This window comes from Pyxicephalus adspersus, chromosome 4 (genome assembly GCF_032062135.1).
Source record: "Pyxicephalus adspersus chromosome 4, UCB_Pads_2.0, whole genome shotgun sequence".
In the NCBI taxonomy this organism is placed as follows: domain Eukaryota; kingdom Metazoa; phylum Chordata; class Amphibia; order Anura; family Pyxicephalidae; genus Pyxicephalus; species Pyxicephalus adspersus.
The window spans coordinates 48500128-48572216 of record NC_092861.1 but is presented as its reverse complement, the minus strand read 5'-3'; the positions used below and the strand labels follow the sequence as shown (position 1 = coordinate 48572216).

Sequence of the window (72089 nt, the reverse complement as noted above, 5' to 3'; positions counted from 1 at the left end):
CCCCCCTGTTAGAACTACCCTCTGATGAATGGTGGTCTGATGACTGGGCTATTACGGTAAATTTAAGGAGCAGCCGTGGAAGAGGAGAAAGCACAGATCCACTGTATAAAAGAAGCAGAAGTCAAATATTTTGCTTTCTCTAAAACAATGGAGCCAGTGACCGGTCTGCAAATCTTATAGGATTAGCAAGCAGTGTCTTAGATCTTACAGTGCAGCTATACAGCTATGTGACTCAAAACACAGACATACCTAAGCAATAGTAGCTCAATGTATTTTTTCTAAAGATGTTTAAAGTTGTTTACACATCAACAGAATACAACCCCCTAACGTCCACATGGTGTTCTCATTTTGTGTCGGTTTTTATTCTGATTTTTTTTAGAATAATACAGCTGTTCTGACCTGGTTGTCCGCTCAGTATATTTTGGCTGTTTAAAATAGCACAGGCTGTAGGTCTATCAGCTGCACCATCCCCTGCTCTGCAGGTATATCAGTGTGTCTGCTAGATCTACCGCAGAGGAGTCCTATATCTTGCTGCTTCTAGTTAACATTGTTTTGCTTTTTATAGTCTCTTTGTTATTTAGTGGTTATGTCTTTGTTCTTGCATATTAGTCTAGTCTGACGTTGCCAATATCATGTTCATTGTGTTCGGTTTTAGCCTACAGTGCTCTATATTGATATATTTTGCAAAAACAGAAATGGTTTAATTTTAAATGTTAACAGGCAAAGCTTTTCTTTATCACTGGTTTTATTGGACTGCTTTCTCCTCTTCTGTGAAGTATCATGACACAGTTGCACAAGACGCGTGTTGAATCGCTTTACTAGATGCTATACAAGTTCTCCTTATCATTTATACTCTTTTATGTCACTTTTTAGCACTTTGGGTCTGCACACCCTTTCCCTCCCCTAACAGGGACATTTTAGTCTGCTCTTCCTACCACCCAGAACTTTCCAGTTCCTCTTTCTGTTTCTCTCCTGGTTTTCACTCTCTCTGTCATTCTTCCCTAACCTTTATTTTCAACCAGCTTAATAAAATGGAACCCACAGAACCTCATTTGTTGTGTTCCTCTAATAAGCCAGTATAGGATTCTACTATTCTTATTGTGTGTTGTTTAAGTACAGTGGCACAATATGTATGTTCACATTTCTTCTTCAAATGGGATTGACATGGCTCATCTGTAAAGTCCTGTACTGACTGTGCTGTTGGAATGTTATTGTACATTCTGTGAGTTCTTTAATAAAGTTTACATTTAAAAAAAATGTAATAGTCCAAATGTAATCTGCTAATATGCTGTAGGCTTATTATTTAATTATTTTATTTAATATTATCATAATGCATGCAGTTGTAGTAAAAACACACAACATGTAAAAACATTTTTAAAAATGTTAGTTTAATGGGCACTTTCTGAATTGAGAACTTGTACTGCTATGTGGGTGTCTTAGTAAAATAAAAATTTGTTATGCTCAAATTTGCTGAAATAATTAAAATGCATTTTTTGCATTGTCTGCATGTTGGTAAAAAAATTACAAAAATATTGGCCTACATTGGTAAAGAAAAAACTTAGCTTTTTGTTACAGAACACTTGGATGCTTATCCCTTAAACTAGAGAGATATAAAATAGGCGTGGAAATGTTGTCCATACCATCAACAGTATGTTTATTTTTTTTCTAGTTTCAGTGGATAGCCCCCTAGGGTTTAAGGAGTCACCATGACCGTAAAAAGCATACATATACATGAAAATGTTTAAAAAATGGGGAGTGGACACAGAAAGATTGCCATTGCCTACAGTTTACTGCAGTTCTCAAAAAAGACTTTTGGATATTTTGGAGTTAACTTGGAACCTAATTAACTCAGATTGCCTCCTATTAAAAATCTGTTTGGTATTTCTAATTTTCCCCACCACATACATCATTGTAACATGAGGTGGTTGTGTTGGTACACTTGCATATGCAGGGACGTCTTGAGAGTGCATGGCATTGTGGACCCACCACCTAAAGGGGCTTCTCCCCTGCATCCTTCACTTGGAATCATGTGACTAGCCTGAAGACATCTGGAATAGCTAAGTATAGCTAAGTATAATACATCACAGAATACTGCTGATGGGCCCTAAGCATAGCACAAATGAATTTATAAGAAATAATATTTTCGGATAATTAAGCCTGTGGCTTCATGGACTCCAATCAAAACAGAACTACTATCAGAGAGTTTATTGCTGTGGTCATGATATACCCTCACTATCTAACCAAAATATCCCAAAATAATTTATCTATTATAAGCATAGTTAAATAATATGGATTAAATATGTTTTAAACACACATAAGAAAGCAGCAAGTAATAAAAATTCAGCACATATTTAACACTTACTGAATGTGTTTGGAATAAAAATTATATTTAATTGAGGTCTGGAAAAAACTGCAATGCATGTTAACAAATAATGACACTATTACTGACGATCATAATTACACAGAGCTTAAAACAAGCTATTTTCCACTTCCAGATGACAGGAAATAATGACCTACCACTGTGTTAGGTAAAACGAATGTATATAAAACTGAATGTCAGATAATAATTATCATCCCATGTTTCCAATCATTGGTTTGCTAAACATTTCGAGAGAGGCCAGATTTACTTACAGCAGAATGTGGGGTCTGCAGGCACCTCTTACCTGCATGCTGAGTTTTGCAGTTTTGCATTTATTTTACAATGGCAGAGATCCAGTTTAAACCTAAAATATACTTGGTACCTAATCTGTATAGCAGTCAGAGATCTGCAGAATTTCCTGCAGGTAGAACCATGTGCCTGCAGCAGTATTAGAGAGAAAAATGTCAGGAGATTTCAATTGACCTACTGAGCCTGGTTCAGTAATCCACTTCTGGGAGTCTGGGAGGAAATGGCAGGAATATACTGATGTGGAATTGTTCATACAACCCTTTTACTGGCAGAATATACCCCATTCCTATAATACATATTATACTGCTCTATAAAGCAATACTGTTTAAAGAGTACTACAAATGCTGCAACACTCTAAACGTGTAAATAATTCATACCAGTCTCATATGCCAAATGTGCTTACAATTTAATATCCATAATAATAATAATAATCCCTATTTAATATGCAAAAGTGTTAAATAGCTAAATAATACATTTTTGTATAGGTTTATTTATCTATCTAAATCAAGGGACAACTAAGAAGGAAAAAGAGACAGGGAGACTTGGATCTGAAAAAATAGACAGTCCTTTCAAATCAAGGACAGTTGAGAGATGACACTTTTGGAGTAAAACCTGCTTTGCTATGTATGTGCCAATGCTTGTCTTCAGATTCACTGAACTGGTCCCACAGATTGATGCCAGAATTCTAAGTGGCCTGACATCATTCTGTTCAGTGAAAATGATGAGCCTTGACTGGAACTTGGTGGTGCCACCAAAAGGAAATTCCCCTGCAGTAGCTGTGGAAATGGGGAGTAAAGAAGTATTTTCTAAAAAAGTATGAGAATATAGGATTTTTTATTGCCAACTAATCTTTCTAGATTCATGCTACAAGTTTGGCATCCTTCTGTTTTATCCTCTGCTTACTTGGTCACCGCCTACAACATATTCCAACATGCACTCTAAGAATATGTTCCTGGTGCACATTCATTATTTTATATATATTCACCAAAGTTGCTATCTACACACGGGTCTTTAGGATGAAAATAATTATTTTATTTATATTAATTTAAAGTTTGGCAACACAAAGACAGTTACTTAATATTATTATGAGTGTTATTTAAAGCCAACAACCCATCCTTTGTCAAGCTGAACCTAATTTAGCTGAAGCAAAGATATATTTTTCAAGAATATTTTTGGTTGGATGTTGAATCAAAATGTTGCCTATGGGTTTAAGAAGTCTTTTAACTTCCAAAAGTGGAATTGTTAAACTAAAATAACATTTTTATTGGTAAGTATGCAATCTTCAGTCATGCTTGTTCCAGGTGATTAGTTTACCAGAGGTCAGTCAGTGCCCTCCTTCTCCTCTAAACTTCCCACCATTCCCTACAAACTAGCTATGAGGACTCTGCAGAATCATTTAATGGCACCATCAGTGACATAGCGCAGAAGAATGATCTTGGTCAGACTTGAGGATATTGAGGATTAGAAGGATACTGCAATGACCACAGAGATATCATGCAGGATTTAGTGAGACACTGCAGATATGTTTTGACAGGCGGATCTTAGTGTGACATAAGCTCCACCAATAGTAGGGTTTGGAGGTCAAGGTGACAGCTGTGGTATAGGAAACAACCAGTTTTGCACCACAGAGTTCAGTGGAAGAATTATCTCAATAATACAAATCAGCATGCTGGGGATGAGCTGGAGAAGGTCAAGCAAATCCTGCCATCTCCAACATCATTCTTCCCAAAGTTACTGAAGCAGTAGAAAGAAATATCTCCAAATCACGCCAATCTTTGAACTGCAAGCTTTGCAAAATCCCTGACTTGCACTGTTTCCAACTTGTTGGTTAGACCCCCTTCCATGGGTTTATTGGCCTTTGCTTCGGCAAAATTGTCCAGGTACTGGTTTGCCATTTTTCCTTTAAAATCTATTTTTGCCCTCCACTAGCATGTGTGATGCTGAACCATGCTGAAAGCATCAGGGTACACATAACCATGGACATGTGGTTATATGGCGGAGCTGCCACATACTTTTGTAACTCATACTGGGTGAATCTCTTTGTGGCAAGAAATGATAGGACTGGCAGACAGCTTGCTTCAATGGTGTCGTTATTTGTCCTGGTGACAAAGCATTAATTTCACCACACAACTGATGCAACATCCAGGCAAAACACAGTCTGCTATGATGTTTTGAAGCCTTTATCTTTGGGGAACAGGAGTAACACTGAGTTAGAGCTGCTCTCAGCTCTCTATCCACAGGCCAAAAGATGAGTGACCTCATGCCATCCTAAACTAACCAAGGTCGTGTTTGACAACCTTGGCTACCAAGGCCTGGCATATGTACCAAATGTTGTCATACAGGTTTTAATGATGAAGATACCTAGCATTAAGAGTCTCAGAAAAACCTGTTTTGCTAGTCTGTTCTTTAAACATGATGCTGAAAAACTTGCTTTCATTTTTAATGACCCACAGATGTTAATTTCAAAAACTGTCTGGAAACACGGGATTAGCACTTAACTTACTGTGTCTGTAAACTGCCTGAGGGCTTGTATGTTAATATTTTACATGGAAACTATTCTTCCACCCTTGATGCAACATTTCTAGATGTTTAATAAAAGGCTTGTGACAGCAAACTGCAACGTCACTATTCAATTACAAGTTAGAGTCTGCATATAACATTGCATTAATAATTTACTTTATGAATTATTAGTGTACTGCTTGCCAGAAAAAAAACATAGTTTATCTTCCACTAAAAAAATACCGTAAAGTTTGCTTTTATTCAATGGGAGCGCATAGCCTCCTGGGATTCCTACATCACACATCCCGAGAGGCTCTTGGCTGCTCTTTCTGCACAAGCCCGAGCATCTCGGGCATGGGCAGAAGGAGCCCTTTCATCAATAGGGGGAAAAAAATTGCCGATCTCACGCATGCGCAGTGAGATCAGCCAATTTTTTTCCAATCTACATCACCCGATGTTGCACCTGCGCAGGTGACGTAGGAAAAAGAACACGGAGGAAAAGAGAGATAGATGTCAGTGCCCGGAGCTCCCTCTGATTTGGGCCGAAGACAGAGACTGGGATTATGCGGGACCCAATGGAAAAAACCTTCCGATGGATAGACTGATGTGCGGGATTGAAGGTAAGTGTGATTTTCATGTTTTTTGTTTACTTCCGCTTTAAACACTGATAAAGTGAGGGTGGTAAGGCTATGTACACACATCTGATGATTCTCCTAAGATTAGGCTCGTCTTGGGTGACAATCTGTCATGTGTACAGAGGGTGCTTGACATCATTCATGGATCCATCCTGACATACCCATAAATGACCAACAGTGAATGACTGCAATAAAAGTGAGGGGAGCACAGTGGGGTGCTCCCCAAAGAACAGAACAATGCTGAGTGTACAGCACTCATCTGTCACTCTTTTGTCATTGGAAACCATCATGAAAGATAGTTTCCAGCTAAAATATTTGAACATGTACAGTATATGCAGCCTAAGAAATCTACCGGTACTTATTGTTTGCAATAATCCTCCTGATCCTACAATGTATCACACATCGGTGTCATCTTGCTATATCCCTTACTTCTATATCCCCCTCCTTTTTCCTGATACCTCTCGTATTCCCCTCCCCGCTTCCGTCTCTGTTTTTTTTTTCTTCTGTACTCTTGCCTGTTCTGTGTTTGTGTCTCATAGGTTAGCACTGGGATGTCTTTAGGAAGTGTATTGTTATATGGAATAATGGTATACATACCTGACTTTTGATGCCCCAAGGCACTTCACTATTTGGATGTGTGTTTTTGTAATTATTGCCTTACTTTTCCGTATGGTGAATATCCTGGTGAATGTATGGTGATGTATAAAAATTGCTATTCTTAAATAAAGACTGTTATAATAGGAAGAAGAAAAAGAAAAAAGAAAAACAAATCTTTAGTGATTATTAACATGTGTTTTCAAAAGGTGCCATGTTATATGGAGGGGGGATTTGAGCTAATTTAGCTTTGTCAAGTACAATTGGCAATATCTAAAAAATTTCAGGCAAGGCATATCCTGGGACTGTATTAAATGGTCAGCAAGCAAATTCTAGGGTTGCTCTGCAGATAGGTATCCTCATAACTGATTCAATAACAAAAGAGGGAAAAGCCAGGGCTTCCAGGTCTACCTATTGAGGTCTGTTGTGAAAGTACAATGGGAAAGCAGAGCTACCTGAACTGCCCAGTGAAAGTAACGGAAGTGCAGTGTCCATTCATTTTGAATGGCCTACCGACACATAGAATCAGACCAAAATGTGGACACCCAGTATTTTTCAGGATACAGTGCAGCGCATGCATTTTTGAGCTGATTGGCCTAATGCATTAGGAAACCCTTGAAAATAAATACCATTGCAATCTGCTATTACAAAGACATATTTCAGCCTGTATATTTGTTATACCTAAACAGTTACAGGATCTAAACAACATCCTTTGCATTCAAAGACTCAAAATCTAAAATTATGCTCAAGAATTAGGAAAGGAAATCTTAACATTTTCTTCAATAGGATAATTGTCATTCCAGATTAATCTGGCTTGTGTAATTGATGTTTTCATTTCTTGTTTACAGCCTAAACACTTGCAAATGTTTGATTCCCTCATTATGCATTTTTTTGGAAACATTTCAGCTAGCACCTTCTATTTGCTGTCAATGTTTATACTTAGCAATTCTAGCAGTGGCTGTTTACATCTGTATGTTTTTTATTCTCTATAGAAATAAACATTGTTCAAAATCTTCAATGTAAAGCTACTTAGGATTTGTGTTATTCTGAGCAAAAAGAAGCAAGGAACAATAACCCATGGTAACTAATCCAAAAGCATCTCTGTTTAAAGCACAGAACAGAATATAACTGAAAATCTGACTGGATGCCATGGATTTACTTTAAAGCAAATGTAAAAAATCAGCTTGTACTGCAATATCAATCAGAACAATTGAAGGCAGTCTGAAATATAAGCCCTCCATTGGGCACTTCTGGCTGCATATTCAATATGGCAAATAAACAATCCATTTCTATTGCATACAGTCTTGTGTCTTTCTGTGTATATACAACTGCTTCTCAGAGACACTTGTATTTAGCATAATCTACATTTACACGGTCCAAAAATATGTAAATATATATTAAAAAGAGTAAAGCTCATTCAAGAACTGGAAAATAACAACATATTAGATACTTTTTGTAACCAATGATAATCTCTCAAAGCAAAAAAAAACTTTTGTGTCATCATTTAATCAATTCATGTTTTCACTTAGCCACAAAAGATTACATTTTGACAAAACCATATTTTCTATGTATTCCCTATTGACTAACAGTAAGCTTCAGGTTGTGACATAGAAACTCTACCTAATACATTACACATAATGTGACTCTTGCTATATCCAGGAAAACCAAAAAAAGCATAAAGCTTTCCCTGGAAGAAACGCTCTGCACACAGATTTCTTGACATGTTTATGGATATCAAGAGTGGGCAACATTTATAAAATGCTTTCATTCTAGAAACTGTCATATGCCCATTATTGCCGGCTAACAAACAGATAAATGTATTCCTTCTATAGGACATTCACACAATGTAAAATGATCCCCATTGTGATTACCTTCCCATTTGCAGCATGTGATGGAAAGTTAGGAATGCATTTCATGAAAGATCCAACAATAATCAGGAGCTGGGGGTTTGTGCTTTCTTTTCCTATAGGGTATAAAGAAATTGAAATCATATTTCTTTTAGTCCATAGCGAGATGTGGCCCTAAGGTTAAACCAATCTAAAACTGATAAAGAGCCTAGAAGTTTCCTATTTTTCATTGCACAACTGAAGATTACTCTCAATCATTTCCTTCATGATTGCCAAGTGAAAGGTGTTTAAATTGTTATGTAGTGTGAAAGCTGAGAGTTAGAAATATTCGTATTATTGTTGACCTCCTATTCTGAGTTTGGATTTTCAAACTAACTAAGGAACATGCAGGATCCAGGTTCTCTCCTCAAAAGTTTGTAATCCACTGTAATGGATTGATGGACAAGATTGGGAGACCATTGTACACATTTTTGCCTGACATGAGTACAACTGTTCATCTTGGGCAAGAATCATCTGGCATGCGCACATAGCTTGTGGTAGTAATTTTACGCAAATCTTGCCCCTCCCCAAATAAATCTGACTTTTAAATCAAAACACCTAAGTACTACTCTCAAAAGCTCTAAACTTTGATTTTAGCAGTTGGTTGGATCTTCGGAGGAGTTATGAAAATAATAAAATGCTTTGATGAGTGGATATCAATGTGGACAAGTGGGCATTCTTAGGCAAATAGGTTAATTTGCATTAACATATCTCTGCCCTAAATCATGCCCAAATGACTAATTCATGCCCACATGTGACGCTGAACCCCCATCATTAAAAAGACTGAAATCCAATGAACAAGAGGGGGACCATGGTGCTGGATGTCCATCACCTAGGAAATAAGGCAGGTTTTATCTAATGCAGATACAGGAAGTTCAAATCCATGATATAGGCTGGGTATAGGCTGGGTATAGGCTGGATCTTCGGAGGAGATCTTGGTCTTTGTATTTTTCAGGATCTTGGTCTTTGTATTTTTCTATACAGAGTGACTTGAGATTGATAAAAAAAGCAGTAAATGCAGTCTGACAATCCAGATACATAAGAGTTATTTGCACCACATGCAGAACATGTCCTAGATTCCACTTGGCAAATGTGGGACATTTAATACTCGCAACATTAAAATCAATGCATTATTTAGTACTAGTGTTGTGTTATTTGTGTGTTATTTATTGTGTATTAGCTATGCATAGTAAACAGCATCACAGAGCATAACTACTAAGATGTTGAATGTATTGACTGACAAAAGACCAGTAAAAAGGAAGATGAAAGAATGCTTTTTGAAATAACATGATAGCTGCTATTTGGTGCTTTTCATATATTGCTTACATAACCAGCCCATTACTTTTTGTTTCCATTTGGAATCACTGAAAGGTAGGGTATAGTTATGGGATCAGCTTATGTTTAGGGCAGTTCCCTTGTGCAAAAGTAATTGCTAAATAAGGACCTAATATATCAGTTCTTATGTTATATGAAGTGCTGCAATTCTCTGTTATCACTTTAGACATTAATGATTCTCAATAGCAGTTTGTTTATTTAAAGCTTTGCAATGAAGCAAAACGAATAGAAATTCTGGTACACCCTATTTACAATTTAGTAATAGTAATTACCAATAAATATATACCATGTATTTTGAAGCAATTATGACCATATCAAAATTGGAGTTTTCTTTATTTTTTTATTAAAACCATGGAATATATCAACATAAATAAATACATATTTAACATTTTTTTGCCTCCTAATGTTTTGTCTTCCAAATTGAATGGTAGAAATGATACATAAATACATCCGTCCTATTAGGATGTTATTTCCAACCATTTTCAAGCTTGATGCTACCTCAGCTGTATAACAGCGTGTTTGCTCTCTTCCATCATTTCCCGCTGTTTTATCAATATTCTTGTTTGTGAGAGGAGTGTACTTTTCCATACTGTTTTTCTCTATCCTTCTCTGCAGGAGATTTTGCAGCAATAATGTCTCTGTCCCTTGCTGTTTTGTATGGCCAGGTGCTGACACCAATATGGATGGTGATGTCACCTACCATTCATTACATGTAATCCGGGCTGCTGTCTGCAAACTAGTGCTGGTTACCTTAAAATTCAAAAGATCAAACATCAAACTTTAATCGTATATTGCATGACACTTTTATATATGACCAACATTTTCTTTTATTTTAATCTTTCAGTAAAAATAATATAACATTGTTTAGAAAGTGCTAATTCTGAATCTTATCTAACCCTAAATAAAAGTAATTTGATGATACTTGCATGCTCCATGTTTTATTTGCTGTACTTTATTATTTGTCATATGCTTCTTGTAATGATAAAATGCTAGTTCTCTGGGTGTCTCTAGTTTTGGTTCTTTGTAAGCCACAGATCTGGAACAAGCATGTGGCAAGTTAAGTCAGAGTAAAATCAGAACTCATGATCACTGGTAATCACTTTCAAGTCAGTATCTCATATAGCATTAAAATTGGTTGTTTAAAAAATTCATCAGGTAACTGGCAGTCCCATCAAAAGTTCAGCAATCACACCCAATATATTTCTCTCAAAGAAACTATTGAGATAAACTCAACCTTTAGTTTCTCCTATCATTCTCTAGCCCTGTTGAACTGGGACTGTGGGAGGGATGATATCAGCTCATATTCAGGAATTTACACTATACAATATTTATTTGTGTATTAATGATTACAATTGCATTTTATGTTTGTTTTATATCTGCCTAAGAGTCAGCCTTAAAAAGTTTATAATGACCCTATTCACAACACCTGCACAGCCCTCCCAAAAACAACAAAAGTAAGCAGAATTACTAGTACACATGATGCTAAAATATTATTGTATGCCTCAAAGTTGTACTTACAGCCTAAGCAAATAATCAATCATCATCACCTAAGTTCAGTGTTCCACATTGAGCAGCATTGAATATAAAAGTTTCATAGTGGTACCCTGATATTTGAGGCACGGTCTCACCGTTAGTTAAGAGTTCTTTTTGGTTATAGCTTAATGACCCATATATTGCCACCCAACTGTGTATGCTTCTAAGAGTAAAAGGTACGTCTTAGGAAGATATCTTGAGTTTCGTTAGACACCACACTTAATGACAACTGCCTAAACTACAATACATTTTTGTTGCTGTGGGATTATTCACAATTTTTACACTTTTAGATACACATTGCGCTTTTACACAGCCTTCTCCATTTGGTCTATCCTCTGCAAAATGTGTTTGTTTGAGCCCTCATATAAATAAATGTCATTCTCTGCTTATGTACAATACAATATTCTCTTTTATAGTCTTTTTGGGGATAATGCAACAAGCTTTGGACATCCAGATTGGGGGATTTTCTGCCATTCCTCCTTGCAAATCCACTCAAGCTCAGTCAAGTTGGCTGGGGATATATATGTCTATGGACAGTTGTAACCGGCTATTAGAAAAGATGTGGGCTAAGGAATGGAGGGTTTATCCCAAAGCTCCACAAACTTATTAACTTCTCTAAATCAGTCAAACCCCAGAGTCCCTCAGCATGTGTATGTGGTAATCCTAGATGACAAAGTCCTGGGAAAGTTTTCATTTAATTAAATAAATATATTTGTACTACAATTAAGTTATTAAAAAAATGAAGTTTAATTGCTATATCATTTAAGTCCAAAATGTCTTGGAATTGCTGCACTCATAACTTAAAAAAATATCAGAGTGCAAATGAGTAAATGAAGTCAATTAGAAACAACAAAATCTTAAAATGGTAAATTAAAAAAGTTATTCTAAATTTTTTTTTTATAAGGAGTGGAGTAGCTGCTGGCACTGTGGAGTAGAGCACACTGACTGCTGGCACTGTGGAGTGGAGTAGCTGCTGGCACTGTGGAGTAGAGCACACTGACTGCTGGCACTGTGGAGTGGAGCACACTGACTGCTGGCACTGTGGAGTGGAGTAGCTGCTGGCACTGTGGAGTAGAGCACACTGACTGCTGGCACTGTGGAGTGGAGTAGCTGCGGGCACTGTGGAGTAGAGCACACTGACTGGAAGTGTCACCTGGTGTTTTTTCACGTTTACATGTCACTATGATAACTGTTTCAGCGGCGGTGGCATGCGCTCTTTGGGTGGCGACGTTCACTTTGCGGGCGGCGGTTGTGGTAAGTGCGCAGGTTGGTTCCATGCATAATTACATCCTTCGTTTAGTATATAGGATATTAGTAAAGCATATATAGGCCAATGGACCTCTTTAGTTACTCTTTATGCATGGTGTATTTTGTAATAGTCCTCCCCTTACTTTTCCCCATTTAGCCCCTCTTCTTCTCCCCCCAAGCAGCTGCCTTGCTCCCTGTTTGCATTCCCTGACAACTTGAGCCCCCTGTCCCCAGGGTAATGTGATGAATAATGCATGTGTCTGAGGCCACGTGACCCAGGTTGAGTCTGAATGATTCAGGACCTGTGCGTGCACATCCTGCTGACTCCGCCCCCTCCCTGGCAGCCGCACAGACAGGAGACATGGAGCTCAGCTCTGCCTGCTGATTCCCAGGACTCGGTGAGTGTATGGGCGAATATCACCCTAGCCATCCTGATCCCATGCTATGCCTACCCCTCTACTTGTCAATATATATATTTCTGTGACACTGGGGGGTTAACCCATGTCTATCCTCTGTTCTGCAGCTTTTCTTAGTGCCATCTGTCTTATCCCTATCAGTGATGCTTGCACTGTATGCTGCATGTAGAACATTTTATTTGTCTTGTCCTTTTAATAAAATGCTGTAGAAGGGCGTTTACTCATGCAGCTTGTACTTAAATATCAGTGTGTCCCAAAGGAAGGGGACTTGTGTAGTCCCAGAGCATCCCCAGCACTGTGTAGGAGGAAGTGTCATTTACCTGGGGTCACTCATACTATCCTGCACTATGGCTATCCTTATCTAGGGATAAAAAAAATGCATCTGCAGTGATGAGATATGGATCATGTAGAGAGATGGAGATATGATTATGAATCTCTAATAGGAAAACAAATCTTTCTCCTTTATAGTTGCAATATAAATCCTGTAACCTGGTTGGTAATACAAGATTCCTTATATTGTCCTATATTCCATGTAATCAGAGGATGCCTGGGGATGACCACAACAAACAGATCATTAGATCATGTCTGGGTTTGCTGCATATACAAGTTTTATCATACTGCAAGCCTACTCCTGCTTGCAGCAATCACTTGTCTTTGTTCCAATAAAACTAGGGTGATCATATAATAAATAATAAAATATCAAAGATCAAATTAGGAGATTGATTGAAAGTTCTATGAAGCCTCTGTATTTGGAGGTATTTTCCAGCAGTACAGCAGTGATAGTTATAGCCCTGGTCCCCGGAGATCTGCATGTAACAGGTGTATTATAAATCCAAGCACTGACATTATACCAGTATCATACAGAAGTCTGCACATGGCATTTGGTACCTACCTGGCTAATTGCACAGTTCATTGACTGGCACTCGGAGCCCCACCAGGATAAAATGTTGCTTTCCAGAAACATCATTGTCATTATTGTGTGAGAAGTGTTTTCAGTTGTAGCTGAGAGGTGGTTATTAGGCTTTAGACTTAATTGACATGGCATAGTGTTTTCTGGCAAGACGGTTCATTTTGTCTGTCATAAGAACATTCATCAGCTCTAGGGAGTTCTACTTCCATCTGCAGCTCCCAGAGCTTCGCTATTGATGGTCTATGGGCGTTTTCTGGAGCTGTCCGAGGTGCTGAATCCCCTGCGTTACCCCTAATCTGGCACCTGGTACTGTATACATACACACAAATATTTATATATGTATATATATCCTTCACAAGGCAAGTATTTGCTGCTCTTTATATTTTTACATATCAGTAATCTTGTTTTCAGTGTCGCCTGATACATCAACAAAAGATTATTGTGATTGTATCTGTCAAAGGAAACGGTTTGCTGTATTTTCTGTTATTCTTCTGTAGTCCTTTATCGCTGGCATTGCTTCTTTTATTCTATTCTTTTATTGTTTCTATGAAAATATTTAAAAAACATGAATGCTTAGCATTGACTGACATGAGTTATGTATATAGGACCAGAGATTGCATTTAAAAACTTTTAAAGGTAACCTGTGCAGAGAGAAATGTATGTTTGCTGAGCCTTGCTTTTAGAAAAACACAAGTTATATGGTTGTCTAGCTGATCCAATTGGTTCAATGCTTTGCGGTGACTCAACCATAATAAATATGTCAATTAGGAGTTCTGAATTCTCTCCAACTTTACTGGCTGTATGATTGTTCTGGTGACGGGAGGCACTGAAGTCGCAGACAAGCAGTGAATTAGTATTTTTATGATGTGGTGTTTGGTAACTGCCTTCATATGTATGACAGAACCAGGCATAATCTTTAATTCCTGTTTATACATAAAGGAGGATTATATCTAAAAAGTAAGGAATTGCAACCAGCCAGGTTCTTTAACCTAAAATAACCTTACTTGCCTCATTAGGATTTTTTTATTTGCACTCACCTGTCCTCACTCTGGCAAGGATGCCGCCATCTGTACCCAATATTCTTCATGAAGGTATGTTTTTGGTCATCTTAATTTGGCTGGACCTGGGGGATGCCAAAATACCCAGTACATCCCTGGCAACCATGGGCTAAGGTGCCTAACGTCTGTCCATTTCTTCATTAAAATTTCGCCCTAAACTAAACCAGGTATGAGAGAATACCAATTGCCTGGCTCTCTTTGGCTTTGTTGATCTATGACAATAATTTGGGTTAAAAATTGAATACAGGACACTGTCTTTGCAAACTTCTTTTAGGTTTACCCCTTAAAAAGTCCCCAGTGCTATATCATAGAAAAAAGGAACGTCCAATGCTTCCCTAAATCTGGAAACATTTTGTTCTGGGAGGAAAACAGGCAACCATGCATATGGTTATTACAGCTTTTAGTAATAAAAGTTGCTATCACCTTAGAAGTGGTGTATGGTTAAAAAGTGACAATATTTTCAGCTATTCTGAATAGAAAAATGTACGTTATATAGAAATAAAAGTGCTTGTTCACCTCTTGATAAATAATACTCAGTATACAGTTATAATATTGGCCCAGTAAGTTATGCAGGTAATAAAAGGAATATAATCTTCAGTATAGTGTAATTGATCACTTCTCAATGGATATTTGATGCCGCTGAATGACCTTTATTACTTTCCCATTGAAACTTAAGCATTTGAAAGGAACATGATCAGAAACTTAGCTGATGGCAGTGTCTAAACAAGAGCAAGGGTATCACAGAACAAAACCGAACACTAACCTTGTATACCAACCAGACTTCATTGCATCAAGATTTAGTATTTCTGTTATTCTTCACTGATAACTGATTTTTCCTAAGAGTGTTATGGGAATGATGAAATGTTCATCCAGTGTTTAACAAGGATTCCTCTGGGTATTTCGAAGTTCTAAAGCTAGCAGCTTAATTGGCTCCTGACTAAAATAGCCACAAAGTTCCTGTGGGGCAGACATGGAGTAGACTTTTCTAATTTGGTGGTGAGTGTTGTATTTGTGTCCATGAAACCATAAGAAAAATAGTATTAATAATGTGTACTTTATCACTAACCTAACTGTAATTTAGGATCTATAATGTATCAGTAAATATAAAGATTCAACAATGAATGTCATGTTTATAAAAGGCTAAATAGCAGTGACATAGATACTCCTCTTAATGTGTTCCAAGGAAGGGCTGTGAATACTTGATCAAAATGTATTTCTCAAAATTCTACTTTCTGTGCAAAGTGAAATTGGAACCCTATTAGCTTTCACATTTGGGGCAAGCTATGGAGAACACTTCCCTATGCCTATCATTTACCTGTATGGTTACAGGATAAAAACCAACATTTGTGAGTGAAAGAGTTACCTGTAATGAACTCAGTTCATACATATAATGCCTGCTACAACATCATCATTGTTTTCCATATCCCCAGTCTTGCCTGTTTTGAAACTGCCCTAATTTTGCTTGTCCTATATAAAAGGAAAAATGTAAGTGCCACTTTTGATTTCACAGAAATTTGCTTTCTGACCCATAAGACCCCAGACCTTGCCGATCTTTCCTACATACCAGGGGTGTCCAAACTTCTTGCAAAGAGGGCCAGATTTAGTGAGGTGAAAATATGTGTGGGCCAACCATTCAGCATGTACTCAGGGTTAGTGTTGGCGTGGTCTGCGCAGATCCTGCCCTGCCTACAGATGCCCACCAGGGTGATGTGAGGGATTCCCTGTGCACGGAGCCTGGCGTCAGTGCAGGCTCCGTGCAGAGAACATTCTTGGAATCAGAGTGGGCTCGGTCCGTGTGGGTCCCGCACAGCACATGCCCACTATAATGACGTAGGGGATTCCCTGTGCACACATGGGGACTCCCGTCCTGCCGATTATGCCTGCCGAGTAGTGAGCCGATGATTGCACAGCGGTTGATCAACTGTTATGAAATATAAAATAGCTTTTTTGTACACTTGTATTTTTTACTGTGGCCAACAGTTCTGGCGGCCTGCATAATATTGACTTTAGGGTGCGGGCCGGTGGACATGCCTGCTCTATACTATGTCCCTAACTCACACACACCTCATTTCCCAGTATTAATAGTAGTAATGAGATGGCCTCTCCCTTACACCCACAGTTTTTCTTACTATAGCCTTCATTCAGAACACCCCTTTAACTCTGTCTGCTTTTCTCTCAGGGTTACCCCCTTCTTTTGTAGAAAGACACCTTTTTACTGTGCAATAATTAAAACCAACTGAACACAGACAACTTTACACTCTAAAGTCTCTTTACCTTTGTGGGTCTGCTGGACTCACGTATTCCATTTCCCCTTCCAGTACACACATACACTGTACACACTTTCATCTCCTATGTGCCGATATCTTCTATCTTTTTTTGTCTTTCATTGCCAGGGTGGGCAAACTATATGACTCGGGCCACAATCTAAAAAAAAATTTGACGGGCTGGGCCGATGGGAGAGTAGGCGGGGTTATGCCATCATGATGCCACTGAACGTGACGTCATGATGGCATAACCCCGCCCACTCTTTCATCGCAGATCTGAGCCTGCGATAGGAGAGTGGGCAGGTTGTGTGCAGAGACACAGCACGCTCGCTCTCTCATGGCAGGCTCAGATCTGGGGGACATGTTCCGCAGCTCTGGCGCCCCAGCGGGGTCCTTCTCCTGACCCTGCTCAGGGTGGCACCGGGCCGGAGAAACATCCCTATTGGACCGTAGTTTGCCCATGCCTGTCCTATGCTTACTCACATCTTCCACAATCCTCTTACACATAAACTGCACATGGCCACACCTTCACGTATCATAACTTATATGTTCCCCTCTCCCACAGATACTGACCACAATCATACCCTATATATGGCCCACATTTCTCTGCCACATGTAAACCCTGCACACTTTATTTCCACACATTGTCCACCCTCTTACGTCTGCCATACCATACCATCCTGACTTATGACAATGCAGTGGGAATAGTTCGGGGACTTATCAGCCTATGATGTTGCAGGCTAAATATGAAACTACAGGCATGCCATGCACAAGTATGGCAGCCTGTAAGGCTGATTACAAGATGAAAAACTTAAACTGACAGAATAGATCTTCTTCCTTGGCGGCATGATCAGAGGACTACAGGAATCCAGTGTACTTGCCAGTTTCCCCAGATATTTAGAGGGTCCTAATCGTATTATATAGAGTAAAGGAAATATGTGTATTATGGAGGACAAAGGAATGTAGAGCCAAAGTTTCAAAACTAAAATTTACATACACTTTTATGGTGCCATAAAGACTTTTGCTGTTTATGTTTTTAATGGCAATTTGCCTCTGGTAATGTATGCTCTTCCTATAAATACATTTATAAAAGTTTTAGCTTACTGAAAGGATAAAGTTAGTGGCTATGTTGTTTAGTGAATGCCAATGGATTAACTGGAGTCTTCTTTACAGACTAGAAAGTGTGTCACTTGCATGTTAAGTAATATTAGGTAATTGGACAATTAGACCATCCCCTGGTAGTAATTGCTCCCACATAATGACTATAGCTGGTAGGTAATGCACTCCATTGTCATGTTTTATAGTTAATGGTTATTAGGAAGCAGTGGAATACCACAAACTCATTTCTGTAGAGAGTAGATGTCTATATATCTATTGTACTTTATATTTCATCTAGAGCTGCATAAACCTGTTTAAGACTCTAAAAGCAGCATCATTTTTCAATAAAGCCATGTTGAGTGCAATGCTGGTATCCAGAATGCAGTGCATTTACCCATAACATCAGAATAATTTATTTTTACTGTAGTCAGATATTTGAAGGCGTGGTGTATGGTTGGTTTGTACAAGCTATTGCTTTTTGCTGATTATTAAATACGCTAAATCGCCTTGCTAGTTAAACATTCAGAATGCTTTTTTCATTAGTTGGGTTTGCAAGGTAAATATCCGACAGCTGTGGTTTTATTATTCCTACTCTCTATATAGTATTCAAAAGCTGCCTTATTAGGTGAACCTGCATGAATGAGTTAGTGAGGACATTGACCTAAAAGCAAAAGAGACAAATGTCCTGGCAGATGGCTTGGAAACAATAGGTAAACGGATCCCCTTCTTTTGTCTACCTTTGTCACTACAGCCATATCAATCTATGTCATTATTCTACGTTACATCTCTGAAAAGGCAGTTGGCTTTATGAGCTTTTCTTTTATAGTAGAAATGCAAAGTATATTTAGGATACTGCTTAGTTTTATTACTTATAAAGCCAATCACCTAAAATTTCATGTGAAGATAATTGAAACAAAAATGTTGCTTATCTTTTCAGCTTTTGTTAAAAAAATACTTGGCGATTCTGCCAATAAGGTCCATGATCAAGTAACAGGGTGACAATGCTTTGTCCTAATTTATAAATTAATCTTTAAACTTAAAGATCTTAAATCTCTATAAACAACTGGCATAGTGTGTTACTCATCAAAAGGTCATTGCTTTATCATTCTCAATGTGAACTGAGATTGACCAATGTACTTAAAAGTTAACTATTAAAAATATGGGCAATATACTTAATGTACCTAAAAGTTATTAGGTAGACATGGGCAAAATGTACAGATAGATAAGTTCAGGGTTGCTCATCTTTGACAATCATCTGTACAAAAATATATATGCCTTTTTAGTGGTTTAAAAACCTATTGTATGTTAAATTGTAAACTATTCCCACCATGCACTCTGCAACAATGGACATCACATTTAGTTAGGGGTATATTTATAAAGTAGTGAATTTGACATTCTCTGAAACATTTCCATGTGTAGAGTCAATTACTGCCTTTAAAACACATGGACGCTGAAAAATCTCCACCAGGGAATGTTGTCGGGAATATCAGATTCACTGTTTTATAAATTGAACCCTCATTGTCATAGGTAAAGGAACACCCAATTGTCATAAAAAGATGCCAAAAAGATCTTTTTATGACAACAGGACCCTTTATACGAGTGAGTATGGTTTAGACCATAGCCATAGTCACCACACACACCAGGGTCACATAGGAGTATAAGACACATACTAGTAAATAAAGGTTAAATGCTTTTCTATTGATTTTAATGTATTTGTAAGACAAATTAAAATCCAAAATATTTTAGATCAGTTGACATAATGAGGTAGAACATCTTCTAAGTGTTTTTTATACAGATGTGAACTATCAGACATGCTCATCCAATATTTAGGTGACGTACTGAATTTATTTCAAGCATGGAGTCTGAGTTACACATCCAAAATGTGATATGCTAAGAGCTTTTGCAGAGTCTTATGTGCAAATAATCAACTGAAATATGAACTCTCAGTTATAAAAAAAGCTTTCTTAACATTTTATTGGATCATTACAAAGTCAGTTGGTGAATAGAAGAAACACACTTTTGGCCAAAGCCCTCAAATTCTGACATAAAATGTAAACTTTCTTTGAGAAGGAAAGCGAAGTAGTAAACAGATAAATTCTCTTTTACAATGTTTAATATATTATACAAGTTGCATAATACAGTCAGCTGCAGCAACTATATTTTCTTGGAATACATTCAGATACTTATTGATACTTAAGCCAGCTGTTACCCAGGTGTTTTTGTTCATATGTTTTCTGTATTTACCTTTTGTATTATTGCATTTACATTACAAAATCAAAATGTTTAACAGCTGATTGCTGTTCTCAGAGGATGTTTTACAAACCTAAATCTGTGACTTAAGGCTGGACTCCAGGCAGATGTAAAAACTTACACTGTATTCATTTATGTATTATCTATCTATAATATTTTAATCATTTGATCCATAGTATATGCAACACCTGTTAAAAGCAAGTTCTTTGAGCCATTCAGGGCATTATTACTTTCCATGAACTAATATTGTGAATGCATTTAAAGCTGAGCCTCCACCTTATCTTAGGTCTTGCACAGTTGCACAGGATTCTTTGTAGCGCACCCCTTTCATTCATTCGGGCTGATTTATTAAAGCTCTCCAAGCAAACCTGAAATGAAAATTAAATAAAATAATTTCCTATTATTTGGCAAATGTTTTCAATCCTGTACCAGATACATTCCAGGTTTACTGGATTGCCCAGGTTCTCCCATGATAGACTATCTTTATCAGTCTTGGAGAGCTTTAATAAATCAGGCCAATTAAATTTCAGTCCTTTCAACCATGGAGGTTAGGCACCACATGGGACTGTTACCTAGGACAGTCTGCAAGCAAAAGCACCATGATTAGAAACTTTCTATCCTCTAAATTAACATCCACCTATATAGGAATGTGGGTATTTCCATAACTCTTCACAAGAGCCAGTGTAATGAAAATGGAAAGATTTTATTTAAAATGTAATGATTATGTTGAGAACCAAAGAGAAATCATGGAAGACAAAACATTATGTTCAACTTCAGGGAAAGGCAGGGAGGACCTCATCTTGGTGCTGCTGCTTCTTTGTCACATTTGCAGTGTAGGATGAATCCTTGACTGTCCTGTTTTGCTAAACTGCAATAACCATATTGTGTGGTAAAGGTGATTGAACCACAAATACACCAGTAGAACAATTCACACATATTTCAGCAGTACATTAGGCTGACTTTACCATATATACATGATTTTACCTTAGATTTTTTTATTTTGATTTTTTCTATGACATTTATTACTTTTACCAGAAACTAAATGGACAAGGAAACATACCTTACCACAATCCCACTACAATATAAATGGCTTTGCTATTCCATGTAATTTTTATGTTTGAATTTTAAGGTAGCAGTAGTCTTTCTAAAAACCGGTGAAGAATGATAAACTGTAAAACAACTATGTGTTGTTTTGTATGTATGTATGTATGTATTTGTATGTATGTATCTATATATATATATATCTATATATATATATATATATATAATCTTTTTGTGGTATGAAGACCAATTCTGGCCTTAATAATGGTTGCTGGGAGCACACTATACACCCCGGCAGAAACATTTATCATTTGCTGTTGTCAAAGCCACCCCAGGAGACTTTCTCCTCACCCACCCAGCACAACCCACACTCCAACCAAACCAATTGTTTATTGACCAATATCCATCTGCTCCTAAACACAGCATTTAACAAGCTCTTCATTTCACAGGAACTATAGGAATCCGATTGACATCTATCTCAATATCATTCCCATCCTCCATTTCCTCTGTGGGTGTCTTCACCAACTATGTTACTACAAGTCTGCAATGTTCTACATGACTACAAGATGGCCTTACTGAGTCTGGCACATAACAGACATAGGGGTTAGAGGGCACAGCTCTGATGTGATGTAGTAATATTCATTGTAAATAAATATATGAGTATTCTGTTTCTGGTAAAATAGCACACTGAGTAATATGGTCACACTGTCCTTATTAACATGGCTTGGCTGACTGATAATATGGTCACGCTGCCTCTGGTAACATGGCTTCACTAGAAGTATCATCTGGTAGCGGAATAATATTCTGAGTGTTGCTGCATGGTACCCTTCCCTGATGTTGATCTAGGTTTTGTAAAATGAGAGGTTTGGTGACATAACTAACATAATAAAAAGAGTAGGTTAGGTGTTGGATCCAACCTATACATCCTAAGATTCCAAAATCCACACAACTATCCAAACTTTGATCAACATACTGGGCCTGGTTTACCAAAGCTCTTTAAGAGTAGAGAAGATGGACTATCATGAGAGAACCTGGGTGAACCAGAAAACCTGGAATGGATCCTGTCAAGGATTGAAAACATTTACCAAATAATAGCAAATGGTTTTAGGAAATCCTTTACAGGTGATAGATCCTATACTGAACTCTTTTGTTTGTCTTCGCACCTCTGTGGCAATCTCCTTTTAAGTTCATCCTCAGATCACAACTATAACCCCTATGAAGAGCAGTTGCCTTTAGCCTCAAAGCAAGTTTTATATCCAGTACATCATTTTGTTTTATGTCTCTTGGTACCGGTTGCACTAGTTTGTCAGAGCTCTGCTCATACCAGTAACATCTTTGGTAACTTATCTGGTCCACTCTGACCCTCCTCTGTCACCTCATTGGTTAATGGCCTCATCTGCTCACCCCTTTTGGGGACTGACCAATGTCAATGCACAATTCAAGTCTACCTCCAACGTAAGAACTAATATCCCTGTAAGTAACTTTACACATAATCTGTCATACTGACTAATGTTACTGTACTTTTTTGGTCAAAAACAATTACACCGCTGACTAATGTCACTAACTAGCAGAAGTAGCTCTGTTTCATTACAGGACAGCACACAATATTAGGTTTTTGACAAATATGTATTTTTTCCAAGTTCATGAAAAACAAAATATCATCCAATCAGATTTTTTTCTCTATTATTTATGGCCTAATTAATTTTTTTTTCGATATATAAATAGACAGGTGTTGTTGCTTCCATCAAAGCTTCAAAAAGACACTTAGATGTTATGATGTATTACAGTCTATTGAAATTGGTAAAACTAAAATTACATAAAATGTCATATTGGTTACACAAGATGTTTTTTTTTTAGCATCACTAGATGGACAAGATTTTATTTGATTTACAAAAGAGTGTTAATAACTAAGAGCTAAGAAACTCGCTCATGGAAGGATTGTCCTCCCACTATATTAGAGCATTGCTACAAATTGCAAAATACACAATAGAGAAACCAGTTGATACAAAGGGTCTGATTTATTAGAGCTTTCCAAAACTGGACAAGATAGACTTTCATGGGAGAACCTGAGTGATCGAGCAAACCTAAAATAGATGTGGTAGCAGGACTAAAACATTTGCCAACTAATAGCAAAAGATTTTTAAGAAATCCATTACAGATTTGCTCTATTACCTGGTTCTCCCATGATGGTTCATCTTCTCCAGTCTTGAAGAGCTTTAATAAATCAGGCCCAAAATATTAACTGAGTTACTTACATTACATTAACTATTAATAAAGAAATATACATGTGACTTAGGACACCAAACTTTACACTCTGTCACTGATCAACATTAATGGGAATACAAAATACATCATATAATATACTCATAGTACAGCTAAAACAATATGACATCACATCAGTATTGGATTTGCTTTTAGTTATAATATTTTTAATTTACAGCATCATAAAATATTATTCCTAACTCAGGGTAGCCAGTAAAGATCAGCTTTCTATGGGCACTTTGATATTATTTTTTATTTGAGGTTGAAGTTATTTCATTATACATTACAGAACAGTTATTAGTATTTGGCATGACTATTATTGCTGACTTTCTTGAGAGCCGTACTTGTCCTGCACAAAGCCAATTATAGCCCTTTGTCTTCTTCTTTGTTGTTTTGACAGAAATATTTAACTGAGTGACTTTTTGTGGTTTCTTGTTTCAAGTTTATAACTGCTGTGAGAAATAAAACATTGCTTAATGTTATAGCCTGTTACACTGGACATATTCTGACATTATGTAGAAAAGTGCCCACAGAATATTCAAGCATCAGAGAACATACTACTGCCTATCAAATACAAAGAATGACAACATTACTTATCTGTAGGAATCGGCACACAGAGAATATTTCCATAATGTTTCCATTATTCTTGAACAAATACCATTGACACTATTCTGTTCAATGAAGACATGTACTAAGAGCGATATGGAAGCTGCCACTGGTGACCCCGCTTTTTGGAAATGCTAGTTGTTTTGAAGATTTTACAGCTTTGGTACTTTTCATGTCAATGACCTGTATAGTCATAAATTGTGACTTCACTGTCTCTAGTGCAAGGCGCTGATTCTGTTTTTAATGGAATTTCAGATTGTATGTTTTACAAGTGCTTCTACAAAAAAATAGATATTCGTTGTTAAGACTATTGCAAAATAGGGAACACTTTTTTAAATCTTAGGGCCATTTCAGACCTTCTGAACTTCAGTCCCAGCCATTCCCATTAAAATGAATCAGAAGATGAAAATCAGAAGCTGTGAACCATTTTGTGCATGCTGTGGATCATTTGTCTCTCTAGAACAAATATATACTGTGGATAACAACTAAAGTATCCACCAACTAATATTAAGGTCTATATATTTTAACAAGTATTGATAAGATAATTTAAATCAAGAGCAGTCAACTGGTTTGCATGAGCTGTAATAACAGCAGTATGAGTCAACCTGGAACAACTATCCCTAAATATGGTTGGGAGACTTCAACACCATCTGTCTTCTACATATTACACAATGTTCACATTTCTACCCCAGTGATTTGGCAATTCACCTATACAAACTTCCTGACACCAAGGGAGAATATTGTGATTGCAAATTATTCATGCCTCCTGTTCTTGAACTATTAACATCTGGCTTGACACATTCCATGATTTTTAGAATAAAATGACTGTGCTATGTATTTGACCTTAATGCTGGGATTGTTTCTAAAATTCATTAGAAATAAAAAAGTGGATAAATGAGAACCTACACAGATATCAAGGTGATCTTTTCTTACATGGATATCTAAAATTTTTGTAAAAAATCTTTGTAAAAACTTTGTATTCCCTTTATTAAAGCTTACTTTTCAGCAACTATATATTTTGTTACAGATAATAAGAAGTTTTACCTGTTTCAATAATCTATAGTTTATACAGGAACTGCATTTGTCAAACCTTGGTGTAATAAGGAAATCAGAACTGTTAGGCTTTCAATGAAAATATTCCTGTGAGTGTTAAAAGACTCGGAAGCTGTGCCAGACTGGAATTCATTTTACAATCTAGTACTGCCTAGAGATTGGTTTTATAAAAGTACACATATAGAACAGAGAAATTCCTAACTTAAACATGCAAGCTGTTACCTATGTATTCCTCGCATCAGCCCAGAACTACATCAAGGGAGTAAACATTTCCTTTGCATTTGCGAGTTCTGAAAATAATAGAAGCCTCTATGATCAGACAACAATACCGGCCATTAAAATCAGTGCAAATGAAGGGTAGGTAAAAAACAACAAATAATTTGCTAAACTATAATATATTTTTTTTTTTTTGGGGGGGGGGTTACATAAATAACTTTTCATATATTTATGACAGCATTAAAACTGATAAATAAGTATAGAAGAAGAAGTATCTGGCCCCTTCTTTTTTGTAGCTTGCAGAATGCTCTATTGTGAATTATTTAATCTGCTTTGGACACAGTTTTACATCTTGTACCATACACATGTATAAGTGAGTGAGTTACTCCCAATGATGTGACTAAACTAGAGATATATGGCTTCCTAAGTCACACTCTGATCAGTATTTGTATTCTTGATGGGGTGTTTTCTCCAATTTGTTACAATGTATTACTATAGTATCAGTGTGCTGGGCCTATTACATTAGTACAGATAAAGATGGAAGGTCTGTGATGTTATATGCAGGAGGTTTATTATAAATTGCATACTGGTTTAATAGCATTTCACAACTAAAGTATTCATCATAAGGATGTAGCATTGTTGTACAGACCTTACAGTAAAAGATCTGCAGAGGGATTCATTTGGTTGTACTAGAAGCCGAAGTTCTATGTACTCAGCATACCAAGGCATTACATAGTTACTTAGTTAGGAAGGTTGAAAAAATATGTAAGTCCATCAAGTTCAATCATCAGGGAAATAAACATTCTACAAATATATACATACATATATGCGCAATTGATCCAGAAGAAGGCAAATAAACCCTTCCAATTTTCTCCAACAAAAAAAATCTTTCTGATCATGTGAGGCAATCAGATGTTCCCTGGATCAACAGACTGTTGTCTTCACTTTAAAACTTCAATACCCAGGTATATTCTGTGTTCTAGAAAACCATCCAGCTTTTTCTTAAAGCAATTTATAGAAAGAGTTAATATTTCGGAGAGGTTGTATTGCTGTGTTTGAGCCCACTGCCAAGATTTTCCCTTACTTTCTGCCTCTGTGATGAACGTGCAACAAATATGGGGGTTCATTATCATCCGGGCAAAACGACCTAGACAGCAATAAAAAAGATGTCTGTATCACTGCTGGGGACAGTTATCCATCTTGTTTATTTGATCAATGTCAGATCAGAACATGTAGAAAGGGGAAAACTGGTGAAATTACCCAAAAGGGTACAGATTATCAAGCCCTTGCCCTTTTTACCCAGATTTAAAAAAATTCTGACTTGAGTTGGGCTTTAGGGATTGTGTTTAGACACACTGGGTTACTTTTTTACAAGTGCTAGCACATGGCAGGTGTGCCTTTCCCTAAAGATCTCCACTGTGGGGACTGGGGGCATCCATCGCTCATCACAGAGCTTGGTAAGCGGTCACCAACCGGCGGTCCGGTCTTTGAGAAAACCTTTGGTGATCTGCGGCTCTGGCCGTTGCCAGCGGGGTCAGAAGAAGGAGGAATCGCATGCTCAGGGCACTCTCCCATTGCAGGTCTGAGTAGGAGGGTTCTGCCATCGTGACATCACTTTGGGGGAGGTATCATTCTTCCCCTTTGAGTGACACACGGCTCCATGTGCATGCTCGATCCGGAGTCTGTAAATTGAGTGGTCCCTGAGCTCCAAAAAGTTGGCGACCACTGTCTTAACACACTATCCTAGTCTGTGATATTTTTTTCTACACTAATGAGTAGAATTATTGTGTTCTAACCCATGTACCTGCATACACAACCAGATGGACCCCTGAAGTTCAAAACCTCTGATGGGGCTTTTAGGAAGCAGTGCAAGTGAACAGTACAGGGGATTTCCTTAATTGTGATTCTTTTAAATTATATAGGAGAACAGATGTCATGCGTTAACACATTTCTATCAGCATAGTTTAAGCGTAACCGTACCCTTTATTGTAGGAGGTTTCACTGTCATCACCATACATAGACAGTTTTAATGGTTGCTAACTGATATACTTGTTATTTTGTGTGCAATCCCATTATTAAAGTAATGACAAAGAAATTGTACAGTGTGGTTCTCTCAGATGAGACATTATATATTTTACATAAAAAAATACATTTTTCAGCATCAGCTCTTGTGTAGTCACCTAGTCCAGCTGGTGTGTAGGAGTGATGTCTCTACACTGAGCTGTTTAATGTAAAACAAGACTGATAGGCAGGTCTGTGTGCAACCCTGCGTTCCATTCTCCTATGATGTATCCCACAAAGCTGTCCATCACTTATGTTACATTATAAATGTGATATCTGCTTAGCCATTATACAATAATGCACCCTTTTTTGTATTCAGAGTAAGCACATTTTATTTATGGCTAATACGCTGAAAGGAGCTTCTTATTTCACTTTAGTGTGGCTAAATTACTGTGTTGTAGTTCCATTGATTGTATTCTTTTTTTCATGTGTTTACTGTTGCAGCTACAGTACTGTATTTAATAAATCATTCCTGAACTGAAGCACTGAGTTTTTCCCACATTTGAGAAATTTCCTCTCACTTTACAGGACAGAAAGTGAAAACTCTTCCAAATGGGGCCCAAGAAAATCCAAGTTTTAATGACATGATTTTAATGACAAGTATTGTAGTTAACAGTGTATAAGGTTGACATTTCTCATAATATTCTAGTATAAGTTTTATGGCTCTAAAAATGTAAAACATTATTAGCTATAAAGGTCTCATTTGCAGTTTTCCTCACAGGGAGAGGGAAAGTTCTAGCCTTTAATTTAATTTTACTTTGTGTATGTGACCAAGTCTGATTCCTGAGTTTGAGTCAGAAATCTCCTTGATGTCTGACATTCTAGCTGCCTGACCTTATCCTGATAACACATTGATAAATGTTCATTGCAGTAGCAATTATAAGAGTTATGAAAAAAACTAACATCTATTAAGTTTTGTTATTTATTTTTATATTAAAATCCCAAACAAGAAGACAGCAAGTAATATGAAGTTAGGCCATTAATAACTTGGCTAGTGTCAATCCTCCGATGACCTCTCATCTCTGACTGATGGTCATCCAGCAAACCTGGATAGGATTTCTTTAAAATCATTTGCTAGCAAATCTTTTGAATCCTAGACCAGATCTATTCCAGGTTTGCAGGATCACCCAGCTTCACTGATGAAAGTGTATCTTCTCCAGCCTTGGAGAGCTTTAATAAATCAGGCCCAATAGCTGAAATCGTCTAAATGAAAGAGCATGCTTCATGCCATCAACCTTTATTTACTTAAATATATACGCATATATTGTAGTAGAATGAAACGTGATGTCAAAGGGTATCTACCTCTATTTCACCTGGAAAATGCATTAAAGGGCCAGGATAAGGGTGTAAGTTTTGCGCTGTAGATTTGCAGCTCCTTATTTGGGATCCAGGCCCGAAGTGTCCAGGCAGGATCGGGTGGGCTAGGCACTCTATGCCTTTCCAGATCGATTGCTCGGAAGCACCTGGCCTCTGATGATAAAAAGGCACCTGCCTCTGAGTCTGGGGGGAAGTTGTAGCCTGAGGCCAGGTGGGCTGTGTGTAACATGTATGCTCAGGAGGGCTCCCAAAGTCTAGATTTGTGGCCAAAAACTCTGAAGAGAGACAGGAGGCTACATTCTTTTCATGTCATTTTGTGATGACTCTGATCCTCTGCTAGGGAAAACACTGGAGATGATGTTTTTTGAATAAAAGTGGGATGAGCGCACTTAAATGTGAACTAAAATCTGAAATACCTCTCTACAGCGAGTGCATTTTATGCTAATCCCTCAATATATAAATATCTATATATAATGTATATATACAGCATACAAATAATTTCCGTATACGTATGCTTCTTGCATTAAGCATGTACTTTAATTTAGGAAAGTCACCTATGGGCTGTAAGCCAAGGTACAAGATATACTCAACAAGTTTTTTTCTTCAAATAAATCAATAAACCATTTGGCTGGTTTAGAAAATGTGTTCAGTCTGCTAAAGCACAAAGGTGATAAATGCATTGTGCTATTACACTTTCGTTTAGCTGCTTGTTGCAATTCCTTGTTCATTTTTCAGTGATGTTTCACTTTAAACATTTCAGATCATTTAAGCATGAGACATATGAATGTTTTCTGCAGAATTTCAACAAATTCAATTCGTCTTTTACAAAACAAAGACGAATTGAAGTCACATATCCAAGATCTATTAAGAATTTCAATTAACCATGGGGTTTTTGTAAAGAGCTGGAAATCCAGATAGGATAGGAAAAAGAATACAATGGATCAGTTGCACTGGGCAGTCTGCACATAATTGTATTGGTTTGATGGCATAATTTCTCATACTCTACAATGGGTAGATTACATCAATTTCACTTGTACATTTCCATATTAAGGGATATTTGTGAACATTTTTCTGTCTGACTTTTTTTAATAGAGACATCATAATATTTTTTTGTAAAGGAACTGCACTCAGCTGACACCCTGCTATTCTACTGTAAAAAGGCTGTGTGAGGAGATTAATGAAGGTCGGACTTGCACTGGACTGCTTTAATTGTCTGGCAAAGCAGTTCACTTTTCAGTACTGCTATATGTTCCTATACACACCTGCAGCCTATTCCTGTTCTTACTACATTGAGTAGTAATTCTATCAAATTCAGTATATTCTATGTTCTAATCACAAAACTCCTCTGCACACTTTGGTGCCATATTTTGCCCTGCTCAGGTATTTATTCATAGAGTCCAGAGTTTTCCACAAAAGAAGAAATTCAATCCAGGTTTGCTGGATCAACCAGCTTCACTGATGAAAGTGTATCGTCTCCAGCCTTGGAGAGCTTTCATATAATGAAAACGATTGTTGGTGGTGATTTTCAGCTATATTAGGAACAAACTTGCTCTGTATAGACAGGAGGGAGATAAGTCTCAATTGGTAGCTGTCAGCTGTTTAGTGATCCAGCATGGCAGAACACTGAGCAACATCTGGGGAACAGCTGTACAGATGCTACATTTTCACTCAAGATTATTATGAAAGTTTGCCTGGACATCAAAAACCTATGGTCTGTATGTAGCCTTAATAAGTCCTTAGTAAAAACTTACACAGAATTTAAAACTCATTCCCTGTCCTATGTGACTGTGTTCAGCTACTTAGCGTTACATTGTGAAAAGGAGAGGGGAGAATTATATGCACTTCCATAATCAGAAATAACATGTATGTTACTTTGCTTAAGGAAGTGAACTTGAAATCTGTCTGTCTTGAAACACCTGTCTGTCATCCTGAATTACTTGCCAGACCATGGAATCATGCATGTAGGATAAAGCTAGGTATTAACATGGCTTGAGTGGATCTTTACCTATTTTCTGAAGAATACATTTAAAATTCATAAAAAGGACCAAGGGCATGGAGTCAGCATTGTTCCTGATTAGAGGATCTTCAACAAATAATTTGGGTTATACTATAGGTACTTGTTTTGATGACATTGCAATAATACAGATGGCTTTTAAAGCTAAATATCTACCTATATCAGTTCATTAGCTCTGCACATCTTTATTTGTCTAACAAATGACAAATTCAGTTGTAAAAGCCAATTCTCATACTAATAGAAGAATGATCAATGGACCCTATTGCTTTCTAGCACATATGCTCTTTTTATTTATTTATGACTTTTTGTGACGGTTGAGTAAATTCAATGCCAGATGACTTAGTTAAAGTCATAACATTGTCAGATTGCTGAACATCTGTTGCTGGCTTTTGTTGTTAATTTAGTAAGACCAGCTATTGCCTTGGGCTAGAAAATTTTGGAAATGTGTCCTTTTTCTGTTGCATTGGCACATTTTTATATTTATCAAGAGGAAAGTGTCATCTTCGGGTATAAATATATATTGAAGATATTGTGTGGTGTAAAATATTTTTCTGCTAGACGTTTTTGCTAAATGTTGAGGGCCACAAGATAGCTTATAGGGAAATAAAAACATTTTTTTAATGACATATCCAATAGGAACTCATAAGAACTGCAAGTTAAAATCAGAGTCTTGTGGTTAATTAATACAGATTTATGTCTGTTCTGGATATAACCTCTTGTAAATACAGCAATTGTACTGTATTACATGTTTTTCTATGACTTCCATTTATGTTTTTCTGGTTGCCAAAACCTAATTACTCTTGTTTTCACTGTAATTATTCCTTTAGTCTTTGAATTATTTTAGTCCCTCAATTATGTGCATCTGTAGAAGACTGCAGCTGCAATTAACATCTTGGTAACTGTCATTAAATTCATTGCACAGCACAACTACACACATAATAAAAAAAACATCTATGACGAATTAACACGTCAATAGCTAGTTTGGATTTTTGTAACTCATAATGAACATATTGATGATAATTAATCCACAATGATCTTTGGAAAATTATCATGTCAATAGCACATTTTTATTTTTGTAGCACATAGGGAACATGCTGATTATACTTAATCACAAAACTGATTTTAGTTAGCTATTGGTCAATGTTTAGCAAATTGATTTTTAATCTCTGCCATCTGTAAAGTTGGAGGCATTGGGCCTGATTTATTAAGGCTCTCCAAGATTGGAGAGGATACACTTTATTCAGTGAAGCTGGGTGATCCAGCAAACCTGAAATAGATCTGGCCCAGGATTCAAAAGATTTGCTAGCGAGAATAGCAAATGGCTTTGAAGAAATGATTCCAGGTTTGCTGGATCACTGATGAAAATGTATCCTCTTGAGCCTTTTATTAATTAAATTAAAGCTCCAGTCCTTCACATCACTTTTTCATTTCCTTTTTACATTTTTAAAGATAAAAAATAACACATTCCTAAGGTATAGGGTTAAAAAAATATTCTGACAAATTTTTATTCCCCCAATCTGCAGCCTTTATGTTTCCCCCAGGACACATTGTCCCGCTAACATTGTGGGAATTAATGGAATATGAGTCTTTAAGCCAAAAAAACAAACCGTAACAGTTATGTGGACAATAAAAGCTGCAAGGAAAATATAATCAGTCTCTACCAGTTGAGGTACTCTGCTATCACTGAATAAACATTTGGAATAAGGACAGAAAAAAATGATCAACTGTTACTAATTATGAAAGATTTTTTCACAATGTCCCTCCACAAATGGCAAACCTAATCTAATCTAAGCCTCAACTACTCGCTAATGTTTACATTCTTTATTCCCACTCAAAGCTCATGTGTCTCTAGACGGAAACAAGAATTTCTGAGAACAAAGTGCTCATTGTTCACTATAGACTGGGGTAAAACCTGATTTATTATCTTTAAATGTCTGGTCAAAAATTTACAGTTTAAGGCCTTACTGAATAAAAAGCCAGCAATTAGACGGTTAACCAATTTGGGTATTTGGGTGATAGCATGAGCCAAACAGATAGAATTTCAAGAAAAAAGTGCAGTGGAATCCAATGGTTTAGGCATCACTTTCTGGGGACCATTTATCACCGAAACCTTAATGGTTTAAATGGCCTAAAAACATATTTCATGTCATGTCTGACTTGTTGTCTGACTCACGCTTCCTAAAGCAACCTTTTCCGTTTCTCTTTCATTCTTTTTTTCATCTTCTTCCATTTCCATTTCTTAGCAGCCTAGAATAAACCATGAATTTTGCAGTTACTCCTCCACTTAGTCTACATTTCTATTAATATTATTAAACAGGATTTATATAGCGCCAACATATTATGCAGCGCTGTACATTAAATAGGGACTCTGTACAATATAAGAAAAAAAGATCTCGCTTGCTTTAGAAGCTACAGCCTAGTATTGAATACTTTAGCAGGTCATCCATATCCTTTTCCATTAAAATTTTATTTTTCTAGGTTGTGTGATCCTTTGCATTTGAGCCTAAAGCTGCGTACACACTTCCAATTTTTATCGTTGGAAATGAACGACGAACGATCGATTGGTCAAAAATCGTTCGTAAAAAAAGTAACCAACGACGCCGACGAACGAGAATAGTCGCTGGAAATGAACGACCGGACCGGCGGATCGGATTGGACGACGATCGTTTACCATCTATCGTGTGTACGGTCGTTCATTGATCGTCCATGGTCTGAGCATGCGTGATGAACGAACGTTCGTTCACTTCCTGTCGTGCACTTCACTTCCTGTATCGCTCAAACGATCGCATCTATTGTGTGTACAATATCTGCGAACGATCGTGTCGTTATCTGCATGTACTGGATCGGTGCTATACGATCGTTCGCCGATATCGTGCAGGATCGTTCGTCGTTCGTTTACCAACGATAATTATTGGAAGTGTGTACGTAGCTTTAGTCAGAGCAATCAGAGTTCTCCTGTATTGATTGTGTTCAGCTTTGTGTCTCCAAACACAGAAACTGTACTTTTTATCCAATGCTCTATATTGTTTGTAAAATATCATCTCCAAAACCAAACCTAGGGGTACACCACTTATGCTTTATCAATCAGTAAGTCATGATTTTCTGAATGCAATCTTTAATTCCAGTCTTCTTTCTCTTTACTGTTTGAACTGTCTGGAACTAAAGATCAGATAACGTGAATGTTTACCAATGAGCATATTTTATTTGTTATCCCTAGATTTTACTACTATACCACTGAAAGTGTTTGCTTATATCTTCTGTTTTATAATAGCACAAAAAGCTGTTGATTTTACAGACTTTTTTTGCTAATAACATCCTGTTTTCTCTCACTATGCACAAGTGTCATGGAGATAAGGAAGGTGTTTGGGTTGAGATGAGAGTTGTGTACTTTGTAATAGAAAAAGGAATTCAAAGTGAAAAATACAGTGTTGTTATGTCAAAAGGTAGAAGCTACTATGTTTTTGGCACATTAAGAGATATTTTGTTCACTCAAATGTCACAAAAAGCATTCAATATTTTAGCATTATCCAACGCAAGGCAGAAAACTTTTAAATAAGAAATGTTTTGACCTTTTATTTCACTAATTTACAATCTTTGATGCATTTTTTACTCTACAGATTTTTGAAGAAGGCTTTGTCAAATATCATGAGTTGCTTTTTGGATCTGGGGATTCACAATACATCTGAGAACTGAACAATCTGGATGTTGGGCGAGTGTGTAGTGACCTCCACAGCTGTTGTTGTCACTTATTGCTAAGTATTCTTTGAATCATGAGTGGGTTCCTTTCATATATGGACCCAAGACGTATTCCATGGAGAGCCACATGGCATGCTATCAATGCAAGAGTGCTGCGAACCAAACCTGTGGAGTCGATGCTAGAAGGAACTGCAGGAACGTCTTCTCATGGAACCAAGTTGGCTCGCGTACTTACTACAGTGGACCTGGTTTCCCTTGGTGTTGGCAGCTGTGTTGGCACCGGGATGTATGTTGTTTCTGGACTAGTTGCTAAGGAAATGGCTGGACCTGGAGTCATTGTGTCCTTCATTATTGCAGCTGTGGCATCCATTTTGTCAGGTAAGCGTTGTAGTTTTTCTCCAATATATAAAGTCATACCACAGTCCTCTTTTGTTGTGTTTAATTGTTTTTCAAGAGCTTTGATATTTTAAAATGTTACAATAATATTTTGTAATAACTTTCAATAATTATGGTTCATCATCCTTTCAGATTTACAGATCGTTGATAAATTGTGGTATAAATATATAAATATATATAAATATGTGCCAATATTAGTATATTCTTCTGGCTAAGATAAACAGCATCTGTAATATATAAATAAATAACAGCTAAAGATTTTCTATAATGTTTATGAAATTCAGTCCCATTAGACATGTATATCAGGTTATTATTAATTATTAATCAGGGTTTTATTTAATTATGTTAAAACAAGTTATTCACAATTAAGTAAGTGGATATTATCTGGATGAAATGAGTGCCATAAGGTCTGAGAGCAATATTAACAGTAAAATATATAGAGGGTATGACAATAAGTATGGTTGGCATGATCAAAAATGCAGGAGAGAGTTTACATTATGTGCAGGTTGCTCAGGGTTGAGGTACAATATACAGGGGGTTGGAAAGTGTACATTGTTGAATGCAGGTGATGGATCAGGGTGCATTTGAACATATGCGGACATGATAGGGGTGAAGTGTTGACAGCGGAGTGAAACCTGAATAAAAAGCATCTGTAGGCAGTAAAAAAACTGCAATATAACAGTAAGTACAATACAGTATGCCCTGTGGCATGTGTTATAGATGCCAGGGTATATATAGTGTGGGGTACAGATAATGTGGAAAGTGCTGAAACAGAAGTCTGTGCAGACACTGGAAAATGACAGAAAGCAAAGGGAACATAAACAAATTTCTACCAGGGTGTGGTCACTACTAAGATAAAAATCTTTGTGTAATGGGAACTTGCTAACATTGCAGGGCTAAACTTTAGCCATGGGAGAAGACTCCTGCTTTCCTGCTACATTAATTTCTGGTGCCCAAATTCCTTCCCAGTGGGAAAGTTACGATTCCACTGTAGATAAGAGAGGATTTAGCCTGCTCCAGTCTATTCTACCCAGATCCAGCCATTTTTTACATTTATGTAAATTTTACATCACCAATTTTTTATTTACCAAAATTACTATTCTCTGAAGCTAGTAATTTGTCTATGCATATTTGCATTTTATGCAGCCACTGGTGACTAGTAGGTCAAAGTCTTCCTGTTGTACTGTAAATTAGATGGAGTATTCAGAATAAAGAGTGAGACAATTTTTAATCATCATAACGGGTAGACAAAGAAACCATGTCCTGGGCCATGTAAGAAGATAGGCCAGTCCAAGCCTCTTAAAAATTAAGTATTATAAGTTTAAGGATGTGCTATGCATGTAAAATGAATAGCAAAATAAAACATTAAATAATAAAAAGTGAAACGTGCTTTATACCAACTAGTAACATTTAATTTAGTGCACACCTTGGTGTTTTATTGGTCACTCTTACATGGTGACGGCATGTAGAATCAAGGGAAATCAACTTAATATATTGCAAGGGGAGGCACAGCTTATCTTAAACCACATACTGGACTGTGGTGGTCAGTAGGCTTCTCTAGCGTACAGTATGCTATTGCTCACCTTCCATCTTTCAGAAGGCTGAGTATATGAAATATTGTAAAACCTATAAACCTGAGTCCTTTGTAAGTAAACCTAAATTATCTTGGTTCAAAGGAGAATTGGACTTTAAACCACAAATTATATCACAAACATAAAAAGTGTTAGTGCACTGCTCAGAAAAGAAAAGATTCCACCCATGTATTGATCTGCAGCAGGATACCGTGCAATTTTGTGTATTTCAGGTATTAATTTAGCCTTCACAGTGAATGCAATACCAGACAGCTAACAACCTGCCTCTGGCAGCAATCTGAAATGTACACATGTGCAGTCAATTTGAAATATATTTATATATAATCAGAAAAAAGTGTACTCGGCCAGACATTATATACTCTCAAGTTTTAACCTGACTTTATTTTCCCTTTAGATAGGATGATTCTAGAGCCTATACTGTGTCTTCAAGCTCTAAAGAAGTCCACAGTGGTAGGACATTTCCTTTATGCTCCAGGGAATGTCAGTGATCTGTTCTTGAACTTAGTATCAAATTGTGTTTCAGCCTGTCCGAAATTCTTCATCTGTGGAGAGTAACCCTCCAAGGACACACTGCATTGATAATAGCTGGAATGGCGTAGGAAGTAAAACACTGTGATGTTTGTGGTCATATTGCAACCTGTGTCATCACATCTGTTTCTAGGCAACCTCATGCGCAGCGGAAATGTGGAAAATCCCAATTTGTGTCTGACTGTAGCAGCTGTGATGACTACAAAAGAAGACATTACTAGCGGCACTGACCTCATTGGCAGGGAGAATAATTAGATTAAGACTTCATTGATACAAACTATGCTTGTGTAACCTGTGGTTGATATGTTGCTTACCTAATCGGTGTAAACACTTCAAATGTTTATCCACAGCAGTATTTATTAAACCAATAAAACTTCCATATACAGTATATATATATATATATATATATATATATTTATCTTGCCTTAAGAATAATATGTATAATAAATATAATAAATATGTATTCACCAGCTTCTACAAAAGTATAGATCTTTGATAATATATGCATCTTGTTTCTATTCTTTTAATATCCTTGTATCTCAATAAAAAATGTAATTGAAAAAAATAAATTAAAAAAATAAACACCCAATAATTCTGTTCTCATTGCAGTGAGTAGAGTTCATTGCCCCTCACGAACTACAGGACCTGTAACCCAAAGAATATAATTACATTGTTGTGATACAAATTATTGGACTTTCTCAGAGGTGCCACTGAACCCCCCTGCTTGTACTACTATTTAATTAGACACTTCAGTTTAACAGAGATAATTAAGATGGACATAAACCATGCCAGTGCACAGTGCTTATCCAGCAAATTGCTGTTCATAATGGCATTTGTTCAGTGAATAATCTTGTCAATACTACGCATACGTTCTTAAGTTCCTCTTTCTATTAACCATTCACTGTTACATCAAAGTTAAAAAGGTGGACAAGTAAATGGCTAACTTTTATATCTGTATATAAAACCACTGCATCAGAGGAAAATTCAGAAAAAATTAAGAGTTTACAATCTAAGAGGTGGGGGAAGTAGCACACAATAGGATGGGGTTAGGATATTCTACCAAAATATTTGAGTATGCTTTGGAGCAGGAGCTGTTAATCTAGATGATTACAGTAACTGTATGACCCTCATCTCCTGGGTAAGGTAAATTAAAGGTATTGCTTTTGATTTACACAAGTATGCAGCTGCAGCACACATTGGAAGCCAAATGTTCCCTTCTGCACACAGATTAATTTAATTCTGAGCAGTACTGCCAAGACTCAAATTAGAAAATGAAGATGGGTGGTTTCATACAAAGAAGTTGTGTTTTTTTCATATGTATAATACAATAATCTCTAATTGTACACTGTGTACCTACTTTATATTATCCTGTAAGCATCCTGGTTTGCTGTTGTGCATAATTGGCATAAATACATTACTAAACAGAGGGGGTATAAGCCCTAAACTGAATACAGTCATGTATATATCCACATGGGGAATTGTAAAATAGTGTTGGGATTTTTTAATTTAGATACTATAACACCAGTTAGTTTCTGTGCTTTTAGTGTATCTGCATTACATGGCTTGTTAACATTCGATGCTTTATTGGTGCTTTATTTTAATGCATATTAGTGTGTCATCACACTGTGTGGTGTGCTGTGGGGGTGCATCGGGTGCCATTCACAATGCCTGCTTTGCAGTGGTATAAATAGCCCTATTAATGTTTAGGCTTTTGTTTTTTTAATTATCAGATTAGGTTCTGTTTTAATTATAATATAATTTAATTATATAAATTAATAATTTAATATAATATAAGGCTTACTTAGCTCAATGAATTATGGTAATGCTGTATTAACTTTAAATTTCCAATCATGTGTAAGAGGAATTTAAACGATAGGATGTTTGCTTGCACATGAGTGATTAAAAAGAAAACTATTGTCTTATTTACTGAGCTAAGAGATCATTATTTACTACTTTGTTAAATCAGCTGCATTATCAAGCAATTACACTATTTCTTCCATTTCACTAAATACCAAATCTTACAGTAAAGTGTTATACCTTCATTATACTTGCTTTTACATTAAACCTTTTTTTTTAATTATTGTTTATGCATACATATTTAAAGACTCATTCTACTAAAACGTAATAGGTAAACAAGATGCAGACTTGATAAAAGTCAGAGAGATACTAACAGTTAATTTGATGAAGCTGGAGAGTTCAGTAGCTGGGTGTGGAGTAAAGGTGAACATCATGGGAAACAATATTTGGTTTAAGTATGTTTGTCCTTTTGTAAATCTGCTCAAAGCTACAGATATGACTATGTGTATCTTTTAGCAGGATAATGATCAAAGACATAAATAAGAAATGTTTAAGAATATAAAAAGGTGAATGTCCAACTAAGGGACTTTAATAACCTGATTTAAAAGCAGCTGCCAATCTGCAGAACCAATTGTGATACACCCAACAATCTGGAACATATCTGCCCAAAAGCCTATAGCTATGTACACATGCTCAGAAAAATTCACTGGAAATAATTCTTAATGATTGTTTCCAGTGAAAGTAAATGAGTGCTGTTCTATAGAGAGGGAAGGAATGAAGACCATATCAGGAGATGTCCCGCTGTATCCTTCCCAATAGAAATAAACAACAAAGAACATACTGTCTTTGAGTTTATGTTTCTTAATGTTTAGCATGATTCTTAACATGGTATAACATTTTTTTTTTACTTTTCTGGATTCGATACTGTCACTAACTTTTTGATGTCATTTTGCAGGTGTGTGCTATGCTGAATTTGGTGTTCGTGTCCCCAAAACCACGGGTTCTGCTTACACTTACAGTTATGTCACTGTTGGTGAATTTGTGGCTTTCTTCATTGGATGGAATTTAATCTTGGAATATATGATTGGTACAGCAGCTGGGGCGAGTGCCCTAAGTAGCATGTTTGACTCCCTTGCAAATCACACTATCAGTCATTGGATGATAGAAAGCGTGGGGACCTTAAATGGATTAGGTAACTTGTTATCTAATAAAGTTATTTGTTTTAACTCTAAATGTATTTTACAGTACCCAGACTATGCACATTAAGGGATTTATATATTTGGTAATAGCACTTTAAAACAAGCTCTCATTGCCTTCTGTGGCTGCAGGCATTTCAGAATTATTTGTGGTTAAAGTTCACAGCTGAGGCATGAAAATGGCATCTCAGTTATTCATTTTCTGTGAAACTACAATCTTGGCAGCCCATCAACCTTTTAGTTTCAAAAACAGCAGGTGCAAAAAATGGGAAATATAATAAGAAAAATCTGGGTTAGAAATTTAATAAACCCCAATGTCAGAGTCTCAGGTGTGGATTAATTACTTCACACAACAAGTAGCTAGAAAGGTCAGTGATGGCTTTGTTTTAATCTATTTTACTGCTTGTTAAAGTGTTTTAGTTTTAAAGAGTTTTTAAAGAGTTTTAGTTTTAAGTAGTTTAGTTTTAAAGAGCATGAATGGATTGGCATCTTTGACAACTTTATTGCTGTCTGCTGTCAACTTGATAGATTCTCCTCTGGTAATGTCCCTTTTTAGTATGTTTACTCTCCCTTTTTTCAAGGGTAACTTTACAAAAAGAGGTGAGTCTTCCAGTGTAGACATCTGTTTCTGTCTAATACGCAAATTGCCCTCATTGTGTAAGGATTTCATCTCATTTGCTGTTGTTTTCTAGTACAAGATGTGAAATCTCCTCAATAATACACCAACAGCAAAAAATAAACAATTGTTTTCTGACTATTCCATACTCTATTCAAAATGTAAAGAAAGGCAACACATAAACTTTAAAATAACTGAATCTTTAAGGTCCATAGCCTGGGCACTTGTGTATGCTATTAATCTTGTGTAATTGCTATAAACCTCTAATAAACTATCATTTTATTATGACATGGATCTGATCTCAAATGTTGGTCGCATAAACTGCATCACTTTCTTCCTGTGCTTGATGTTACATTAACAAATCAGAGAATCTATAGTACATTTTCATAGAAGAGAATTATGTTTTAGAATATTTTGCTTATTAGGTGCTATTTCCCCCTTTTACCTTAACTGGAAGCATACATTTAATGTAATGTCTTTGAACATTCCTGTCGTCACAGCAGCTGTGTCACCGGTCACTTTTTTTGTCAAATGAATGCAATGAAAGCACATAATAAGCTGACAGAAGAACTGACATTTCTTATCTGACATTGTAGTCTGTGTTTATCAATGTGCACGCTCTAGTACAGAAGATGATGCATGAGCTGCAGAGAAGTATAGCCTACCAACTATCTGCAGGCTTGAATCACCAGAGTGTATTACTCACTCTTATGACTCATAATCAGACACTTGCTGCTGGCGTTACCATCCCCTACACTCAAAGGGCAGAGCCTTGTTTCTTAATGAGTTTTTTTTTATATTTCAGTATAAAACAAATGTGTACACACATTATAGCACTAGTTATGTTCTACTCTTCTTTTTCTAGGAAAAGGAGAAGAATCCTATCCAGACCTTCTTGCTTTGGTCATCGCAGTCATTGTGACAATAATTGTTGCCCTGGGAGTAAAGAATTCTGTTGGCTTTAATAATGTATTGAATGTGATTAACTTGGCTGTGTGGGTGTTTATCATGATTGCTGGCTTTTGTTTCGTCAATGGGAAAAACTGGTCAGAAGGCAATTTTCTTCCGTATGGATGGTCCGGGGTATGAGATTTTAACTCATGTTTAACTCATTTTTATATTGTTTAGAACACTGTATATAATTCATATAAAATGTTTTTGGATTCTGGATTCTATAGTGTGAAAAAGAATTTGCTCCCTATAGCACTGGTATCATATACATGGCAGTAAAAGATGTTTAAAACATTTCTGAATGTAAAAGACTGCCCATTTGTGAGCTTTATTCATTTATATTTTGAGGCTATTGACTTTTTAAAACCAAAATTTGTAATTCTGTTTTACAAATATTAAAGGCTAAAAAAAAAAATCCATACACTTAATAATAGACGAAGCTCAGAAATTGCCCGCTTTTCACATTGCAAACATTTTATCAATCTCTGCTATTGCTGCGCAAAGACTGGCAGCCAAAAATCAATTCATATATTAAGGGAGATGTGCATAATAAACTGAGGCACAGAAGTAAGGGGATGTGATGATAAATAGATAGGATAAAGATTGAAAATGTTTCCATGACATTACCCAAGATGATATAAACATTGAAGTATGTATGTATGTATGTGCACATTGTTTTAGTTTGTTATTTATGTATGTTACATCCACATAGGAAAATCAGATGTTTATATTGAGTTCATTAATTGACACCTACAATGGGAATAAAGTGTATATAAACCCCAAAACTATTTTTAAATATTGTTTGTATAATGTCTCAGCCTTTCTTAACCTTTTGCACCTGAGGAGCAGTTAAAATTATGTTCAGGTTTCTGGGAAACCATGCCAAAACAATTTATTAGGGGTAATTTTGGAAAACACCTCTTACATTGGTGGCCAATGGAAAGAATGCCCCCCTTAGGATGTTGGCTACCTTTATCTACAACTTTGTTAGATTACATGGCATTGGGCCCCAGAACTATGCAGGCATCATTAAATGTGAAGTTAATTAGCCACAGTTCAATGAACCCCTAGCAACCAAAGAAAATATATTTGTTAAGGTAATTCTCATGTTTTGTAATCTTCTATGTTTGCCAAATCTTTCAAAGTTTCCTAACTAGAGATCAGGACAGGAACAGCACTGCGGTGTTATCAGCCTGCCATATGTGATCCTTCCAATGACTATTGGGCTACATACCAGGTCTATCAGATAGGCAGCTAATTAAAAAGTCATAAAAACAGAAATGATTTGTTTCAGAAAACTGTATATAGTGAGGAATGATGCTAACCATACAGCACCTGGACAGATAGCATTACACAATATGGCAGAATATGGCACATTGTGGAATAATAAACATGCATGGCATAGTTTTGGAACATGCAACATAGATGGATGTTTTTCTTGTTTTTTTTAAATTTTCTTCTTTGTTTTGTGCCCTTTATCTAAGATATATTGGCATAAATCTTTCTAAAATTTCTGTGTCAAAATGCCAAATTATGTACATAGAAAGATAGCATGTGATTGGGAAAACACAGATTCACCATATTCACTAAAATTTGCTTTCCAAAGTAGCATTCACATTGTAAACTGAATAGCCCCTTTATTAGATTAGTGTAATTCTGTTAAAGCGCTATGTCCTATATCTCTTTAGCTTTACACATAGGTCTGGATGTTTCCATTAAAGTCTATTGATATATATTGATATCTATTGCAATACTGGGTATTTCAAACACAAAATTCGTTTCTTCCCAAAAACACAGGACAGAATTCTGTTTAATTGCAGCATGTGGATGTATGTGTAAAGTACTGCTGGTATGAACAAGTCATTAAAGGTAAAAGTCATTTTTTATTGTCTGTTTACTTCCTAATTGAATTGTATAGTGTGAGTGCAGTCTACATGTATAATATATAATATACTGCAATAGTATACAACACTCCCATTTATAATGGTTTCCCAGTTGTTATGGACTTCGCGTTCTAGCTATGGGACCCTGAAGAGTGGCCACGTGCAGCTCGGTGTACTGAAATAAAAAACTGCTGACAAGCATGTAGAAGGCAGAAGATACTTGATTCTGTCTTTTCCGTCATAGGAAAAGCCTTCTTGTCATCTGAGTATAATTCCATTTCTTAAAAAAGATCTTTCAATGCCATTTAAATTCAGATAAGGTAATTAAGTATTTGTGGTCTGTAAAAGAAGGACGAAGTAGCACTCTGTTGGCAGCTTATCGCATGAGAAAACATAAAGAAATCAATCAGGAAAATCCATTATTACTTGGCTAGACATGTTTGTTAGGGCCAGGTTGGCCCCATAAACGAAATCATTTCCTGATTTAACCATTATGGCTCTGATCAATGTCACAATAGGAAGAAAAATACATTAGAAGATGAGTAGAAAACATGTATGTATTTGACTCATACTAAATATAGAGATGTAAGGTGTGAAGCTCCAATAAGCAGGTGACAGAGGCAACAAGAGCAAATCATTTAAATATACTTTTACATAAAGAACATTTCTAAAAAAGGGCTCAGGAGAATGTTTTGAAAACCCTAAAATGCTCTTTAATACCAGTAGCATTATCACCATGCTGGCACAAAATATTATATGTAAATATGTTTACTTATACAAGGTATACCAAGGTCAAATATAGAATGTAAGAAGTGTCAATTTATTGACTTGCAGGTTCTGAAAGGTGCAGCTACGTGTTTTTATGCTTTTATTGGCTTTGACATCATTGCGACCACAGGAGAGGAGGCAAAGAGTCCAAACACTTCTATTCCATATGCTATCACAGCTTCACTGATTACTTGCCTGACAGCCTATGTTTCTGTAAGTATCACCTTATTGTATAGTAATATGCATGTTTTGTTTTCCAAAAATCTCGAAGTATGCCACTGATATTATATTTTTAAAATAAGTAAATAAATAAAATCTATTCAAACATTGTTTTATTTTTTTACATTTTAAAAATATATATTTATTCTCATCTACTATCAAAAGTTTTCATCTTTATTGTCTTCAAGTAAGCATACATCAAACAGAATCTTAATAAAAATAAAAAGCCAATTGATGTATAATATTAAAAATTATATTTTCATTTTAATCTATAGTCGTATATTTTATGCAATTTAGAGGGCTTCTGTGCAATTTTGGGTAACCCCTGTAATGATTTTTCTTATTTTTGATGAGATAATCCCTAGGGGTTATCTACTAGAGGGAAGGAGGCATCAAAACTTTCCTCTTCATTCTGCTCAGGTATTTATACCAAAGAAAGACCTTCTTATTTTTTTAGTGTGGAAAGGACATAATGGCAAAAAGGCTATCTATTCAGAACAATAAAGTGTAGGAATTCACAGCAAATTTTGTTAAAATCATTGCATGTATATCAATCAACCAAAAGGGATTGCTTTAAAAAAAAAGTAGAGGTAAATTTTGACATTTAATAATCATAGCTTAAAAGAAGAGAAATGTAGGCGTTAATGTGGAACTAATTACAGATAACCGTTTAGTATATTACCATTCATTTATGGTATATTTTCAGAATGTAGGTAATCCAATTCCAAACCTAGGAAAGTGCAAAAATTATTCTGCTTTAGGTAGGCCTTTGGATTTCCTATACCTTCTGAATGTGCAAAGGCTATGGACCATCTGCTCCCAGAAATTCTAAGCAAAAATACAAAATCCCTTTTTTCTTTAATGAACTTTAGATAGAGTTGTGCATCAAGCACAATGCTTCCTGCCAGAGTCTGGTCCTCCCCCTCTAATGAGTTATAATTAAGTCCCTAAAGGGGAGAAAACATGTTAGAAGAGATGGAGCAGAAGACATTATATTAGTACAACACAGCTCAATTAAGTTAAATAAAGAAAAAAAAAAGCAAAAATAATTTTGCAAAGGTTTTTTATTTTTTTTTGTGCCATATTTAGGAAAGCATCTGCAAATGGTCTTTTATGTAAACAATGTATACTTTGATTTGTAGTATCTATCCTTACATTATTATATTTCAATGTCTTTTCTTGTTTTATAGGTCAGTGTTATATTAACATTAATGGTTCCTTACAATATGATTGATTCAGAGTCACCCCTGATGGAAATGTTTGTAGACCGCGGATTCTATGCTGCTAAATTCATTGTGGCTATTGGATCTGTAGCTGGGCTTACTGTCAGCTTGTTTGGGTCTTTGTTTCCTATGCCTCGAGTAATTTATGCTATGTCTGGTGATGGATTACTTTTCAGGTATGTAATAGTTGTGCAGGGTGAAACCTGGGTGAAAATAATGCATAATTTTAAAGATAGATGTATCCTGAAATTTTTCTCTCATCTTTTAGGTTTTTGTCTCATGTCAGCTCCTATACGGAGACTCCTGTGGTGGCTTGTATTGTCTCTGGATTCCTTGCAGCCCTTCTCTCTCTATTGGTTAGTCTTCGGGACCTAATAGAAATGATGTCCATTGGAACTCTTTTAGCATACACTCTTGTTTCTGTGTGTGTACTATTATTACGCTACCAGCCTGAAAGTGATATCGATGGTTTTGTGAAATTTCTCTCTGAGGAACACACCAAAAAGAAAGAAGGAATCCTTGCTGACTGTGAAAAGGAAGCCTGCTCTCCCATGAGTGATGGGGATGAGTTCACAGGTCCTGCAACAAACACATGTGGAGCAAAGAACCTGCCCTCCTTGGGAGACAATGAAATGCTCATTGGAAAATCTGACAAGACCAACTACAATGTGAACCATCCAAACTATGGAACAGTGGACATGACATCTGGAATTGAAGCTGATGGTTCCGAAAATATCTATCTTTTTAAGCTAAAAAAATTCATAGGACCAAGATATTACACAATGAGAATCCGTCTTGGGTTGCCTGGGAAAATGGATCGACCGACTGTTGCAACCGGCCGAACAGTGACCATCTGTGTCATGCTTCTGTTCATCCTGTTGTTCATCTTTTGCTCCTTTATCATATTTGGTGCAGATTATGTGTATGACCACGAGTGGTGGGCTATCCTTTTGGTTGTTTTGATGGTACTGCTAATCATTGCCTTGGTCTTTGTTATTCTTCAGCAACCAGAGAATCCCAAAAAGTTGCCCTACATGGCACCATGTGTCCCATTTGTCCCTGCATTTGCAATGCTTGTCAATATTTATCTTATGCTCAAACTGTCCTCTGTAACATGGATTCGATTTGCCGTCTGGTGCTTTGTGGGTAAGTCTTTTAGTGCTTCTAATTTGTGATAATGTATACATTTATGCGTGGTGCCCTGTTTACATGATATTATTCTAATTAGTTTATTTTGCAGTACTTTATACATGTCTCAGTGTATGTGTAGATGTACAGAAGGGTTGCATTTTTTTAAAATTCTGTCTTTTGCACTACAGAGTAAAAAGTTGGAAAAATTACTGTTGCCTTAATTAGAGGTACATTTTAAAGTTTATAGCATACAAAGGGAAACATTTTTTGGGGTTAAACCAGACATTCCTAGCAGGTTATCAAAGATCATATTGATTAGCAATCTTCCCATGTGGATTATTCTCCCATCTGAAGTTGCTTGCATACTTACCCTCCCAACATCACTTTTCAGAGCCAACAGGACCAAAGGAGCCTTTCTCTTGTGTGAACTATGACACCAAGGATTATTGACAAGTAAAGGGGAACTTGCTCACAATCACTGAATTATTATATTTCTTCTATAACCTCACTTTACTATTCTCAGTAATTACTTTGGGGCAGCTACACAGGGGATACAACATGGAGAGAGGATTTTAAGCTCTTAGGAGACAGGTCATTTTCAGTTGGTCACATTAAATGGTAGCTGGTGAACAGTTTCATCATCTTTGACAGTTAGCAAGTGATTAAAATGCAAATGCCCTACTGCATTTTTTTCATCTTTGCCTATAAATGCCACAGACTAGTAGTTGATAATGGACCCTGACATAATTGAATTATCATGCTGGAGTGATCATGTATATGTTAGGGGTTCTATGATTAGCATGGATACATACATTTTTCATCCCTCTGCTTTTATGTTGTTGTCAAAATCTCTTTCTATAGCTGATGTAGGTACATGATTATAGATAAAAAAAATAATAATTTTATTTACATTTTTCCTTAATAATTGAAGAATTTTGTACTAATCTGTGTCAATCTAAAAGCAAACAAGACTTTATTTTATATATAGTTGCTGTTAGTTCTGCATGGAGCAGAAGACACGTTGTAAAGGGCACAGATGTCTCTAATACATCTCTTCTACTTGTATTAATTTCAGGTTCACAGGTGTAGATAGTGATTAAATATTCAGCTCTCTGCTGTAAGCATTTCATCTCCTTAAGACTTTGGCTTGCAGCTGTGAATAATAAAGCATGCATATATAATGTTGCATGAAAGCGACACAGACATAACAAGCAAATAATACATTATTTTTTTCAGTTACTGTAATATAATTATCATAATACTTACTTCTTTAGACAAAGACTCATCAAACAGGGTTCACCAGAGCAAATAGTTGGAATTTTAATTTAGCTTATGCAGGCCAACGCTCTCCATGACTCGGATGGGCTTCATTAAATTTCTATGAGCAAACTTTGCTCACATACCATCTGGCACTGCTAGACCACAAGCTTTTCTGCACATCAAGAGATTTCTCTACTATTCATCATGCATATTTTATTTGTGAAACTGTCAGTGATAAAATAATTTAGCATCACAATCAACATATAATCCTTCTGATGTGGCCAAATACCATAGTGAGTGTTTATCATCAGCATGCAAGCATATGTAGTTGTAGTAAAAAAAAAAAAAAAAAAAAATGAAAACATGGGAAGGAAAATGAGACCTAGATGGGTTCCTTAGGTTAATATGTCCTTGTACTTTCACAGTTCATTGTCTGGATATCTTCCAGAGGCTCATTCATTTAACATGTATGCAGTAACTGGACACCAATGGAATTTACTGTCATGTGACAGACTGAAGATTAGTGGCATTCTTATAGTTGCCTCTTACTGGATCAAGTCTTTTGAGTCTTTTAAAAAGGACTTGTGACCCTAAAGTACAAGGACCAATTGGACAACCATTATGTGGCCTTGTGGGCGTCCGAACAGCTACATCTTATCATAAAGCCTAAAGTACACCAGTATTACTATAGTGGGTTGTATTAATTGCTTTATTGTAAGCTTTCTGAACTACAAACGTTTATTAGCCGTATTATATTACTGCCTAAATAATTCATTATGTGACCAGAAAAGGGAGCCTTTGCTCTATTTTTATTCAGGTATCAATTTTACATAACCATGTAATGCAACTACTCAATATAAGTTCTGATTACTTTTTATCCAGTTTTAACCAACTTTTGCTTTTGGGAACTGGCAATGAGATCTTGCCTGTCTAGGAACAATAATAAATTATTGAGAGATTGTAGAAATAATAATTGTGTTGGAATGCGGCTTACTTGTTTAGGTTGTTGGCAAGGGTACCATGAAATATAGTGGGAGCCTATCTGCATTATTAATGTTTGGTTTTGGAAAGAGTTAGGAGGGGTTAAAAAACCTAAACTGCCAATTTATTTTTGTGTATCCTGATTGGGAGATTCTCTCAGTGAGAGAAATTACAGGGGGTTGTCAGCAGAACATTTGTCCCAACTTGAGGATTCCTTTATGTCTTTTACTGATGAAAACTCCTTGCTATCTTCACTTGCTACAGTAACACCCAGACATATTTTTGTTGTACTCCCATAGGTTTGCTGATATATTTTGGCTACGGAATGTGGAAAAGCACCTTGGAAATCAGTGCAAGAGAAGAAGTTCTCCATCAGAGCACCTATCAGCGATATGATGTCGATGACACCTTTTCAGTTGATGATGGCTACTCTTATGCTCAAGAAGAAAACAAATCCCAAGAATGGGGAAATGCGGACCCAAAAGGCTATTACTATCAGCAAGCAGCGGAAGCACAGGACAGCAGTCGGACAAACTCCAGATCTAAAACTAAAGGGAAGCATAAGCCGGACTTTGATGCACTGATTGCCAATGAGGAGTTAGACTACCCTGAGGAATAAAAGTAACACATTGTGTTTGTCATCCACCACAACTGTGGCTTACAATACAAGCATTTCTCGGGCCCTGCATAGGGTTTCTCTATCTCACACAGTGTACTGCTAAGTTGTAAACCAGTGTTTAACAGTTTGCTGATTTTCATACTTGTTTGGCTTAAATTACCTGGCATAAATTATGATATATTAACTTATTATATTTTAAAGTCGTTACAGTGAACTGTAATATAAATTAAAATGTTTTATTTTTTGTTCCTATTTATTCTTTTTGGGTCAGGCTGTCAAAATATTGGCAAATGTTATGATGGCATATTGCACTGACTTTTTTTATTATTTATATACAGGTGTATTTGTAAAATAACAAAAAGAGGTTTCTGAGCAATCCATGGTAACCAAGTTGAGCAGCATAGAAAGAAATCGTAGGTTATGAAAGAAGTTGGGTTACGTCAGTCATTCAATTACCTATAGGTCAATTTTCTGTTTTGATTTTAATTTCCTTCACTTGATTGGGTATTACAAGTGAACACAACTGCATTAGGCTATATAAATATTATAAATATTCTATGTTCCTTTAATAAATCATCCCCATCCCAAAGCACAGATAAGAATTAAAGAATGCAATGCACAAAGATAATCACATTAAAAATTATTTTTTTTACAATAGCCTTGTATTTTACATTACAAATTAGAAAATGTAATAATCAGAAGCTGGAAATACAAATATTAAAGCTAAACTTTTTTGTTGGAAAAAGAATATGTGAACAAAGACTTAATAAAGTAGATTAATTATTACCCAGTATCGACTTACACTAATTCTAATTTCACTCTCTGGCATAGTTATTCGGACCACTAGAATTATCAGTATTCAACACTTCCATATGTATTGGATACCTGCATTTCTTCACTCCCGACCATTTGATTTGTTACTAGTGGATCCCTACAATTCTAATGGGGGGAGGGTTGTGGACAGATGCAGATATCAAACTCACACAGAAATATCAAATGCCTAAAATTTCACCAGAGATTATACTTGTTCAAGGGAGTGGAGACTGGATGGAACAAAGTCGGTACTGCTAAGTATTATTACTGTACTTTATTAGTCTTGTTTGTTATTTTTTTTAGCAACCTTGAATATTGTAAAAGTCTGTGCAGGTTAAAGAAGTTAGATTTAGTAGGATGACCGTCACCATGATGGCAAGCAGTGATCTTTAGTTCAAAAATAGCACTAACTGGATATTTTGTTGTATATTTATACCCTAGAAAAAAAACTACCTTAAAAATAACTGGTGATACTTGTTGATGTACTACCTAAATATCCTTAATGACTTTCTAATCTCAGGTGAACAGTTGTGTCCAGCCAGGAAAATCTAGGTCACCCCTGAGATGGGTTGGTCAAACTTTAACTTCACAGGTCAACCAAAACTTTGTTATACTCCCTGTAAGAGGACCATGGCTTATTATTGAGAACTTACTGAAATCCCTTTTAGCTTCCATTAAACTAGCAAAAGTCTGGCAGTCCTAAACATCCGGCATGTAGGTGCTGATCATTTTCTTATACTGAAGAGATTTAATTTTATTGAAGTGCAAAGGATTAGCAACAGTAACAGGCAGAGATGTCATTTCCTGCTGGGTCCCTGGCCCTTGAATTCCTGGCTGCTGTCATGATTCAAGAATTTGTAAGTTTATTAAACTGTGCAAGGGATTTGTGCATAGGGTGGTTGTTCTTAACAACATGCGGAATTGGTCTACATACATTAGAGCAGTAAATTACCATTTAAATTTTGATTTTCCCCAGATTGACACATCTTCTTTAAAGATGCATGGGCTTTGGGGCAGTTTTATATGTATACAATATGTGTTGTTCATATCTTTATATGTATACAATTGTGTATGTGTACTCTGCATTCTGTATGACATACCTGCTATATTGCCAGCACAACTATGTAAAGAAAACAGTTGACACGGGATGAAATTGTGTATCGTGTGCCAAATGGTTTAGAGAAGGTATATATGCATATGTTAGTTTTTATTATCACTCTTTTAGAACACCAGCCCCATTGCTTGCTTACAACTGTGACAGATCTATAATGCAGCCAGTCAACAGGGATAATTCTGAAGACTTCGATTTAGAAAAATTCCCCACTGTGAGGTGTCTACAGACATTAAAGCTGTGTATGATTCAGCCACAGATTTTGTAATGAAAGATAATCTCCAAGCAGAACGATAGATAGATAGATAGATACATACATAGATAGATAGATAGATAGACTCTCCTGTCTGTTCTCATTGGAGGAACCAGCACCCTTTTCCTATAAAGAAGGGTGAAGGAGGAGTAACCATCAACCAAAAAAACTCTATTCGGGTGAACTGGCTTTTTGCTGAGAAGGCGGTAGCTGCTTTTTGCCATGGGGAAAGCTTACATTTTCTGATCCCTTTGTAAAAAGCCGGATTAGGCCGGAACAGTCTGTGATATCTGTAGACACCTTACGTCATAAGTACAATTGCCAACTGAATATTGTATTGTGCAGCTGGACAACTATAATGCCAGATGCTGGCTACTTATGGAGCTTATTTGGTAAATCAGTACAAAGAGCATTACTGTTATAGATGACGCAGTAACACATAACCTTTAGATTTCAGTTTGCTGAAGTAATATACATGAAAGATCATTTCTAATCTATTTTAGCAGTTACTTTACTTTGTACATCAACACTGATTTTGCACTGGCTTGGTTTATATCCCAGTATAGTCTAATTTAGACTACTGGAGCTTTGTATAAAACATTCCATTAAAGAAATATGGTATGGATCATAAATGACTTATGATGACACATTTACATACCCAGGCTTCTGTTTTGAAACCAATGAAACTGCAGGTGTTATCAGTTTAATGTATGTAGGCTATTGAAAGCTTCAGTACAACATTTTGTTTAAAAGTAATTTATTATTTTCCATATAAATTCCTGATACTCCAAGATCTGTTTTTTTTATTATCAATGACATTTACAATTTGAATAACAGTGTAAGTTATTTTTCACCTATTACATTTTATGCAGATAGAACTTATAGAGATTTATTAATTGTAAATGAAAATTTGAAATATCAAAACAGCTGAATAATTCTGAAATATACAGTATATAATTACGCTTTCATTTCTCTCACAGACATTCCTTGTTCTTCACATTTTACGAAGCCGTTTTAAATATATTTTTACATGGCTAAGAGTATTTTTCAAAGAAACAAATGTATTTGCATGATTTGCTTTTGTTTTTTAACTGTCTTGTGATTTTTCTGCCTTGATGTTCATAAAAATTCGGTGTATGTTGCAGCATTGAAGTTGTCAAACCCCAATTTTTTTTTTACTGTTAAAAAGGTTAGACTGCCTGTGTTTCTTTCATCAGTAATATGTGGCAATTGCAATAAGTGGGCTCATTTAGCAAATATCATGAAGAGTAATGATGATGTGCAAAGTGCTATAATATAAAACAATTTGGCCCTGACCCATCTGAACTATGACGGCTGATTGCTAAGGATATTGCACCATATTATTCTTCATCCTGGTAAAAAGGTGAAAATGTGCAAACATTATATTCTTGATCATAGGCAACTCATCTAGAAAAAGATGAACACCTTTGCTATGGGACAATATTCCCATATTTTAATAAAAAACAGCAACTTAAAAAAAATACATTTAGGGAGCAGCTGTCTGCAGGATAAGGTAGGACATTGAATACTGTATTGCTGAGATACAGATCAAGGAAAATAGTTTAGCTTTAATATTCCATAAAACAGAAACATTTAGACTTAACTGCATACAGAATCAAAACCATTACATTCTTAGAAATTCAGCTGCCCTAGGCGTACACCATTACAGACATTTGTAATGTTCAACCAAAGCTTGACAAAAACTAGAACCACTATGTGGGGATATCCATATATGAAATACACAGAACTAAATAAATTTGTACTTTCTAAATGTTTTTTTTTGTATATTTTGTGTACAGCAAGTGCAATTTAAACCAAACTTGAGGTAAGATTCAAAATTATGTATACTTGCCTTAATTTCCAATCAAAATATAGAAATATTATTTTTATGTCCGCAGTTTTTTCAAGTAGTGGCATGTGCCCTTCCAGAAATAGAGGGTTCCTTTTACATCTCTGTGGCAGCTCCAATGTTTAGGTAAGAAAAGCAGGATTGGCTCCATGCAAGAGACAAAGGTTTGGTTGGAAGTGGCGCTGAATCTGAGAAACTTTGCAAGACTTTATGATAGAGAACTGAAGGCTTAGTAGTGCTGGTATAGTAGCTAAGCTACTCCCAAACCAAGATTTCCCTTTACCCCCAGAGCACCTTTAGATGATAACCTGTGGTTAAAAGAAAAAGGAGGGATTGATGAAGGTTTAGGTGGTTATCATTGTCTTTTATCAGTTGGAATCCAATTCATTTTTCTGTTGTAACAGGACTTGGCAGTGGAAGATAAACATAGCTGCTATAGCAAACATTGTGAGTGTCAACATTTTTGTTTATACTCTAAATACATTGATGTTTTAAGCTGCGTACACACGTCTTCAAATTATCGTTGGAAACGAACGACCGATTGGCCAAAAATTGTTCTAAAAAAAGTGACCAATGACACCGACGAACGAGGATTGTGGTTGGAAATGAACAACCCACAAGGCGGATCTGATTGGGCAACAATTGTTTACTATCCATCATGTGTACGGTCGTTCAGTGATTGTGGATGGACCTGCACTACACTTTCTTCTTTACATATCACTCCCTGCATCGTTCAAACGATTGTATCTAGTGTGTGTACACTATTGGTGGATTATTTTTGAATGATCGTATCGTTACAGCATGTACAGAATTGTGCACAATACGATTGTTTAAGTATAATCGTGCATAATCGTGCATTATCGTATTCTAACGATAATTATTGGAAGTGTGTACCTAGCTTTAAGGCAGCAATCCAGTGCATATCAGCTATATTGATTAAAAACAGGATGATGCCTATGTTTTATTTTGAAGATTTAGTAATGCAAGAGGACACCATTCTTTTAGAATAGGACAGTAGCAGCTAATGTGGAAAAACAAACCTTTTTGTCCAAGCTCTAACTAAACATACGTCATGTCTATACAAATTCTGTTTTGGCACTGCAGTAGTAGTTTCCTGTTAGTATGAGTTGCCTATAAACACCTCCAAAAATCCACAATATCTTCCTTTCAAAATTGTGTCTGTTTATTTCCTAAACTATTTATGAGAGATATATAGAAAATCTGGGGGCGTATAGAAAATCTGTAAGGGGATAGTGTTCAGTTGTAAAACTACAGTTTTATGAAGTCATACATTATCAGTTGATTAATTGTTATATTATGGCAAATAAAAAAGAAATACAGTGTTGCAGTTAAGAAATACAAGGTTTAGGAGTTCAAATTTTATAATGGACATAACAAAAAAGCTTCTACTACTAGAGATTTCTACTTTAAGAGTGGTGAGTTGTTATATTGTAGTTGTCCTGACATGATTGGATATGTGTGTGACCAGGATAATGTTTTTCCTAATTACCGTATATGTGCTCTATCAGAAGCTGGATACAGACACTGGCCAGCACTCAAGGCATCCAAAAATCAACCTGTGTATATATTTATATATATAATTTGCAGCTATCAGGTTTAAATAAAAAATGCCAGTGTTAATTAATTCTCTAGGTTGGATGAAAAAAAAACTTTTTTTTTGTCTCCCATTTTCTCTTCCATATAGATCTTGCCACTAATGTATTAGAGTTTGATGCATTTCTTCATATAATTTCCCATGAATTTAAATAATACTGCTATACTACATATTGAATTCATGTTCCTTCCCCAGGGGCCGACAAACCTAAAATAATACATAGTGCTTATGTTTTTCAATTTTCATTCCTTCTAGGTTATTGAATGGTAGACATAATAGCAGACCTAATAAATACAGTTCTGGCCATGAATACACAATTGTAAATGAAAGAAATCATCTAGAGGACATTAGCTATTGATCTACAAATCCTAGGCTTGTCAACTGCAAAGCATTGCTAATGAAGGATAGGGAAAAGATAGTCAGAACAGACATCTCAAGTGTTATACCTTTGTCCATGAGCAGTGCAACACTAGTTGAATACCTAATATTATTACTGATGCCTAACGTGGATTCACAGAGGAAATAGCAGATGGAATATTAATAAGAAGGGATATTTGGTATAGGAAATACTCCGCTACTGCCCTGACAGTGCTGCTCAAGATGAACTTAGTTTCCTTCAGTAATCATTACAAATTTAATTTAATTAATTCTTTCACACTGTAGGTTATAGGATTTTAAAAATCCAAGTGAAGTTAGAAATAGTAATGTCAGAAAATCTTTAATTTAATTGTTTGCTGAACTCTTCACATCTGACTTAAAAAAAGTTTACTATTTTTGTATATTAAATTTACAGTTTAAATGTTACAGAAGTACTGTATCACTTATTTGCAGGAAATATATATTTTAAACCCAACTAAAGTCTGGCGCTTTTTTTGTGTTAGACTTTTATCTCTGCATGCTCTGCAACCCGCTATTGCTATTCTGAATGCATGATCAGTAATAATGCTGCTTCTTGTGCTCACATTGCAGTATATAGGGATATATGCAAGTATTGTCAGACCTGGTCTGGTATTGAGGGGTTCTTATAAAGCCTATTGGGCTGTCATGTTTAGATACCCTTTATTATATGAAGCATGACTATGAAAATGGAGTTTGTTAGTACTATCTCTGTCTGTGGCTTCAGTTGGTCTTCAAATATACAGAAAATTACCAAGGTGCTTTATTGTGACATTGAATATGAAAAACAGGATACAACTCCATTTTTTGTTTGTTTTTGCGCCTTTAATCAGCTTTTGATGTTTTTCAATAGGAATAAGCATATTCATATTCCGCACACAAATATCATCTGAGCAGTGCGGGAAATCTGCTGCCTGTGGCTAATCTTTGTGCTCTCAGCTTTTTCCACTTAAGTCATGTTATGTTTTTATTAATACCAAACACACACACATTTCCTATTAGCATTAAGCTGTAGCGGAGAGAGCTGGGAACAACACAAACTAGTTACATTAATCAGAGGGAGAAAGCACAGAAAATTATAAGCTCCTAAGATTTTCTGGCAGGATCATCAAATGGCTTTTGCATCTCCTATACAAATATAACAAAACACTCTCAATGGTATATTCAACAGACTAAAAGGCAACAAAGAAGAGAAGTTCATTGGGTTTACATTCACTTTAAAGACAGTTTTTTATATTTCAACCCACAGCTCTACAAACATTGTCTTTGAACTAGATACAGATGTGATAAACTCCTATAGTATGGAAGCTCGTTTTGTTATAAACAATGCAGTGTGCTCTTAGGCTTCTTATGTTCTGCCTCATTGTAACACTAAAAGGTGAACTTTTCCTTCACATAGAAAACTGGCTCACTTGGCTTTGCCCTGAATCAATGGTAGATATTGCAGCAGTGAGTTCAGGTACCAGCTATAGGGGTAAAAGTGCAGAATTTTAACACAGATTGGAAAATTGTTCAATGTCTATAGTCACTGGGGTAAGGTTATAATTGGTCATTGTAATTGCCCCATTTTTCTAGAATGAATAATTATTCACCTGCCTCCTAAAGTGTATTTAAAAGTGAATTAAATACATATTATTTTCTGGCCCCTAAACTATTGCAATTGTTGCGTTTTGGTACACTGGTTTAATGGGAAAATATTTTTGGAGATCAAATTATGGACTGTCAAATCCCTCTTTTTTTTAAACAAAGAATTAGTTTTAGTGTATATATATATATATATATATATATATATATAAATATATATCACTACTTCAATTGTTTTCCTTTGACAAATAGCAGATATACTAAATGATCTTGGTAAACTTATTTGACATCTGCCTTTCAACGGCATTTATCAAAATGCTGGTTATTTTCCTGTTAAATGCTGCAATGAATGTTATTTGCCTGATAATGCTGCAAATAAATGTAGTAAGTAACCGATATTAATCAAACAAGACATAATATGTAGCTTATTGAGAGGAGCCTATGCAACATTTAAATAACTGATGGTAACTGTTTTTTGTACTCATTTTGACTATTGCTACAGTAAAAAAAGATCTCTTACATAACCTCATGTTTCAGAGTTAGGGTTTAGTTACTAAGAAACTAAAAGCCTTGCCATGGCATGCAACTTGAAGTTACACAATCCTGCACAGTAATGAGGTCTCGGAACCAGGGCTGATAGTAATTTAGTCCAATAAATCAAAAGATGCATAAATGTGGTGCATTTCTCTAACCAGATTTCAAGCAGGGTCCAATAAGTACAGTGATATATATATATATATATATATGTATGTACAGATAAAGATGTTTGAACAGTTTTAAATATTGCATTGCATTGGTTTGTGTCTTTTTGTAATGGGTAAATTTAGAGATAATTAGGTCAATTTACTAATGCAATGTTCACCTATCAAGCAAGTGAATGTTCAATTTGGAAAAAAATTACTTTGCTAAGTCAATGGTAATGGTCAATGCCAATGTTTACAATTCTTTCACAAATAAAAAGTTTTAAATGTACTGTTAAAATGGTAGTAAATATAAAGTATATACTGTACTTGGTTAGATCTTTGACCTGAGAATAAGCAAATTGCTCCTGCTTAAAGATTACTTCTTTAGTACACAGCCCCTACACCAGTGGCTAACATTGTTTGCAAAGACTTGCTGGGGTACTCGGCATATGTGCCATTGTAAAAGGTTGAGCATCAAGTGCTTGCCGTCTCTAGTTCAGAGAATCCAGTTAAACAATTCTATCTGTATCTAATACAAAAGACAATAAACACATTTTAATTTGCATGTTAGCTAAAGGTACTACTGCAGTGAAAACTTATGTTCCAAAATTCAAATGGCTAATTTTATTCTGCAAACTGAGTATGAAGATGGCACAAATTGATTGGTTTGCTATATAGCTCAGAACGTATGTTTTCTTTAATAAATGTATCCCAGTGTTGGAGTCCCCACTATGGAAATCCTTCTTCTTGCTGTAGATTTATAGTTCTGCAGCTGGACAGTACCAGGCTGCCTGTTCTCCAGTCTTATTATGAATATTCTGTTTATGTTTCAATGCCAGTATGCTCTTCTACATGCCTTGTAGTTTTCTCTGTAACCAATGTTTTTGTCTATTCCTTTAAGCACACTTTTGTTGCTTTCTTTCTGCTACTGACAATGCTATATTTGTTAGGGGTTGTTATTTTTGTGGGTAAAAAGTCCCATTGGTGCACTGGACAATGGGCTATTGTTGTGTAAAGTAAGGGGAGAAATGAATTATATGCCTTTATTATGGAGTGACTTTACAAATGATTGTGTGTTTATTCTGTCCATCTAAGGCTACTGTCTAAAATACAGTTATACCAAAATGTGTATATTTTAATAAATGCATAAAGCTTTTATGTGTGCCTTTTATATTAAAGCAATTTCATTCATTTCCAAATCAGAATATAAATTACATGTTCATTTTTTGTCTAAAGCACAAATATATGTCATATGAAAAATGAGCGTTGTGGGTACAAAGGTAATTTCAAAGGGTCATTGGCTTTGCAGTGCTTCCACATTATGCCCAAGAGCTATGCTGACATATCACAGTGATATCAAGGTACAGGTATCAACAGTAACAATTTATTGCACTCAGTATGGGTACATTTAACAGGAGACACAATTAGTCCAAGCAAATACTGCAAAAACACAGCATTCACTGGAGCCTCATAAACTCGATAGCCAGGAGAGTCAATATCAGGGCACACAAGCTTGGGTATTATTACCATCTAATATTTTCGGAATAAAACCTAAAATAAAAAATACCCCACCATCATTTACACTGACGCCTTTTTAAACTGTCCATTTCCTCTAGGAAACAGAGACCTGTAGATATTTTCAGACATATCTGAGCTTATTCCTTGACGCAAACCGTAGCTTGTAAAAAGCAATAAGCCATAAAAGACAATCTCCCGGGTCGTTAGCGATTAAATTCTGAAATTAGAAGTTTAAATGGTTACAGTTAGGTAATTTAGTTGTCATATCTCCATTGCTCTTTGCATTGCCTTCCTGAGAAAGCCAAAAGGTATACAGGTATACTTGGCTTTTAGAAACAAGAATTATTATACCAGTGTTGTCAGCAAAGACAGATTTACAGGTAATCCACCTTATTGAAAGAAAGCTAGAGGTTTGAGTTTCATCAACCAAAAACTACCATGTAGATAATCCAGCTTGTCATTATTCCCAAGAAATGAATGAGCCTAAATATATTTAGCTCTTTGTTTAAAGGATAGTAGACACATGACAATTTTAATAACCAATTATTAAAATTGTAAAACGTTTTGTTTTATTTTATTATTGTATTTTACACAGAATATTGCTATTATTCATATACAAGGTATAGTATTCATCAGTAATATTTGTATAAAAAGGAACTGCACCCCAAAAATGTAACATTTTCTTTATCACATTCTCTACAAATACACATTATCTACAAATACTGTAAAATGTCAATTTACCTCAACAGAAAGTGGGGGTAAATCTTTTAATGAAACTTTGCATAGCAGTGAAATCTGTTCCTTTAACCTCTTTCCAAAACAAAAATATTGGCTAGGCATATACTTTAAAAAAAATTAATGCAAAAGGTTTTTGCACATAATTATGGATATGAAAGGCACATTGACACATGTAGATAAAGTGAGTGATCATCTAACAGATACTGCTTGTATATAAAATCATACAATTTAATAGATCATTCATTCTAAACCAAGGTTCCGTGAAACCCTAAGTTTCCTCCAGAAGTTGCCAGGGGTTCTTTTACTTCTGTCTGTCTTCCCATCTGATGGTAGCTGCATAGTTTGGGGGTCTAACTTCACTTGGCAGGGTCACAAGCAGGACCCCAATGATCTTTTTTTTACCTGTCTGTGAAGATTGAGTTTGGACCACCATCAACATAAGGGTATTTTTCCAATTATAATTTTTTTGGTTCCTTGAGGCCTTTTAATTATTTTAAGGGTTCTTTTGGGGTAAAGAATGAAACCCATAGTAAATAATTTGCCTGTAACAACTGCTTTGATGTTTAGAAACTACAATTCTTTCTCTTATTGAAGATCACGGTGCATTGTTTAATTAGGTAATAGGCCAACACACAACATTAAAAGCAAGACTTCTATACTATTTTCTTAGATTTTTATTACAGTTCACTTTATACATATTTCTGTAGAATAAATATTAATTCAGCCATGGGCAGTAATGATCTGCATATCATGTTTTCCTATTATCCCAACTGGAAACTGTAAATAATAATATTCTATGAAAAAATAACAAGACATCGATGTATTCCATTTATATCAAATTGAAAAGAGATTGAAATAAATTGCAGACAACGTTTTACATTTATTTGAAAAACCATTTATTACAGCAACATTTCCCTGACTTCCAGTCTTCACAGTGCATAATGCCAGGATTACCAAGGCTACATACATACAATATTTCCTAGCATCGGTAGCAGGCTGTGGTGAACTGTTAGTAGGCAGCTCCTACAATCAGTGTTTGTAGAGTTGTTCTCTAAGGTGAAGGACAGATAGAATTGTACAGTACATTGAGAGCTAGCTGCAAAAGATTACTACCAACTTGCAATCAGATCCCAGTTTACCATCCCATCAGTAAACCACCAAAAGAGACAAGTCTGCCTACAATTTTTTCAGTATGCGTTGCATCAGAATAGCAGTTGCTTATACATTATGTACTATAAACAAGAAGGAGCATTATGCATGTACAATAAATAAAGTTTTACTGAAAATGATTACTGGTTAACTTGTAAGATTGTTATTAAAATATGTGTATTGCTTGAATAATTTAAGTAAAATATACTAATACCATCTTACAAAATTTCTTTTAAATACTAGTACTGTATAAAAGAGTGAGAAAAGAGACACATTACGAGATGTTTAATAAATCAAAGTGTAACAGCAGTAGAAATCTGGATGTCTGGTGATATTTAAGAAGTATACAAAAAAAAATTGGAATACCAATACCATCCAATGCCAAGCACCAATAAAGTGAACGTGTTTGCACAACAAGGGCAGAAAGTCACCTAACAGCCTTCACTTTTCTAGCAACTGTGATACTGTAAGACAACACAGTAATAGAAGTGACTTTATGAATGGTATTTACTGAATGTCTTGTTCCCATATTCTTGAATAATGAAGCCCGCTAAGAAATGTTCATTTGTTTCTTAGTTCAGTGAGAATTTTGGACACAAAATGTTGTCTCTCTGGAAGTTTTATGCAGTTGATGGAAAAATAACAGAAAGAGCAACGAAGAACAATTTAAACATTTTCACTGCATGGTAGGTAATAAATTATATTTAATTCTAGTTTGATTTGATTTAATATATTTAATTTAGTTGTAAAGTAGTAATGTGGTTGCTTTACGATACCAAAGTTGTCAGAAAGGTGATGGAAGGTGGAGTTCTGCAATTAGGAAAGTTGTTAGGACACCTGTTACCTGGCATAGCTGAGATTGCCCTTTGGATACTTAATCCAGTTATCGTCAGTTGTTCCAGGTAATAGCTGCACTGACATTCTTCCATTAGGAAAATTGTACTTAATCACCATTTTATGGCACGTACAGTATATTGCAAATTAAGGCACATCTGTTATTATTGTCCATCAGCATGTTATACTGACAGCTCGGGGGAGTCAGCTTTACCTGACTACTTCATTTTTATACATTGGCACTCTTGGCATGGGTTGGAGAACCAGACCCTTGCGATGAATAATAAAATCGGTTTTCCATAAAAGCTTGAGACTCTCCTGTACAGCAAACAATAACTATTCCACCAAACAAACAGAATGCCGCTCCAATCCATCCAGCATATAGGGAATATCCGAAAGTCACAATGGTGGTTTCTTTATGAGTTGATACTGGGTACCAGATGGTGGCCATGATGGCACTCAATGCTACAAAGAGAAAAATAAAGAGCTGGATAAGCAAAATTGGTATTACAAATACTGAGTTTGATTTAAAACACAAAAAAGATAAGCTGGAAAAAAACTGATGAGAACACTAAGTCAGACAGAATATTTCTGTGCCTGCCAACAAATAGTACTGTTGGTCAGGGATGTGGAGGTATTAGGTTTGAACTATTAAATTAAGTGTGTGTTCTCCAATAAAAGTAGTGCTAAAGGTTGAGAGTTAACTATAGATAAAGGAGTAGAGTTGAGGAGCAGTTAATGGTTCAGGCAGGGGAGAAGGTTAAGATTTGGGGGTTATTTACAAAAAAATTCAACTTGTCCACCACCAAGAGTCCTATACTGATTTCACGATACTTGCCTTTAAACATACACTTATTTATTTTTTCAATAAACACATTATAATACACTCTTAAAAGCCTTTTTAAACTTCTACTACTGAGGAACCCATAAAACAATTTTCAGGTCTCTGGGAAACTCTGCTAGGACCAATTTATATGGGTTATTGTCAAAAAAAGCCTTTTAAATTGGTTCCAAAGAATGTCCCCCTTTTTTAGTGGTGGCTTTGCAGCTGGAGTCATGGAGTCATGCAGCTAGTTCTACCCAGTAGTGTTGGCTGCAGCACTATGCAGGCATCATTAAATGGGAGGTCAATCAACCACAGTTTAAGGACCCCCTAGCAACCTCTGGGGGGACCCCGGTTCTGAATGGCCGCTCTAAAAAGATTCTTTTTTTTCTAGAAACAATTAAAAAGTTTTACATTTGTAGCTGTGCATTAACCTTACAAAAAACTACACTTAGATCTAAACATCAGCAGAACAATGCTGCCACTCAATGCTGCTGACATTTGCAGGGTTACACCGGGGAGCGATTATTCTAATACGGGAGGCTATCGAATATGGAGGGAACTGGTTGTTTCAGGTCACAGACAACTTGCAACTAGACATATCTGCTTATCCTGACATTTACCATAAAGAAAAGTGTAAAGTATGAACTGTTCTAAGTGGATTTCAATCGGCTTTACAATATTTTAATTGAATCTGTCTGCAAAGTCAGTCAGTCAATAGTTACTTATTTAAATAGCATCAGAAGAGAACATATTCCACTTACTGATCCATATTTAACATTCAACTATTAAACATATTCACTTCTCTTCAACAGAAAGATCTGCTATACAAAGTCACTCAACTTAGATGTAATACAAAAGAAGTCAGAGTGAGAATATTTCTCAGAGTAATGATCAAACCAACAAAAGGTACCGGCGAAATATTTCAATACATTTATCACGTGGGTGGAATATGTTTATGTATATTTAAGAAGACTCAGAAATTCATTACCTTAGTAAAAGTTATCAGTGATTTGAGTTACATGCAGGTTTGATCACTAAAACTTCTTCCGTATAGGCAAAACAACATGTCTCTATTTTACCTCAAATCTATTATTAATATGATATTGCATTTATATAGTGCTGACATATTACCAAACATGAAATACAAAGTCATGTCACTCACTGCCACACAAAGGAGCTCCTAATCTAACGTCCCTACCATAGTCATATGTCAATTACACAGTCTACAACCAATATTAGGGGAAGCCAATTGACCTAACTGTATGGTTTTGGGAGGTAACCTGAGTGCCTGGAGGAAACCCGTGCAAACATGGGAAGAATATACAACTTCATGCAGTTAGCATCCTGAGATTAGAGCCTGGAACCTTGTGCTGCAAAAGCTTCACTTTTAAGAATAGATGTCAATAAATCAATGCAATTCATTCTTTATTTATCATGCATTCAGAACTATTGGTTTACCACACAGATACAGCCTAATATATACCAAACTATTCCAAACTGAATATAGTGGTTCAGGCCTGTTGGTCATCATCAGCACCGACTATCCTAGGATAAGCAATAAACACATTATTTTTAGATTTTTGATTGCTGTGAAACATGCGGTACCTTCTGTTTTTAGTGATTAGTTACACCAGCCAAAACCAGAAGAGTTGAAAAGCATAACAATTATTCTGTTGAGTTTCAATGCTGTATATGACCCTGCTGTGTGGCTGGCAAAGGCAGAGTGGTCTAAAATTCCAGAAGAGAGATGTAAAAGACGTATTGATTGTTACAGATAGCCATTAACATCAGGTATTTCTTCCAAAGCGTGTGCTGCCAAGTATTTTGTTGAGGGTGTCAATAATTTTGTCCAGGCCATTTTTGACATTTTGTGTGAAATGTGAGATTTTCTTCCCTGCTTTATTGTGTTCTTCCAGTGCCAACTAAAGAAATAAACATGACAATACCAAAGCATTTGTAATTGCAACAATTTTCTAGGAGAATTTGAACATTTTCTGACATAAATGAAAGGGTGCCAACATTTGTGGCCATGACTATATATATATAATTTGTTTTTATCTTACACCCACTGTGCCAAAGAGCATGTAAGGTGAGTATAGGGAAGGCAACTTATGCTTTATGCAGAAACGCTGTCTGTTTTCCCTGTATGTATAAGATGGCAGGATAAGGTAACATGGATAATGCATATTATCTAATTATTTTTTTCCTGCATATTATTTCAAATGCATTTTCAGTTGCTTTCTTTCTGAAGCCTGATCCTAATAGACGAGACCATTAAACCTTTCTAGAAAAGCATTTGTACAAAAGGAAAAAGTAATGATTTCGCCTGTCATTACTGATCAGCAGCCAAGAGGTGAATTGACCGGTGTGGGTCATGTTCACCTATTAGGAAAGTATCTGTTGTCTTGCAGCACCATACTGACTCACCGATGATTCATTCATTATATTACCTTGGACATTACTCATCCTTTTCCTGTGCCGATCACGAAGCATCAGCAGCAGGGTTCAGAAAGATGACCGCTTGACATAAAAAGAAATGTAAGTCTGAGCTATGTCAGCCTCAAAACAGGAGTATTGTCATTTATTATGAGAGGTAATTATTCCTAACAATACAAAATAGAAAAAGTCAACTCTATAGGTGACAGCTAAAAAGATTTCTGATTATTCACTGGTATACCCAGATATTAGGAAACATGAAACATATTTGTGGTTAACCAAAGTTTTGGCATAAGCACATATTTCTAAAAAGAATTCTGGTTTAAAGGGTAACTCTTCATTTAATAATACTTCTGAAGAACCCCCAGAAAAAACAGGACATACAAAGGCAAAGGACTAGTCACCAATACTCCTTATCATCTCCATGCAGCTGATCATTTATCCATTTACCATGCATTGTCCTACACTGTGGCCATCCTGGTAGTGGCAGGGTTTTGCTTCCTTATGTCAAAGTCTCCAGCAAGGAGAACAGTCATGAGCACAATATTAATATCAACAAGACAAACAATCAGAAGTGATCCCAAGCCCTGGATCTCACACTATGGATATATGGCTCTGAGGCTATAGGCACGGGAGCCCTTAGTCACCCTGACATGGGCAAGACACACAAGAAAAAAGATACATATATACTTTTACATTATAACTTAGATACAATAAATATTTCTTAAAGTTGAAATATGTTCTCTATAACAGCAAATGTTCAGTTCATAGTAACTGTAGAATGTTCCTAATAAACCTCTATTTCTTCAAATGTATACAGTATGTATGTACACTTATACCGTATATATTTTATTCATAGTATAGCATTTATCACAAATGTGCTCTTTCATTGTGATTGTTGTGTCTTTCAGCAGATAATGTGGACTAGAAAGCCTGCATATGTGATAGCAGTGACCCCATCTATCCACACTGTGTCAAGCTATCAGTTTCAGCTCCGGCTTTCTGACTCATTCTACATATTACCCGAGGGCAGTGAAATTATCAGTTTTGTATCTATTCTTTTTTTTTTTATTTACCCATTACATTTTTATTAGGAGTTTCAAATGTTTTCTGTATGTTTCCCTAATTTAGTTCAGCACTAAAAGTAAAACAGCCTGATTTATTCAGATGGTTGTGAAATATTGTCTATGCATAAATTTGTTACATTTTTTTACAACACACAAAACACACTCAGATCCCCCCTCCCCACTTTCCTTTAGATCGGGCTTTCCTAAAGTTCTTTTAAAAATGCTCAATCGGGCTGGTCATTACTGCAAAAATGGACAGGAGATTCTGCAATATTCATGGCCTGATGCCATGCCTTGTGATGGAATGCAGATGGGTGAGTCGCACATGTTTAGTTCCACATTAACTTTTTTATTCCATTAAAATAATTTTAAGGTTTTTGAAACTCCTGCTAAAATGAATTCATTGGTCGTTAATGGGGAAAAATGCCCTTTACAGTGGTGCTCAGAATGCCCTTCCTATAAGCAGCTAAAAGGACCCTGGTTGAGAATGGCTGCTTTAGATCATCCAGGACATACAATTCAGCTGAACAAAATCAAAATGTAATCAGCCAGTGCTGGGCCTTTGTAAACTCTGCATACTCAGTGCTATGGATGTACAATTCCCTTTAGTCCCTTTATAGCCCACCTCCTCAACAAGCCATATTCATGTATTCACATTCCCCCATTGCCTTCTCTCCCCACCATAGGTCTAGCTCCATTGCTCCTATATAGTGGGGCTTTCAAAGATTTTCTGAGAATCTCCCAGAATGGAAAATAAAAGTTTACCTGATCAGTTACTGGAGCCAATAGGAGAGCAGGTACTCTATGTAATCCTCTTGGTTGAAAACCTACAAACCATCTCACACCAGAACCTCCTCAGTTTGGGACCAGGAGCTATCAGAAGGCACTTGTCACTTTCGGTGACAATCTCTCTCTAAATATCTGCTTTGGCTTATTGCTTAAACCGACATAATGCTTTTTACTATAAATAATTTGTATACTTTGTCTTGTAAGTGTCTGAAAGGAAAGAAACATTAAATATCTCTGTACTCCCTCTACATTTTTCTTCCAAAGAAAACATCATTTGAATGAAAGCCAATATGTCTGTAACTACATTTTCTCATTCTTTCATTATGTTAATTATATTTAGGACGAAAATGCATTCATATGTGGAAAAAATGCCTTTTATTGTGCTTCCTTTGCCTGACAGATGGTTACATCCTATCATGTAATGCGATTTAAGTCACAGGAAACGACACCAGTTGACTGACTGAAGCTGACTTCCTCACATAAGGGGACATAAATGTAATGCTCACATGAATATATCAACATCTGATAAATTTATTGCTAAAGTTATAGGTAATGTCATATGCATGTGTTCAGTTTAAAGAAAAACTTATATTATATATTAAAAGCTAATATTTTGTGCCAATGATATTTTACATAAAAGCCTTAACTATAGTAGTAACAATGATATCAAGGTTTTTTGTTTGGATATAAAATGTTACTTCTTATCTATGATGGGTATTGAAGGATAAAGGAGGGGGATAAAACTGAATAGGCAAAGAGAGATGAGTGGGTAATGGAAACTGCATCATGAAAGGGAACAAAAAGAAAATATAAAGGCGTTTTTTTTTTATACTTTAGCCACTGAACTTTGTAGACAATAGGCGTATGTCTGCAAATTGTTAGAATGAGCATGGTGAACAAAGAAAAATAAGTCTAACACTCCATCTGCTGGATGGAAATCTTAAATATACAACATTCATATGAAGTATTTCACATTTACTTGATAGTAAGAAAAATGTTTTTTTTCGCTGTGAGCTGAATATCTTTGCTTGCTTATCTTTTTTAAAAATTATTACTTTTTGAAATTTTATATACAGATAATAAAAAGTCACACAAATGTAGGTAAGACATCAACTACAGATACATATAGAAAAAATAGTACAAATCAATATGAATAGTAAGTTACCAAAGTGACATTTTTATTTAGCTGCTAGTATCATAATAAGATTGATTCAACCAATAATGCATTTTTGTAATGTCTAATAAATATATATTTTCTAATTTTTTAATTCAAGTTATTTAGCACACCAAATCTTGTTTCTCCAAAGCTACCTGTAAATTTCTCTGTAATGACTACATGAGATATAATATTCTATAATCTCTTGTAGTTTGGCTTTTTTGGTACCTATACACTCTTGCTGATTATCGGTTAGTCTAGCATATATTATTCTGGTGTGTCATTATTTTTTTATATCACTCTACAAACACATATACCACTATATTGACACCAGTCCCCCACTTTGTAACCATACCAGGTACATGAAAACAACAGAAGAGCATTTCCAACTGTGCATTTCCTCATTAGCTTACCCAAAATGACGATTAGCACTCCACCCAACAGAAAGCGCTTGTGTTTCTCTGTTCCAGGGTCATGGCCCATTCGGATGCAGGGCATGGAAGAGAGAAGCAGGAAGACGGCTGGAAGCCCCAGGAAAGAGCCGGTTATCATCAGGGCACGGGCTGCCTGGATATGGGCTGTCAACAGCAAGAGGATACATTTTACTGATTGATAAGCATTTACAAACACACCTGCAAAAAGCATTTCTTGCAAATGACTAATAGACGGGATTACATCAGCACCACACACACAAATGCACACATTTTTTCTGCACAATTAATTATATACTGACATAGTGGAAATACATTATTTATCCAGTGTATGTATATTCACCAATACTACTTTTCACATCAAAAAGCTCCAAAAAAAAATCCATTCACAAAGCTAACACACCAACATAGGAAACCATATTTTCCAAAAAGTGACAAATAGGATGATAAAGACAGATGGTTTACCTGCAGCTAATGGGCACTTTCAGGGTGGCTAAATTTTAAATAATGGTGAGTTGAGCCCATAATTGACATTTTGTTCACAAAAGAATTTAAATTTTATTATCCAACCACTGTCCACTGACAGAATACCATAAACCTTCCTTGACCTCCTGATGGTATGGTAAACCTAAGGGTTTATATAACATATATTTATATTATAAAGTCATGTTTCTTTTGGATATGCATTGATCGTATGGCCTAATTTTTGTGTTTGCATGGTTGCAATAGTAGTTTGTTAATGATTAGTTATTTAATACATGGAATTTCTCTATTGGACTCTATCAAATTAATTAAAGCAATGATGTATTCAAATTAAAAAACATTTTTTTGTAAATATAAATCATACATTTTTCTCTTAAGGTTAGGTAGACCCACCATTTAATGTTAACTGTGTGGCCAAGTATAGGACACAAAATAATAACATATTTTAACCTCCAACTTAAGACATTCTGCAAGGGTTATTACAGCAAGTGAAAAGTAAAAAAAATAAAAAAAATCAATAAAAAACCTTTTGTGACCATTGAAAGAAAGGTTAGAACTTTTCCCAGGCTGTATCGTTATTGAACATTTAAAGATTGAAAAGTTCTTTATCAAAGACACATGCAGCAAGAAATCTAGTTACTTTAGTGGAAATGGAACTTCTGCTGGTCTCTTGGTATTTCTGCTTGTCATAGGACAGATGTTCTAACTCTTCCCTACTCTATTCAAAATAAAAAAAAGAAATTCACATTTTGGCTGGACTTGAGACGCTAAGTGAATCAGTGAGAAGAGAAATATCAGAACTGTTGGCTATATTTGTAAGAATGTAGGCTGTCCTCCTATTCTTGGAACAAGCATGCAACTCCTCTATACTTTTTTCAGAACAGTCAATCACTAAGCAGTACAGCCAAGATCAGGATAACTTGAAGCCGAAAGAAGTCATCAGCAAGTCCCCAACATACTTACAGTCAAAGGTTCACTTTAAAATAAAGCAATAAAGAAATGAGTTTCATTCTGCCACTTAGACTTGGTTGCTGAGGACAAACCACTTCCAGTTCATTAGGAAAGCCAGGTATATCTTCCTTTTACTAATTCTGCCTTTGTAAAACAGCCACATTCATCATAAAGGTATTGATATTGTGTCTGAAATCTTGTTGCCAAAAATGCATTTCCAGCAGTCTGGAGTTATAATTATACACATTGACAAGGCGTCTTAGCTGTTATATTTTGACAGTCCCAGACAGCCTTCAATATTTTCTCTCTGCATACAAACAAACAAAAATAATGCCAAGCTCTTGAATCTCCCGTCGGAATTCAATAAAGGTCGACTTATGCAATAGATTTCAGTACTGCTTAGAACAACACATGTTTTTGCAGTTATCATTGTATCTGAGAACTCTTTGTTCAGTGATTGTGATTTATTTCTTTTTGGATTTGTTTCCCATAGAACACTATTTACTGAAAAGAAATCTTAGCATAAAAAACCTAGAGCTGTTCTTCCAAATAAAAGACGACTTTTATTTGGAAGTACTGCTAACCAAAGGGACACTGTGCTTCTCAAAGCTATATAGTCACAAAGACAATCTTTAAATAGTAACTGAACTGTGAAAGTTAGGTAGAAATAAAAGGACAAATTGCCAATGTTACCTGTGAGCTCCCTAGATGTCTTTTTCCCATTATGAATCTACAGTATAATGTTCCACCATATGTCTCTGTGAGGAAACCCCATTTCAGCGAAGGTAGAGCTTTATATTCCCCTTGATGATTGACGATTTATTAACTAGTGGAGGAATGTTCATAAAACAATAAAAGGTACAGAATTTTACCCATGATTACCCATAAAGCTAAAGCTGGGAGATCCTTGCACTTCACGTCTTAAGGCTTTTGCTCCAGCATGGAAAACAGTGAACAGCATATTAGTTATATCACCGTCTCTCGGTGCGTATAGTATATAGCCAGCAATATCTTAGACAACCATACTCTTCAGATATACAGATATACACAATATGTGTCGAAACTGTTTAACCTCAACCAGGGCAGTAACTTTTGGTGGAGTTATGAGGTGATGGGGGACCCCAGGTGGTTTATGGGATGTAGTTAAAAGGCCTTCAAGGACCTGCAACCTCATTGACGAGGACCTGGATTATATCTTTGTTGCCTCTGGTTGTGATTTGATTTTTTTTTAATATTTATAAGAAAGGAAAAGGATGATGTTGGTTCTGAAGTTTTGTTCAAGTTATTATGTTATAACATATACTATTTAGTAGTGCACAACATGAGTGCTTACATGTTTGGTAAAGTCTATTGATATGGGCAGGGTGTGGGTCAAATTGCAAAAGGGAGATTGGGGAACCATTGAGCTATAGCAATCAAGCAGACTCAGCCCATATAAGCTGGATAAACTGATATTTTTTTAAAGAAAGCCCTATTGTGATAAAAGTAAGTAAAAACAAAATTATAAAATATATCACATTTCTTTATGTGATAAGATAAAAAATGAATGTAATCCCCTTCAAAAAA

General features: G+C 35.9%; 2 protein-coding genes across 2 annotated transcripts in view; one reads left to right on the top strand and one right to left on the bottom strand.

Annotated features, from left to right (window-relative positions):
* The first annotated feature begins 12734 nt into the window (after nt 1–12734).
* On the top strand, nt 12735–55434 carry SLC7A14 (solute carrier family 7 member 14). Its single transcript, XM_072408097.1, has 8 exons — nt 12735–12796; nt 34582–35038; nt 39929–40165; nt 41651–41868; nt 44454–44600; nt 45797–46005; nt 46098–46975; nt 49501–55434. The coding sequence occupies exons 2-8, from the start codon at nt 34735–34737 to the stop codon at nt 49818–49820; spliced, it is 2313 nt and encodes a 770-aa protein (XP_072264198.1). The 5' UTR covers nt 12735–12796; nt 34582–34734; the 3' UTR covers nt 49821–55434.
* Nucleotides 55435–61060: 5626 nt separating this feature from the next.
* CLDN11 (claudin 11) overlaps nt 61061–72089 on the bottom strand; it is an 11825-nt gene continuing 796 nt past the window's right edge. The window contains exons 1-2 of the mRNA XM_072408095.1: nt 69072–72089; nt 61061–62849 (exon numbers count right to left, since the gene is read on the bottom strand). The exon at nt 69072–72089 is cut by the window's right edge and continues 796 nt beyond it. Of these exons, the coding sequence (XP_072264196.1) occupies nt 62614–62849; nt 69072–69303 (468 nt within the window). The 5' untranslated portion in view covers nt 69304–72089 and the 3' untranslated portion in view covers nt 61061–62613. The remainder of the gene's footprint in view (nt 62850–69071) is intronic.

What these genes read in the sequence shown, in the direction of transcription:
- SLC7A14 (XM_072408097.1), top strand. Translation starts at nt 34,735, where the DNA reads ATGAGTGGGTTCCTTTCATATATGGACCCAAGACGTATTCCATGGAGA. An exon ending in TGTGGCATCCATTTTGTCAG is followed by an intron (nt 35,039 to 39,928) that starts GTAAGCGTTGTA and finishes GTCATTTTGCAG; the next exon opens with GTGTGTGCTATGCTGAATTT. An exon ending in GGTGATGGATTACTTTTCAG is followed by an intron (nt 46,006 to 46,097) that starts GTATGTAATAGT and finishes CTCATCTTTTAG; the next exon opens with GTTTTTGTCTCATGTCAGCT.